Genomic DNA, 72,089 nt, shown 5'->3' with positions numbered 1-72,089 from the left:
AGTCCATGATGCTTCTCTTTGGACTGCCATGACTCAGGTTCAATGACATACAGCCCTTAAATCTTAGCCTTCCAAATGTCAAAGTCCCAGTAGGGAATCCAGTTTGCCCAGCTTTTCTCAGGTGCTCATGCCTGGGGTCATTCAGTTACGGCTGGGTTGGCAGAAGGGGAGGTCACAGACCTGCACCCCTTTCCAGAAGTTACATTATTGTGAGCCAGGAAAACATCTCTAGAGGTCTCAGTATGTTAATCTTGGAAGGTTTTGTCCTACTGCTGTTTTTCCTTCTCCATTCCCAGCGAAGTCCGTCTTGCTTTGAGACAAATCAAAATATAAAACAAGAAAACAGGAGCTAGAAGAAAGGATTACATTGGGATGGCTTATCTTTTAGGGTACCTTGATCCTGCCTGCTAACAAACTTGGCTCGGAAGTGGATCCGTAAGATAATAAAGGGGAAGAGAAGCAAGGAATAGGGTGTAAGAAGGGAGCGATGAAAAGGACAAAAAAGTCTAAATTATAGTCTGCTCTGGAAGTATGACCCATGGTGTCGAGGGAGGAGAAACCACGGTGAGCTCATTTGGAGTGACCACATTCTCATCCTGATTGTCACAAAAAATGGATATCGGACCTATCAGAACAATTGCATTGTCTTGTTTTCATCAGTCACAACACAGTAAGCTAAACCCCCATGTCAGTTTGTTAGATGGCAAAATCTGCGATCACCAAGGCAGAGCATCATTAGTGGAGAAGACAATTTCATCAAACAAAACTTTACAAATAATATATTGCTGTTCGTCATCAAGACACTTAATACAACAGGGGCTGCTCCCAAAGCTCCCATAATCAATTTCTGCTAATTTGCCCATTCTCTGGCTCTGTGAGGGTGCTGGTAATTTCATATTTTACACACCCACGGAGGTTACGGTAATGGATTCAGTTCTGGAAAGTGTTGTAATGACTTTGAATGAACTTGAAAGGTTTTACATTTGTTTTCAGAGAGAGTGATTCACACTCCACCACACGGGCACGATTTGTAAAGGTTGGACATGAAAACGACAGATTAGCTTTTCTTGGAGACAGCTACCTTCTCGTTATAACCTCCCTGCTCACGAGGCAGGCCGGGCTCGGCACTGAAACACTCGACTTCCTTTTTATCTGTATCTTGATGGTGGCAGAAATCATATCTGAACATCTGAAGGAAAAAACGGCAATTATTGAAAAATCCTCCTAGAATGACTTGGCTTTCTGAATTCCATTTTTTTTAAACAAACACCCAAAAAGTAAGTTGGCAGAGATGAGAAGTAGACATTTTCTTCTTGACTTCGGCACTTCTGAAACCATCTATATATGTTCAGCTTTCTTTGGCTTCTGAGCTGCCTGTCTCCTTTAAGTTGGTCAGGCATGACCATGGAAGGGATTGCAGGAAAAGAAGTCTTTAACCTTCTTGCAGTGGCACCAGGAACATGGCTATTGTGATATAATTATTAGAGAGGGATTCCTGTGTGCCTGACATTGAGGTGAGTGTTTTGTACAAGGAGGGCATTTAATCTGATGAATCCCTTTAAGGCGACCCAACACTTTTTACAGATTACAAAATCGAGGCTCAGCAAGGTTAAATAACATACTCAGATTTCCCCGTCTGTCTGGTTACAAGTCCTGTGAGCTTAACCCCTACCACCCTGCCATGCTACCATTGGTGTGCCGGTAACCTTTAACAACCAGCTTTCTGCAAAACCCAAACCCCAAAACCAAACCAAACCACAGTGAAACTAAACTCTAATTTATAGAGTTTGTCAATTACTGGGGTGTAAATACTCCCACCATGGCTGATCTCAGGCTACCAACGTGATGTCACGGAGTAACACAGAGTGACATGGTGGGTGATGGGTACTGCTCCCCACCTAAGCATCTCCCGAAGCTGTTCACGTGACCCACCACGGACTCTTTTCTGACGTGTCCCCAGTCCTCCAGCTCAGACTGCTTTTGTTTGGAGCCCACTTTGCTCTCAGATGAACAGTTGGATACCACCACTTTGGTTCTGTCTTCTGATTTTCGCAGTGATTCGTGATTCAGACTCACTTCCAGGGGAAACACCTTATTCATCTCTTGTCTGGCACCCCTGCCGGGATGACCTTCCTGCTGAAACTTGGATTTGCACGGAACCCATTTTTTCAGAAATATGTTAATGTGTAGGCCAGCCGCAATGCGTGAGGATGCAGGTGTTCTCTTGTGAGCGTGTGTGGGGACATTTTAGACCATTGGGTGTCTGGTTGGTTGAGAGGTGAGCTGCAAACCCACTCAAACATGTCCACGTCGGAGCCACCATGAATGGGTTGAGAAAGCACACTGGGCTCTTCAAGTGGGAGACAAACAGTTTGGAGGATCCGCCTGACTTCCAGGGTGGAGAAGCAGCCTTTCTCCAGACTCTACAGGAGCAGGGAGTCCGGGAGAAATCTACGAGTTACTTGCTACACGTCAGTGAGGAGCGAGCCAGGGATGAGACTCCGTGCCAGGCTTCCCAGAGGGCAATTAGGCCACTTTGACAGCGTTCTCATCTTTGACTTGGAGGGGCCTCTGAGACTGCTCTCGGGAGAGGGTGGCACAGTTGGATTTAATAAGGAGGAAATGAGCCAACGGGAAAGAGGGAACCCTGAATCTCAAAGGAGCCCTGTGAGCTTGGTGGGAGATGGATGGCGGCCGGGACTTGGGTGTGGGTGGTGCCTCGGGACACCCGGGGAGGATGGATAGGGCTGCGGAGAGGAGACAGAACACCAAGGAACAAACGGCTCTGGCTTTGTACTCATTGCTGGACGCAAGGCCATTGATGCAGCCGAAAGGAAAGATGCCCAAGGCTTATTGAACACCCTGCTGTAGGCTGTATACTTTACAGGTGGGGCTTTATTTTATCCTCATAAGAGCCCTTTCATGAGAGTGAAGCTGAGAGCACTTGTCATTCTGAGCTGATGTTGTCCAGGGTCAACGCCAGGACTTGCTTCATCCCCCCTCATGGCCATCTCACTGGGAAGAAGGCAACATGTTTCTCCAAGCCCTCCCCTTCTTTGTTGGGCACTTCCTCTCTGTACTGGAGCTCTTGGCTTCTGAAGCCCCTGCTTCTTGAGTTCTTACTAAGCTTTAGAAGCTGGCTAAAGACTTTTCACCCACTGTTTCATTAACTCCTCACCACACAGAGGTAAAGCCACTTGTTCAAGGTTACACTGTGAGGGAGTGACAGAGCTGGGCTCCATCCCAGCCCCGACTGAGAGCCAAGATGTGCTCTTAACAGCTATGGTATCTTGCCTCCTGCCCTTCTGATGTCTGTAGGACCAACTTGGCATCCCAAGATCTGGGGTAGGAAACAGCATTCGTGCAAGAGAACAGCATGATGCTTTTAATGACAGCCTAGAAAGCTCTTCTTTTTCTTCCGGGGTCTTCACTGCCGACCCCAGAGAATGTATCTTCCTCTGCCATCTCAACACCTTTGCCCTTCAGCGAACATGTGACAAGTATCGGGAAAATAACTGACAGTTGTTAATTCTTCCATCCCAAACCCAGTTGGGAGTGAGTTAATTCTAGAGTTAGAAATGAGGCTTCAACTTCAAGTTTACATCCAGCAATGAGGTTTCAGGACAACTAGATTTTTGTCTTTTAAGGGAGAGGTTGTGTTGATGGAAAAAGGCTGTGTTGTGATGCTATGTCCTTACTTCATCTCCATGCCCACTAGGTTAAAACCCATCAATCAGCTCTAAAATTTACTAAAAAGCATGAGATTGTCTACTTATAATGGGTTATTTTTATGGTATAGAAATTACACTTCGATTTTAAAACAAAAAAGAACTACAACGGACAGCTTGGGATCATTTAAGGAAATTTTGATATGAACTTTCTATTAGTTAATATTATCATATCAGTGGTAAATTCCTTCTATTTTTGTGGGCAGATGTTCTTATTCCTGTTCATAGTATTTACAGGCGAAATGTGATGATTGCAACTTATTTTCAAATGGTTCAGTCAAAATAAAAAGAAATATAAATAGAAAAAAAACCCCATCAATTGAGGTAAGTTTATCTTTTACCTATTACTTAGTGGCTCTTGGTATTGAGTCGGTTACTCTATCCTGCTGGGCCTTGATTTTTTTCATCTGTGAAATGGGTCTGATAGAGAAGAGAGAGAACAATTCCTCTTTACCTGGGTTATTATAAACCTTGAATGAGAAAATGGAGGTGAGCAAGTCCAGGTTCAGCGTGGGGGCCATGATGTGGGAGGTGCGGTCAGATAAGCCAGGGGTTTGCAGCCCAGCTCTCTCATTTACTAACAAGGCAAACTTGGGAGAGCATTTCAGCCTTTCTGAGCATCTGTTTGCTTATCTCTGAAACGGGGAGTGGTAATAGCTCTTGCCTCCTGGGGTAACACATGGGAAATGCCCAGTGCAGTGCCTGATGCCCTGTAAACACAGAATGACGTTAGCTATTGTTCTAACAGGGACCTTGTTAATCACCCATCAGGGGGCTTCAGTAGGAGCTGGGAGGCAATATGGAAGGTGCGGACAAGGACTTGGTAGGGGGCATGGCGCAGAGGAGAGAAACCTCACTGAGGACTCCAGGAAGAGTCTGGGGGTTCGTGTGGTTTGAGCTGGGCGTCGGGGCAAAGAAGGCATTTTAAGAGTGGCTCCATTGAAAGTAGAGGATGGAAGGAACATTGCAAGGAGAGGATGGAAGGGACAATACTTATGGGACATTCCGGAGACTTTTTCTACACTTTCACATACATCATTTCCCTTAATCCTTGAACAATAGCAGTCAGGTAGCATCCTTATCTCTGTTTTACAGATTAGAAAACGGAGGTTCAGGTGAGTGAATTGGATCCAGCAGCAGGGTGAGGGGTCCCAGGTCTTTTAGGGCTTCTGGGAACACAGTGCTCTGTCTACTACACCCCTTAAGAGCCAACAGAGAAGCAAGCTGAAGGGGAAGACGGCTCTTGGGAGAAGAAACCAGGGAGGATGACGGAGCTCCCGGCAATGCTGGTGGCTCAGTCCTCCCCCCACCTCCACCTCCAGGGGCCCCGAGGCAGCCCCAGGCCCCAGCGGAGCTTCTGATGACCAGGACACCCCCCTGCTTGGTTCATTCTGCCTCTCTGCATGCCCCAGCCCAGCAAGATACCAGTGGCCTCAGCTAATGTTCCCAAACAGCCCGTTCCCAGAGACCCAGACAACAGCCCAATTATCTTGGGCCAATCGCAGGCCTGCTCACTGCTTGGGGCCCACATCTAGAGGCGATTTCTCTCTTTCAGGAGAGTCGTCCAGGGACCGGAGAGCCGCTGTGAAGGTAATTAGGAAAGTTTGGCCACGGAAACCCGTCTCCTCCTCCTCCCCGTGGAAGGGAAGGGAGGGGCTGCGTCAGGATCAGAAGGGAGAGGGCAGAAAAGCAGGGGCCTGTGTGTACGGAGAACTCTGGACCACAGAGGTAGTTTTCATGTATTTTCGAAGCAGGCTGGAGGCGTATCTCTCTCCCCCTCCTCCAGCCATACTTCTCTCCTCACACCCGCCTCTTCCCAGCAACTGGTGATTAATAGCAATTAAGGTATTAATTACGGCTCCTTCTCCATTCACTGCACCCAGGAACCATCCTCACTTGTCCCTCCCTTTCCCCAAGTCCCGCTCGTCAGCAGGGTCTGCTGGCTCTGCCTCCAATATACACTGGGTCAGATCATTTCCCTCCCTCTCTGCTGCTGCTTTGGTCCAAGCCACCCATCTCTTGCCCAAACCACCAGGGCAGTTTCTTAACTCTGGATGATCCATTAGAAATGCAAATCCGGTTACGTGGCATCACTCTGTTTCAACCCTCTGGTGACTTTTTTTTTTAATTTATTTATTTTATTTATTCATTTTTGGCTGCGTTGAGTCTTGCATTGCTGTGCGTGGGCTTTCTCTAGTTGCGGTGAGTGGGGGCTACTCTTCGTTGCGGTGCACGGGCTTCACATTGCGGTGGCTTCTCTTGTTGCAGAGCACAGGCTCTAGGCATGCGGGCTTCAGTAGTTGTGGCTCATGGGCTCTAGAGCACAGGCTCAGTAGTTGTGGCTCACGGGCTTAGTTGCTCCGCGGCATGTGGGATCCTCCCGGACCAGGGCTCTAACCCGTGTCTGCTGCATTGGCAGGCAGATTCCCAACCACTGCGCCACCAGGGAAGCCCTGGTGACTTTTCTTTGCTTTTAAAATAAAAGCCAAAGTCCTCTCTGTGAGCTGACTCGTGCCTGCTTCTCTGAGGCAATATCTGCATCTCTCCCCTGGGCTCAACCCCTTCCAGCCACCCTGGACTTCATCACCTTCCTCGCAAATGCTCTCTGTTCCCCTGTCTGGATGCCTTTCCTCCAGGTCATTGAGTGGCTGGCTCCTTCAGGTATGAATATCATCTTTATTAAGAGGTCTTTCCTGACCACCCTTTTAAAGTATCAGCCCACCCCACTTCCCAGTGACCCACTCTCCCAGGCCCTCTTTGCTTTTCTTCATGGCATTTATCACCATCTGAAAGTATTTTGTTTATTTATTGCTTGCTGCATTGTAAGCTGCATATTGCCACTAAAATGTGAGTTCCATGGGATTAGGGACCTTTCCTGTTTGCCCACTGCAATATATGTCCCCATCACCAAGAAAAGGTGCTTGAAAAACATTTGTGGAATGCATGAATGAATGCCAGGCATGAAGTCAAGTGATTTTTTTTTAAATTGAAGTATAGTTGATTCACAATGTTCTAGGTATAAGCAAGGTGATTCAGTTTTACATATATATGTGTGTGTATATATATATATATATATATATATATTCTTTTCAGATTCTTTTCCATTATAGGTTATTACAAGATGTTGGATATAGTTCCCTGTGCTATATAGTAGGTCCCTGTTTATCTATTTTACATATAGTAGTGTGTATCTGTTAATCCCAAGCTCCTAATTTATCCCTCCCTCCCTTTCCCCTTGAGTAACCATACATTTGTTTTCTACGTCTGTGGATCTATTTCTGTTTTGTAAATAAGTTCATTTGTATCATTTTTTTAGATTCCACATATATGTGATATCATATGATATTTGTCTTTCTCTGTCTGACTTACTTCACTTAGTATAATAATCTCTAGGTCTATCCATGTTGCTGCAAATGACACTGTTTCATTCTTTTTTATGGCTGAGTAATATTCCATTGTATATATGTACCACATCTTCCATTCCTCTGTCGATGGACATTTAGGCTGCTTCCATGTCTTGGCTACTGTAAACAGTGTTACTCTTGGGGTGCATGTTAGACTTTTCATCTTTCCCGGATATATGCCCAGGAGTGGGATTGCTGGATCATATGGTAACTCTATTTTTAGTTTTTTAAGGAACCACCGTACTGTTCTCCGTAGTGGCCATACCAAATTACATTCCCACTGACAGTGCAGGAGGGTTTCCTTCAAGGGATTTTTAGATCATGTCTTACTACTATTTCCCCTACCATCTTGGAGTTAGGGTTTATTTTCTTCTCCATTTTACCAGCAAGGAAACTGGGAGATTGAATAGACAAATGGACAATGGCCAGACCACATATGGCAACAGAATGTCTTCTTATTTGGGTGGTCTTTCTTATTTCCACAAAACTGAGGCAGCTTTGAGGGACAGGTGACTTCTCATGGTCACACAGCTAAGGAACAACAGCAGTAGGATTTGGGTCTTGTGTGTTTGACTCCATAGACCCCTTTTCGTCCACTGTGTCACGCTTTATTTCAAAGAGATCTCTCCCTTTCTCTGCCCCTAAACTGAGGAACCAGTGGTATGGCCACAGAAGGGAGAGGATGGGGAAAGAGGGACAGGCAGAAGGGTGGGACCTCTGCGGGCAGCGGGGAGGAGAGTTCAGAGCAGAGGGTCCCGGGATGGTGGCAGGCAGATTGGCACAGGGAGCTCAGTTGTAGAAGTTCAGCCTCATTGCCCTCTTGCTTATCCATTTTACAAAAAGAGTGCTAAATGTCGAGAGTCCATCATTCGTCCTTAGATTGTTATTTGTCTAAAGATAAGTATGACTATGGAGAGACTGGTGGGAGAGGAGCAATTAGTATTCCCATCCATCTCAGTGAAAGATAATAATAATATTAATTAATAGTCATACCAGGGTGCAGCGGAAACTTTTAAAGTCTACAAGCAAGAGATCTTCAGGAGCATGTCTTTTCCTAAGTTCCTCTCTGACAGGTGCCCATTTGTTATGGGAACAAGCAGAGACTGTCTGCCTCTTCCATCACCAGTAGCTGGTTCCCAATTCCTCATCCTGTCATGCCAGGTGTGGGCAGGTTTCAGGGACAGGTTGTGGAGCCCCAGGAAGCTAGTGGGCAAAGACTGGGGGTGGGGATGGGGGTCCCAGATGGAGTCATGGTCCCTGGGAGCAATGGGGTTACCCAGCTGGATTTGGGAATGGAGAGAGAGCCCTGAAAAGAGCATCTGGTAGGATTAGCATTAACCTTCACCTTCTTCTGATTATAGCAAGGTATCTTCCTTTGGGGAACTCCCCCTGCCTAGCTCCCAGCCTTAATGATTGCATTAGGACTGTCCCAATATCCCCTTTCTAGCCCTAGGAATGAAATATGATCCAGGCAAGTGCAAGGTGATAGCTCATTGTGATCCTTACTTGCCTCTCCCTATTGATTAGTGATGCTGAGCGTCTTTTCATGTAACTGTTAGCCATTTGTATGTCTTCTTTGGAAAAATGTCTGTTCAGGTTCTTTACCCATTTTAAAATCAGGTTATTTGGTTTTTCTTTTGCTATTAAGTTGTATGAGTTTCTTATATATTTTGGATATTAACCCCTTATCAGATACATGGTCTGCAAGTATTTTCTCCCATTCTGTTAGGAGGCTGTCAGCAACAAGTTAAAAGGTTGACAAGGATTGGCAAGGATGTGGAGAAAAGGGAATCTTTGTCACGGCTGGTGTGAATGTAAAGTGGTGCAGCCACTATGGAGAACAATATGGAGGTCTTCAAAAAATTAAATATAGAACTACCATATGATGCAGCAATCCCACTCTGGGTATATAGCCAAAGGAAACGAAATCAGTGTCTTGAAGAGGTATCTGCACTCCCATGTTCTTTGCAGCATATTCATAGCCAAGATATGGAAACAACCTAAACGTCTGTTGATGGATGAATGGATAAAGAAAATGTGGTATTATATATACAGTGAAACATTATTCAGTCATAATAAAGAGTCCTACCATTTGCAACAACATGGATGAACCTGGAGGACATTAGGTTAGGTGAACTAAGCCAGACACAGAAAGACAAATACTGCATGATCCCACTTACATGTGGAATCTAAAAAACTAGAACTCGTAGAGAACTCAGAGAGTATAATGGTGCTTACTAGAGGCTGGGGAATGGGAGAAAAGGGGAAATATTGACCAAAGGGTACAAACTCTCAGTTATAAGACGAATACATTCTGGAAACCTAATGTACAATAATAATGTATTGTATACTTGAAATTTTTTTAAAAAGAAACATGATCAAGACCTGGCATTGTTGAATTAAGGGTTTTGGAGAGGCAGGCAATGAGCAATAAGAAAGACCATGGTTAATTAGTTGATTAGAGGCATTCTTCCTCTTTTCTGTCTCTTTGGACAGCTGCTTTGTCAACTGCTATTAGTTAGCCTCTCAGATTACCAGTTTGGCTTTTCTAATTGATAGATTATTTAGTCTTCTACTTGTCTGGATTCCCAGGACACATTTGCATGGCACAGTGCTGGGATGGCTAAAACTCGGTAGATAGTAGTTGGATGAGTGAATGGAGGCTGGATGTTGCCTCCTCTGCACTGTGCCTACAAATTAGGTACCTCTCATCACATGGAGGGTGGTACCTACTTGTGGTTTATCATGCACTGATTAAAATAGCCCAGGTGTGACTAATGGAGTGGAAAGAGACAACACCTGGGAAAGTTTCTTAATTATGCTACTTGTTGAAAGGTAAGCTACCAAATGACAGTATCTATTAGCGATTGCAGAAAACTAAGAAATTGACTGGACAAGAAATAAAGATGGAGTGAAATGTAAAGAAATATTACACCCAGGTACATATCGCAGCCTACTCCTGTGTTTCTCAAAGTGTGGCCCGTGGACCACCTGCCTTAGAGAAACTGAACCAGAATCTCTGGAGTGGGGCCAGAATCTGCATTTGATACAAACTCCCAGGTGAGCTGATGCACAAGAATGTTTGAGAACAGATGTCCTGGCTTTGCGGGGAAGACAGGGACATGTTTCTCAAGGGTCATGCACATCTGGACTCGGTGTGACTCCACGTTAAGTTGAAAAGGTGGAGAAGAAAGACTGGGGCACAGTGAACCTGAGATCAAGGAAAACAGATGGTGGGCAGGCATGAAAAGAGATGACATTTGCCTCAAAGAAATCAAGTGAGTTTGAAAGAAGAAGGGTGGGTTTAGAGTAGGATTTGCAGGATATTGAAGTCACATAGAATGAAAGAGGGGCCCTGAAAGGAAGGAAAAGTTGGGGATGGATGAATGTCCTGGGCAAAAAGAAATACAACTACCATAGTCCCTTCCACAGGCCGGGGAACTGAGTTAGGGATGGTGATAAAAAAAACGCGGAGGACATCTTGGGAAAGTAACCTGTGATAGGAGCATTGAAAATATGAAAAATAGGGGAAATAAAGCTGGAATTATGGATGGAAACAGTGAAGAACCTAAATATCATGCTGGTAATGCAAAGCCATTTACTTTTTAAAATATGAAACATAAAATTTATTTTTTAAGCCATTTGAAAGCATGCAGTTCGGTGGCATTTAAGTACATTCACATTACTGCACAACCATCACCACCATCCATTGCCAGAACTTTACATCTTCCCAAACTAAAACTCTGTACCCCCTAAACATTAACTCCCCATTCCCTCTCCCCCAGGCCCTGCAAACTACTTTCTGTCTCACTGAATTTGACTCTTCCATGTAACTCATGTAAGTGGGATCATACAATATCTGTCCTTTCATGTCTGGCTTACTTTACCCAGCATAAAATTTTTAAGGTTCATCCATGTTGTAGCATGTGTCAGAATTTCCTTCCTTTTTAAGGCTGAATAATATTCCATTGTATGTGTAAACCACATTGTGTTTATCCATATCGGTTGATGGACGTTTGGTTCGTCATTTAGTGTTTCTGAACAAAAGACTGTTATGTCTGGGTGTTGATGGAGAAACATGGTTTGGGGGTTGAGGGGATGGGCAGGAGTTTAGAAGGGGGAGGCACTCTTTGTGGCCAGACAAGGAATGTGAGGTGTGGCTAACCAGGAAAGATAAATAAATTTAATGCTACTACCAAATGGTGGTGAGTGCATGCCTGCTGTGTTGATCAGGGGGTGAAGAACTCTGTGATGGATTAGCTATGTCTTCCATGCTCATGGCAGGAGGGGGAAGTGGTGGTCATGTATTTACATTCCTGGTCTAAATTGTTTGGCTAGTTTCATAGCCCCACTGGGTAAAATGCTAGCTTCTCTAGCCCTTTAACCAGAGCTGAGGGGCTGCTGGCAGTGTCTGAAGGGTCATTTCTGCTTCAGATTATAGCTCTGGTTTAAGAGGCTTGAGCAATTCAGCCTCTGCCCTTGGCAATATCTTGAACCAAAGGATCAATAGTGTTTTATTTTGTTTTCTCTTTCCTCTGCTGAGTCACCAGTGGTGAGAACGAGACAGACCTAGAATGTCTTGATCACAGGAATTTGTGATAGTCCTTTTTCCAGAAAAGAAACATCTGCTCGTTGACTCAAACTCCTATCAAAGTGAATTGTTTGGGATGTGATTTTGAAAGGCAGGGAATCTTCCATCTGTGCCTGTTACCTTGGGGTCAACACCTATTTTGATTTACTCAACTCTCTGTAACGGGCTCCCTGGGTTTTGCCTGCCCAGCATGACTTCCCTCTTCTTCGGGTAACTTCCTTGCCTCTTCCCCAGGAGAAGAGACCCCCATCCCATTTCCTGTGGCCTCAGTGGGGCTTTCAGTCAAGGTGCCCTGTCCCACTTCCACCCCCGGCTACCAGGCAGGCCCATGATGAAGGCTGGCCAGCCAGAGCTTTCTCCATCCCTGGCTGCAGCGAGTGATGCAGGGAGAGGACCAGGACCCAAGTGTGACCCTTGGGAGTTTATACCTGCACAGGGCAAAGGTAGGAATCTTCCTTCCAGATCAGAGGGTGACAAGTGTTTTCTGTAAAGATGCAGGTGGTCAGTATTTAGATTTATACCATCCCTGTTGCAAGTACTCAATGCTGCTATTATAGTGAAAAAGTAGCCACAGACGATACAAAAATGGATGGGCATGGCTGTGTTCCAGTAAAACTTTATTTACAAAAATAGGCCGGCTACTGGATTTGGCCCATTGCCAATTTCTGTTTTAATTTAAAACCATTGGAATTCAGGAATATAAGACCCACCTTGTGAAAAAGCCATCTTAAAGCCAATTCAGAGGAAAACAGAACTACAAGTCACAGAGAACAAACTCCAACAAGAGCCATTACTGACCCCTGGATCTAGCTATGCCTGAAGGTGGCTGTCCCTTGAATAGCCAGTAATGTAATCCAGTATTACCTTTTATTGCTTAAGGCAATTTGATATGGGTTTTTGTCATCAAGAGAGTCCTGACTCATATAAGACCCTGTCCAGCAGTCTGCTCTTTGAGCCCTAAAATTGTAAAATTCCTGAGCTGGAAAGACTTTGGAATCAGGAAGAGGGAAGGGGTTCTTAAAATCTTAGTTTGGAGGCCTCCATGGAGGCTTACCCACTGCCAGAAGCAGGGAGGCTGATCCCATCCATCCACAGCCCACCCAAACCTCCACGTACTCTTTCAACCATTGATTGAACAACTTAATTTGACAGACCCTGTGCCCTGATCTAGAAGGAAGAGAAGAATGGACATTGATTGCCTTGTAAAATATATGCACAGTGTATGTACAATATATGTACCAGGGACATGTATGTAGAACATTTCATGCCATCCTTGCAACAGCCTGAGAAATAGGATCATTATCCTTATTTTGCACTTAAAGAATCATCGGTACAACTCAGCAAGGTTAAGTGATTTGCCCAAAGTAACCAAGACAGTAAGTGAAGAAGTAAGGATGTAATCCCAACTCTGGGGGGTTCCAAATTCCAATATTTCCCCCCAATATCATTGCTGTCTTCCCTAACAAGAGACCAAGAATGGGGTTTTGTCCCTGTCACAGAAGCAGCATGTTTATAATAAGCCTGCATGTTACACAGATGAGGAATGGAATAAAGGAAAACCAATGGCATCTGTCACCCTGTTCACTAGGAGTGTTATAAGCAAACCCGGGCCCATGAGCTGTAAATACCAACGCCAGCTCTTCTTTCAAGTAAATTGGTGGTGTTGTATTAGAAAATTTCTCTTTGCAAAATGCTAACAATGCAGTGGTGCTTAAATTTATGTGTGTAAGATTATGACTAGATACATAAAACAGGAGGAAAGAATCTACAGCTGACAAGAGTTGGGTACACAATGATTATTTTCTTCTTTTCTCCCAAACTCTTTCCCAAACAGTCCTCTTCCTCTTTCCCAAACAGTGGAGGAGTGTCTTTATGGAGAAAGTTAACAATAAAACTGCTGACTGTAAGCTGGTCCATGGCACTCATATGGGGAGGTAGAGAAGCTGGTGATCTCTGCTATTCTGGGGAAGAATCAAAGACCATCACTGGGAACACTGCAGCATCCTTAAAAATAGTGACGGTCCTACGGAATCCATCAGCAGTTTGGATGTGTTTCCCTGTGCTTGGGGCTGACTCGGCCCTGGAGTTCTGGCTGCAGGGTATTGTGTGGGCAGAGCTGCGATGGGAGCCCAGGGTCTGGGGCTGATGGAGAGAGAAGAAAGGGAAGCCAGAGACAGTCAGGGTGCTCTCTTTTCTCTCTTGCTCTCCTTTGGCAGAAAATGGAAGAATGAGATGAAGATCAAAGACACATGCAAGGCAGAGGGAGACAGATGTGGAGTGACAAAGATGGGAGAAGAATTAAGGGGAGGAATAAAAAAAAAAAAAGAAAGATGAGAGAATTCAGGCCAGAGCCCCAAGGACAACTGAAAGAGGCACAGAAATGCCAAAGGAGAGAAACAGACACTCACATACAGAGATGCAGGTGCGCGGGCAAACACGTACACACATACATACAGCAGATGTACAGGGAGAAATGTGTATGAGCTTTTCTTGGTGACTTTAATTGTGACATTCAACTTGAGAAAAGAAGGCAAGCCAACTCCATTTTCGAGCCTTTTAAAACTTATTATGCATCCAGAACTTAAGCTGAATGGGAAGATGTTTGAACATTCATGGAAAGCCTGCCCACAGCCTGAAGATATTCTTCAGGGAGCAGTGGGGTCTCACGGGTATCCTGTCCGCGGTCCAGAATCTTGATCCACTGTCCTGGCTGGCCAATCCTGCTCCCTTCCAACCGTGGCCTGAGAGCTCTAGATTCCTTTAAAGACAGACACCTGGTGACATAACACAAGTTTGTACCAACCCACTCATGGCCCCCTGACAGCTTGGTGTGTCCAGCAGCTCCTTCATGTCAGGACACGCTGACACCCCACAGCTGCACCCTGGCATCCTGGCACTTCATGGCAGCCTCTGATGTGACCCTCACGCTTTCTTTGAACCAACATCCTGGTGGACAAACCATGGCCTGAGTTGACACTGTGACCACACAGTAGCCTGAGAGGATTCCCACAACGGGAGTGAGGATTGTTTCTTTGAGAGAAGAGGGTGTGGTGTTTGTGTGTGCATGAAATTTGCGTCATTCTTTTCCCATAAAGGGGATGCCATCTTGGAGAGTTTTCCATATTTGTTCATAGGAATCGACATCATCGAGAGACAAGGTTTGACGGGAGGATAAGGAATTCTTCTTAAACCAAGCCCACTGCCATGCCCACTCAGGAAGAGTCTTGGATTCCTCGGTGAATGAAGCATCTTTGTGTGCAAGGTCACCTTGGTCAAATTCTCATCTTCAAGAGCATCCCTGGGTCCGTCAGGAACCCAGCGGGGGAATGAACACTCATGGTATTGGTTTTCTCTCTACTGCTGCTTTGTGGAAGCACTATTTCATCTCACCTTGCCTTTCTCTTTCCTTGTCTTGCTTCCCCTCTGTTTCCCACATCCAGACTCTCTCGCTTGCTCTCAAAATTAAAAGGGAGTAGCAAATGGCTAGGCAACCCTGACATGCTCTGGTGGCATCAAACACTCTGATCGGTCTGGGGCTCCTTCTGCCAGGGGCAATCAGCCCTGGAAGTTTGCAACAGTTGTATAACAGGAAGTTTCAGCTCTCATCCTCTGTGGGCTGGGGTGCCAGTGAGGAGAATAACATCGGGTAGCATGTATCATCTTTAGATTCAGCAGAAAAAGAAAACACAGTAAAGATATTTCCATTTGTAGAAATAAAAAGAGATCAGTGAAGGGCCATGAACTGTTGAAGCATCTGAGCAGATCTGACAGGAAGATTTTATGTTGAGTTAATTGAGGGTAGAGATTAAGCATGTTAGCTTTGGAGTCGGGTCCAAATCCTGGCTCCACAACATTGAGACTCCTACTTAAACTCTGAGACTTGTTTTCCCCATCTGTGACATGGGATTCTCAGTCCCTATCCCAAAGTTTGCATGTAAGCATTGATAGAAGAAAACCCTCCATGTTCCACATCTGTCATTTTTGAAGCTCTAGCATTGTGACCTTGGACAAGTTGCTCTAATATCTCTGTGCCTCAGTTTCCTTAAATGTAAAACGGGAGAACCATTGGTACCTACCTCATTAAGTTGTTTGAATTTAACACCATTGAAGCACTTAGATTAGTGCCCGCATATACATAGTACAGGTCCAATAAATGTTAGATATGCCATTGAGGTTGTCATCAGGACTCTTGTTTGCAAACGACAGAAACCCTTTTTTTTTTTTACTTTTTGGCCACACTGCGCGGCATGTGCGATCTTAGTTTCCTGACCAGGGATCGAAGCTGCGCCCCCTGCAGTGGAAGCGTGGAGTCTTAACCGCTGCACCACCAGGGAAGTCCTGAAACCCATCTTGACTGAACTGGAGGAGGGCAGAAGGTGGTGGTGGGTTATGGGCTTGAGTAACCAAACTATGGACAGGATGGGAATACAGCCAGGGAGAGAGGGTTTCTTTCTCCTTCCAATTCTCAGCTTTCCCCTCTATGCCTGCCAACAATTTTCTTTTTTTTTTTTTCTTTCTGAGAATGGTTTTCACCTGCCATGTTACATTGTTGTAGCTTCTCCATCAGGGAGGGCAGAACTCTACCTCCAGCCCCAGGTAGAAATATCCTGGGGGAGAAGTGTGATTGGTTTGCCTTTCATCTTGTTCCTGCCCCTTGCTTGGATCAATCACTGTGGCCAGGGTGGTAAGGTCCTGCCATTGGCTCAGCTTTAATCACATGACTGTTTGAGATCCTGTGATTGGCTCAGCTTTAATCACATGATGGTTCTTGGGGCGTGTATGTGTGGTTGGAATAAAAGGAGAAGTTATTTCCCTAAAGAAGGGAGGTGCCTCATAGAGAAGTATAGACTTCTGCTACAGTTTTTTTTTTTCTTTTTTAAGATCCCTGCATATTTTCTGGCATAGAAATAGGTCCTCAGCCATTGGCCTTAACCTCAAGGATCTTTATCTATAAGATGGGACTCTCATAATACCAGTAGTGAGGATTGAGTAATACATTTTAGAACTTAATAGTGCAGGCACATAGTAGGTGCTTCATAAATTCCTTTGCTCTTCTGATTTCCGTAGCCAGAGATGCAGGAAGACCACCACATAAATAATACAAAGCTTCCTGAGCAAAGCTACTGGAGAGGTGCCTCCCTCCAGGACCCCAGAAACTCTAAAGCAAATGTAACTCAAGAAACACCGCTCTTACCACTTAGTAATTAGGCTGTGATTGTTGTTTATCTGTGTGCTGTACCGTAACTCCCTCTGCCTGAGGCTGGTGCTAGAGCTGGGAAAATACAATTTCCTCCAAACTAATTTAGTTTTAAGAGGAAAATGAAAGTTTAAAGCAGTTTAATGTTGCGGCAAAACCATAATGGCTGGGAAAGATTGGACGATGTGAACCAATAAGGCACCCTAATTCTGATGATAACTCAAGACTTAACTCTTCCCCACATCAAAATCCACCCCCATGCTGACACTACACACAGGCCAACACAGAACCGGCGGACAGTGGAACAACCGTTCTTCTTTATTTATTTGGATTTATTTAAAAAATAGACAGCTTCACTTTTGATTTTAGTGGAGGCCTAAGGACACAGCTGTTAATATCATTTATACAGCCCTGTGGTTAGACCCTATGAGACGCCCCTAGGATTTACGCATTTCCATTCCATTCACATGTTTTCCTTAGACCTGCGATTCGATTCTTAGGGTAAGAGTCCATCCTTGGGTTGAAGGCGTAAGGTAATCGTTGAAAAGGCCTGAGTTACAACATGAACTCTAAAATGTGAATGCTCTGAGAGCCTCAGTTTCTCATTTATAAAATAGAGAGGATGAGAAAGACTTGTAGGGTTGTTGTGAGAGTTAAATAGGATACTTTATATGTACCTGGCCAATGAGAGAGAGAGACAGAGAGAGAGAGAACCAAGAAAACGAGCATCCATTCATTTGCTACATTTGCTGAGTACCTACTCTGTGGCTGCCATCATTATGAGGGTCTAAGGATTCATAAAGCTGTAAGACATGGAGGGTAGGTCTTAGCACCCAGATGACCTTTTGTATTGTTTTTTGATAAGAGAGTTTTCAGGCTTTTTTTTTTCCCCTGTGTTTGCCAAGTTTGTTTTTCATTAGTTCATTCCTCTAGTCTCTCCATCTGTCTCTCCCACACATGTGTGTGTGCTCTCTCTTACTCTTTTTTTTTTTTTTGGTTGTGGGTGTGTTTCAGTTTTTAAAACTTTTTTTGTGTGTTACTTTCTGCTGTACAGCAAAATGAATCAGGTATACGTATACATATATCCCCTCTTTTTTGGATTTCCTTCCCATTTAGGTCACCACAGAGTATTGAGTAGAGTTCCCTGTGCTATACAGTAGGTTCTCATTAGTTATCTATTTTATGCATAGTATCAATAGTGTATATATGTCAATCTCAATCTCCCAATTTATCCCATCCCCACTTTTTCCCTTGGTATCTGTACATTTGTTCTCTACATTTGTGTCTCTATTTCTGCTTTGTAAATAAGATTGTCTATACTAATTTTTTCAGATTCCACATATATGTGTTAATATATGATATTTGTTTTATTCTTTCTGATTTACTTCACTCTGTATGACAGTCTCTAGGTCCATCCATCTCTCTACAAATGACCCAATTGTGTTCCTTTTTATGGTTGAGTAATATTCCATTGAATATATGTATCACATCTTCTTTATCCATTCCTCTGTTTATGGACATTTAGGTTGCTTCCATGTCCTGGTTATTGTAAATAGTGCTGCAATGAACGTTGGGGCACATGTGTCTTTTTGAATTATGGTTTTCTCTGGGTGCATGCCCAGGAGTGGGATTGTTGGGTAATATGGTAATTCTATTTTTAGTTTTTTAAGGAATCTCCATACTGTTCTCCATAGTGGCTGTATCAATTTTTAAAAAGAATTGGATTCACCATTGCCAGATGACCTTTGTAGCTTTGCCCCCTCCCATCTGACCTGATATACTATGTGTTTCAGCCAATTAACATTTTAATTTTTAACCAAATTCCAGAAGAAACTTTTTCTCCTTTATGCATGTTATCCTGTCTGGCTTAGCTATATTTTCCCCCTTCTTTCACCTGGAAAACTCCTATTCTCTCTAAGATCAAGTTCAAGTTCCATTTATTCTACAGTCATCTACTATTGCCCAGACATAGTTCCTTGCTTCCTTCACTGTCCTGCTGTAGCACTGTGTTTATATCTCTGTGATAAACCATATTTTAGTTTTACAACCTCTCCTTACATGCAGCATGAGCCGGATATGTCTTCCTGGTGTCCAGGTGTTTGGTCCATGTCTGCTCAAGGAATGATTAGAGTATAGATGGGGAACACATGACATGCATGCCACAGCTTTCCATTCCCTGCTGATGACAGACATCACTAATCAATAGGCTCAGGTTCAGGGTTTGTCTCAATCTAGCGCTTCAGCAGACATTGTTAATCAGTTATGTTAACATGTGTAGCATTGAACTAGAAGAAGAGGGATGAATTTTGGGAAGAGGGTTATAAGAGTATTGGAGGATGGTCAACTGGGTAGATTCCATTCCTTATCTGGCTCTATAAATACCTTGCATTAGAGGAGAGATGATCAAAAGCTAGGGAACATTTCCCCTTTTTATTTGGGTGCAGCTTGTGGGATCTTAGTTCCCCAACCAGGGATTGAACCTGGGCGCATGGCAGTGAAAGTGCTGAGTCCTAACCACTGGACTGCCAGGGAATTCCTGGGAACATTTCTTTAGAGCATTTTCAGACTCTGTGCAGAGCTGCGTTTGGCCCGAGAATTGGAGAAATGTGATTTTCTGCCTCCTAATGGAACAGAGCGACACTCTGTCCCCCTCCTCCTGAGCCCAGCAGGATTGCAAGCCACAGAGGCTGCTGGAGAGGGAATTCTCAGCATGGACATTGGGGAGTGGCTGCAGTGAAGTCTTCCTATGTGGGTTTGTGGGCAGTGGGTGCAGGCCAGTGTAATCTGCAAAAGGAGAGAAGGAATAGCCATGCTCAACTTGGTAACTGCAGCTGATAGGCTGGTTTGTGTGCTGAGGTGGCACTACAAGAAATTCATAACTAGAGACCACTTTAAGTGGGGGTAGTTTCCAACAATCAGGCTGGAGGGACACATGTACCATAACTTGTTCATTAAAAGGAAATGTATTTGTCCTCAGGGAAAGGCAAATCGAAACCACAATGAGACACCATTTCACACCCACTAGGATGGCTGTAATAAGAATGACAGACAATAACAAGTGTTGGCAAGGATGTGGAGAAATTGGAAACTTCCTACGTTGCTGGTAGAAATGTGAACAGGTACAGTTGCTTTGGAAAACAGTCTGGCCGTTCCTCAAAAGGTTAAACATAGAACTGCCACAGGATCCAGACATTCCACGTCTACAAATACACCCAAGGGAAATGAAAACACATGTTCACAAAAAAACTTGTCCGTGAAAGTTCATGGCAGCATTATTCACAATAGCCCAAAGGTGGGAACAACCCAAATGTCCATTGATGAATGGATAAACAAAACGTGGTCTATAAATAGGATGGAGTATTATTCAGCCATAAAATGGAATGAAGTACTGATATATGTCACAATATGGAGGAAGCTTGAATACATTATGCTAAATGCAAGTAGTCACAAGAGGCCACATATTTTATGATTCCATTTATAATAGTCAAATTCATAGACCTAGAAAGTATGTTAGTGGTTGCCAGGGGTTGGGAGAAGGAGGGAATGGAGAATGACTACGGAAGGGTACAGGGTTTCTTTATGGGGTGATGCAAAATGTTCTGGAATTACATAACAATGATGGCAGCACAGCTTTGTGAATGTACTAAAAACCATTGAATTGTAGACTTTGAAAGGGTCAATTTTATGGTATGTGAATTATACTTTAATTTTAAAAATTACAAAAGCAATAAATGTGAGATAATTTTGTGGTCCAAGAAGCTGTGGTGGCTCAATGACATATGGAAAGTCACAATTTCTAGGAGGATTCTTTTTTTTTTTTTTTTTAACATTTTTATTGGAGTATAATTGCTTTACAATGGTGTGTTAGTTTCTGCTTTATAACAAAGTGAATCAGCTATACCTATACATATATCCCCATATCTCCTCCCTCTTGCGTCTCCCTCCCACCCTCCCTATCCCATCCCTCTAGGTGGTCACAAAGCACTAAGCTGATCTCCCTGTGCTATGTGGCTGCTTCTAGGAGGATTCTTGACCCTTCCCATGACAACCTGGTGGAAGTGTGGACATACTCCAGTAAGTGTTCCTGGATCCCAATGTTCTTTCTTGTGAGTGTCTTTCCTCCTGATTCATGGCTTCCTGCCCAAATCCTTCTATTCTATCAAGGCAGAGTGCAAACTGCTTCTACTGGGGATGTGAATATTGTTTGTATCGTCTTACTTGTTAAGAACTTTTTATATATATTATATGTTTTATATATATATATATATATAATATATATACAGTGTGTGTGTGTGTCTGTGTATTTTACTAGGGCACTTGTACAATATTTTGCGTTATTAACAAATTACTTTGTTGGACTGTGAGATCCTCAAGGGCGGGCTATCTATTAAGATTCTTTTTGTTGCAAGGGATACAAAGCCAGTTTCACTCTCATTAGAGAAAAATCAAAACAAACAAAAAACCCTCTAAAGACTGAGCAAGTTACAGATGTGGTTCCACCTAGGGCTCAGTTCTCTCTTTCCATATTTTGGCTCTCTTTTCTCAGTCCTTACTACGATTTATCCTCCATCCTTTCAGGTCAACTTCAGTGGTGAGTGAAAGTGTGGTCCTCTTTCCTGTGAGACCCAGCTCAGCTCCAAGGTTTAGTTCTGAAACCATCTTCATGGGCAAGAGGATGGGGTGCACTGAACAGCTGGGATTAGACCACACATCCATCCTTGTGCTAAGGGGGATTTAGACGGATCCCCACGGTTTAGGAACAGGAAAGTGGCTGGTTTTCAGAAGGAAACTGGGATGGTGTGGCCAAAAGAATGGGGGATCTATATAGAATGGCAAAAATTAACCAGTGTCCACCGTGGTTCATTTCTGTATCGCCAGTACTTAGAACAGGACAGGCACTGAGAAAACATCTATTGAATTAAAAAGAACCCCGAAATACTAGCTTCCAAATCACAATCTGTAGGAAATAATGGGCTGAACAGGGAAGACATGTGATATTAAACCCTCAGCGTCTTTGTGGTTTATGTCTAAAAAGCGCATGCTCTGTTTGCTATTTTGGATATTTCTTTTAAACTAGCGAAGGTGTTTCAGATACTCTGAAAGTCCAAATCAGTGGGTCCCAATCTTTTTGTTTAGTGACATAGCTATGGTTACTCTTTTAATATTCAGTGGGAGCTATAGACTCTTTTTTTAAGAAAATTTTACAGTATACAATAATTCACCTGGGATTTTGGGAGTTCTTGGACCCCTAGGAGTCCAGGAATAATTACTGACATTGGATTTTGTATATTTCATGATTCCCTATTGTTTTCAAAATCTTTCCTCTTGTAACTACCCTGACTCAGGGCTAGAGGGCACTGTGTACCTAGAAACCACATCAGACACAGTGTGAAACCTCCTTAGATTTTCACACAAAAAGGCTTGTTCACTGCTCAGTTAACAAGAAAGTCCTTCCCTGCTCCCAGGAGGGAATGAAGTCAGTCCCCTGTGAAGAAAGGGAATGGGGAGAAAGGGAGAAGCACCGCCTAAATGTTTCCCTCATTTGTATGTTGATGAAATGTCGGCAGTCTCCCCAGAGTTCAAGTGCCTGGTTTGGATTGATTTCCCAGCAAGGATCCTGGTGTGTTGGGATGTGCAGCACATTGGGAGCATATGAGGCTCCAAGTCCCAGCCTTGCCTCTGGCTTCCTGTGGGATCTCTGGAAGGCCCTTCCCTTGTCTGTCCCTCCATGCTCTTATTTGCAAAATGAGGGGATTGGATTAGCTGCTCCCAGATAAGTACAGTATGTGATGCTTCTCAGGTTCGAATGTTTCAGGGGTGGTGGAGAGATGTGAGGAGAAAACAAGTGCAGCCAAGGAAGACTGTGGCTAGACTTGGAAATGAACATATCAGGAGATCCCGTGAGGATGGGGCAAAACAACAAATCCTGCAAGTGAATTTGGAGAGTTGAAGGAGAAGACCCCGCTACCATACTAAATGGTTGGTACATGAAAGCGGTCTGCTTATCCAAAAGGACAGCACTGCAGAAGGCAGCCTCTGAGACAGCCCCAGTGTAATCCACTCACCCTAGTGATTTACTTCTAACCAACAGAATAAGGAACACGTATAGGATGCCACTTTGGAGATTAGGTCACAAGACCATGATAAATTCCCCCTTGGACACTCTCTTTCCCTCTAGCTTTCTGCTCTGATGAAGCCAGCTGCCATGTTGAGAGCTTCCCCAGAGAGAGGACCCATGGCAAGGAACTAAGGAAGGCTTCCGGCCAACCATCAGTGAGAAACTGAGGCCCCTAGTCCAGCAGCTCACATGGAACTGAGTCCTGCCAAGAATCACATGGATGAGCTTGAACTTGGAAGTAGGTCCTCCTCCATTTGACCCTGCCGATCAGACTACAGTCCTGGCTCACAGCTTGATTACAGACTCTGACAGACCTAAAGGCAGAGGCACCCAGCTGAGCCATGCCTGGATTCCTGACCTACAGAAACTGTGAGATAATAAATGTCTGTTGTCTTAAGATGCTAAGATTTGGGGGTAATTTGCTATCTAGCGATAGATAACTAATGCAAGTATTAAAGAAGTGATTTTCAAACTGTTCTCCTTCCCAGCAGTGTGACTTGGGGTAAGTCTTTTCACTTCTCTAAGCCTTGGTTTGTTCATCTGTAAATGGTACCTACATCAGAGGATTGCTATGAGGTCTAAATGAGATCACACATGAAAAGTGCTTGCACGGAGTTTGGCACATGGGCAATAAATGGTAGCTATAATCATCATCACCATCACCATCATCATCATCATCATCATCATCATCAAAGGAATCCAATAGTAGAGGGGTGGTAGTAGAAGCTAGTAGCTATTTCCTATTCTTTTTCTAGTAACAGACTACCATTATGAGCAAGTAACTGACCAATCAGAGAGCCCCATCCTCTGGCAACAATGATTGGCCCAAAGAGTAGGCGTTGAACTAAAAGGACCAATGAGGGTCATTTCCCGAGATTCACACAAAGTTTCTGGGAGAGAGAGCATGGGAGAAAGTTTCTGACATGGGGCAGAATTTCTAGAGGCTCAATCCTTCGAGAGAAATCCTCTAACCTTTCTCCAAAACAAAGGCTATCAGTAATTTCCGGGGAAGCTCTGTGATATTTATTTTATTTCCATTAGAGTTAAATTCCGGTGAGTAATGAAGCCTTAAAAAAAAGAAATCCCCAAAGAAATAAACACAACAACAGAAACGGAACCTGACAAAAGCCCTCCTCCAAAGTCTATCTGCAAATAATCTCTCAAGGTTTAATTGGCCCTTTTAGGTAAAACCTCTCACTGTTGCAACAGAAATTGGTTCTTTTTACTTCAGAGAGTGCTCAGGGCTGATTACCTCTGAGGAATGAGACCTGAGGGCAGATCATACAGTGGGTCCTTTTATCTATCCTGGTCCGGGCTTCACCAGGGACGGGTGGGTAGGAAAATACTCATCTCCCGGATAACCTGGGAGTCTCCTAGAAACACTCCCGAATGTCAGGCACTGATTTTTTTCCTCCTGGGTGGCCAGGATGGGTAATGGCAGGTTGCCAGGAAACACATTGATTTATAGAATAATCCAGCTATAAATTACCTCCTTGGAAATTAGAAAAAAAACTTATTTGTGAGCAATTTTTTTTGGAAGGGGTAAATCAGGAGTTTGATTTTTTTTTTTTACTTTTTATGTTATATTGGAGTATAGCCGATTAACAATGTTGTGACAGTTTCAGGCACGCAGCAAGGTGACTCAGCCATACATACACATGTATCCATTCTCCCCCAAACTCCACTCCCATCCAGGCTGCCACATAACATTGAGCAGAGTTCCCTGTGCTATACAGTAGGTCCTTGTTGGTTATCCATTTTAAATACAGCAGTGTGTACATGTCGATCCCAAACTCCCTAACTATCCTTTCCCCCCACCTTCCCCCCCTGGTAACCATAAGTTCGTTCTCTAAGTCTGTGAGTCTGTTTCTGTTTTGTAAATATATTTGTATCATTTTTTTTTATAGATTCTGCATATAAGGGATATCATACGATATTTCTCTTTCTTTGTCTGACTTACTTCACTCAGTATGACAGAAGTTCAAGTTTTTACTAAAAAAAAAAAAAAAAAGAAGCTCAGCTGCCATAAAGGAAAAAAGACACCAGAAACAAGGTTAAGGAGTTTGATTTTGGACATGTTGAACTTGAGATACCTAAAAGACCTCTAAGTAGTGCTGTCAAGAGGCAGCTGGCTGGTTGAGTCTGTAGGTCAAGGGAGAGTCTAACCGGGATGTACACACTTAGATGTACACACCAGAGTGTGCAGGGCCTATGGAACCATGGCCCTGGGTGAGATCATGGAGGGAAGTAAAATTCTGCTCCTCCTGTCCTTGACATAGGCACCTCTTTCCTTTGGCAGGTAAGCTGAGCAGGATCCTAGGATGCCCCATGGGGACTGATCAGTTTCTTTTTTGGGTGGGGGCTTACCTAGGAAACAGTTCCAGTCTTCCAGCCATCATTGTGCTTCTGACTCTTGGAAGGGACTATGTCTCAATGTCAGGAGCTGTAGAGGAAAGAGATGAGGAAGGACTCATGGCTAGCTGTGATGGTCAATTTTATGTGTCCTCTTGACTAGGGGACACCCAGAGAGATGGTAAAACAGTGTTCCTGGGTGTGTCTGTCTGGGGGGTGTCTCTGGAAGAGATGAGCATTTGATTCAGTAGACTGAGTAAAGAAGATATACTCTCACCAATTCAGGTAGGCATTGTCCAATCCACTGAGGGCCTGAATAGAGCAAACAGGTGGAGAAAGGCTGAATTATCTTCTCTCTTCTTGAGCTGGACACTCATCTTTTCCTGCCCTTGGACACTGGGCCTCCTGGCTGTTGGGCCTCCAGACTCCAGGACTTAGGCTAGTGGCCTCCCCCCTCCCCTAGTGTCAGGCTTCTGGCTTTGGACTGGGTGTGATACCCATTGGCTCTCCCGGTTCTCAGGCCTTGAGACTTGGACTGAATTATACCATTGACTTTTCTGGATCTTCAGCTTCCAGATGACTCCATAGCAGTGTGAGCCAATTCCCCGAACAAATTTCCTCTTCCATATCTCTCTATACATCCTTTTGGTTCTGTTTCTCTGGAGAACCCTGACTGATACAGATTCTGGTACTGAAAGTGGTCCTAGAGGAACAGGATTTTAAGGATGAGTTTTTCTGAATTGGTTCTGGGTTTTCTGGAATGGGTTCTTTAATCTGATTAGATTTAAAGATGCTAATGGCTCTTTTTTTTTCCAGTAGTAAAGAAAGCGTGGATAGTCCATGGTGTGAAGTGCTGATAGAGACACACAATATCTGCACTGGCTGTGCCTAACCAACCACTTATAAGAAGTAAGGAACTAAGTAACTCTGTATGTGACTCTTTTGAATGTTTCTGGAAAACTAAGGAATATAATGACATTGGTTGGTTTCTCCTAATGTTGCTGGACGAAGTGGTGAGAGAAAAGGATGAGCTCAGGGATTCCAATTCCCAGCTCAAGCCCACATAAATGACCGGAGAACTTCTAGGTATGTCCTGAGGGAGAGCCTTATCTCCTGAAGCGGCAGGGCTGAAATTGCTGAAAATCAAATATAGGACCTAATCCTGTAATTGGCTGAATTATAAAGCCAGTTGAATTCCCAGCCTCCCAGGGTGTCTACTGTTAAAGTGAGGGAATTGATTGGAAAAGAATGGGATCTTATAAGTTGGGATGGGGACATGTGCGAAGACCCGGATGAGGTTGGGGACATTGAGCCTTAAATTCTGATGAAGTCCTTTTTGCCAGTGAAAGAGGTCTCCTCACCCCCTGTGGCAGCAGCCTCCCCACCTATAGGGGGAAGAACCTTTCCACGAACCATTGAAGGTGTTAACACTGCATTGCCTGGGAAAATGCTACTGACCTCCCCTGAGGCAGTTGCCATGCGGGACCATGCTGATTCTCCTCAGGACCTCCCCTTCCCCCCTCCTCTCTGGGCTTCTAGACCTATAACTAGTTGCAAATCCCAACAGGTCCCTAAAGGTAAGGTTTGCATTGTGACCCATGAAGAGGTATGTTACACTCCAAAAGAACAACTTGAGTTTTCTCACTTATACAAGCAGAAATCTGGGGAGGATGTGTAGGGACGGGGATTAAGGGTGTGGGAGAATGGTGGAGGGAAGATAAAGTTGGATCAGGTCAAACTGATTGATGGCCCAGGAAGCAGAGATTCTGCATTGAGTGTTGTAGCTCAGAGAGTATGAAAAGACTCTTAACAGTTTGTTTGTTTGGTTGGAATGTGGATCAGATGATGAGTGAATTGGAAATGCCCCATCTCTTTTGGATCTAGAGGCTTAGGGAGATTGGAATGTTATAGGAGATTTGTCATTTAAGACCTACTCACCCACACTGAGAGGGCCCAGAGGACAGACTTTTTTTTTTTTTTAATTAATTCTTATTGGAGTATAGTTGCTTTACAATGTTGTGTTAATTTCTGCTGCACAGCAAAGTGAATCAGTTATACATATACATATACCCACTCTTTTTTAGATTCTATTCCTATACAGGTCATTACAGAGTATTGAGTTGAGTTCCCTGTGCTATACAGTAGGTTCTCATTAGTTATCTCTTTTATACATAGTAGTTTATATATGTCAATCCCAATCTCCCAATTCATCCCACCCCCCCTTTCCCCCTTGGTATCCATACTTTTGTTCTCTACATCTGTGTCTCTATTTCTGCTTTGCAAATAAGTTCATCTGTACCATTTTTCTAGATTCCACATATAAGCGATACTATATGATATGTGTTGAGGACAGACCTTTTACCAATATTTAAAAAAATAAATTTGTGAGGGGAGCCCCAGTATCCTTGAAGAGCTTTGTGATGGCTCCTCTCTGTGGTCCGGAGCTTAAGGAGGGAAACACAGCCACCCAGTTGGAAAACTTCAGTGCAGTGGGAGTAGTTGGATCTTGGTGTGTCAGGGGCCAAATGACAGCACTCAGCCACCAAAGACAAGGTGGGCAGGGTTAACCTCATGTGCAGCAGGGTCAAAGCAGAAATTAGGATGGTCCAACTCACATAGACTCATGGTGTTGGCCAGTTAATTGTGGTGTTCCTGGAAGTGAAATAGGCAGGAAGCCTACTAAATTCTTACTTGATCTGTATAAGCAGAAAAGTTCTAGGTCAAGTAAACACAAGTTGAACTCGAATCATAAAAACAGAGAATCACATTCCTTCCATCAATTCCTAGCCTTGAACAAGTTTACAGACCCAGAGCCCCTCAGATGAAGGGAAGGCCAAGTCCTCTTGGGGGAGGACCCAGTACACTGCTGAAAATTTATACTGTGAATCTTTCTCCCAGCCTGACCGCAAAAGACCTAAGGCCTTTTACCAGGGTTGCTGTGCACTGGGGAAAAAGAAACAAATCTTTTGGGGACCACTGGACCCTGGCTCTGAAATGACTTTGATTCCAGGAGAACCAGAATGTCACTGGGCCCTCCAGTCAGAGTAGGGGGCTATGAAGGTCACATGGTCAAGGAGTCTGTCCCACAGTGGGTCCAGTGGGTCCCCAGGCCCATCCTGTGGTTATCCCCAGTTCCAGAATGTGTAATTAGGATAGATGTATTTAGCAGCTGGCAGAACCCCACATTGTGCAGTGCGGGCTATAATGGTAGAAAGGCCCCCTGGGGTAAGTCACTTTGTCCTTGAACTTCAGTTTTCCATCTATACAATAATACGCCAGACCAAGTGATTCCCATGGACCCATTTCACTGTGCAATTTGTTCTCTATCAATTCCAGCAGGTTAAAACCTGCATGTGCTTGAGCTACAGCCAAGTCCTAAAAAATTCTGGCAGGTACCATCTGGCTCCAATCTTCCGTAACTCTACAGAGGCTTCTAGAGCAACCCCCTACCCCGATTTCTCTTTATGCCCAGGAGGCAAGGGAGGTGCTGAATTCTGTCATCTCCACTCACCAGCCTTTTATGGTGGATCACTAAGATGAATTTGTCATGAATTAGAGAGAGAAGGTGCTGTGTTCAGGCATTAATGGAATCCTGCATTAGCAATCTTGTAAATTCCACCAAAATATTTTATGTCAGGCAATAGAGTATAATTTGAGGGCTCCTGTGAGTGGGGGTTTGTTAAGAAAAGACTGATCCCTTTGGGAACAGATCTAGCTTTCTACATAGGTGTCCTGGGTCATGGAAGAAAGGCTGGCTTAGTCAACAAATATTTAATGAACGCCTACTATGTCCCACCCACTATCTTCATGACACCAAATGTCTCAGGCAAGGAAATCACTCTGGAGAAGGAGACTAAGTCCCCAGACACAATTTTGCCACTTGATAGCAGGGTGAATGTGGAGCAAAGTTCTTAAACTCAACAACCCTGTTTGCAAATCTGTAAAGTGGGCATAATGGTATCATCCCCCTCTTGGGGTTATGATGAGGTCTAGAGAAGACAGTGCTTGCCAAGAGGTTAACCCAGCTCTCAGTGCATAGAAAGCTCTTCAGAACTGGCTGTTATTATTACTTATTACCATGTGCCAGGCAGAATGTTCCATGCTTTGTTTATGCTGCTGCATCAAGTTTTTTTACGTCATCTCATGGCCATCTGATCCAGCTCCGATATCTGATATATGAGAAAACAGTCTTGCTCAAGGTCACACAATGTGTGATAGTTGGTCAAAAAATTAATGGATGCCAAACTCAGGTAGGCCCCTGGGGCTGCCTAGAAATTCTTTTTTATTTGCTTTGATATAGATGATCGCATTTACTCTGCATAGCAAAGTTAAGTGGTAGTGTTGCTATGATCTCCATGGTACCGATAAGGAAACGGAGGCATTACAAGACCACGTGGTCTTGCCTTCATCTCCATCATTCCGGGTCCTCTCAACAGCCCCATGGCAGGTGATATTTTCATTTTGCAGACTGAGAAGCGGAGGCTTGGAGAGATTAAGCCAATCTCTCAAGGAGAGTACAGGGTAGAGATGGGATTCAAAGTATAGCTCTGACTCTCAAACCCATGGTCTTCCCCCTAACAATGTAGCAAAGTGATTAAGAGCTACAGTTTTGGAATCAGATGCCCTGTGTTCTAATCTATTAAAAATGACAAACGCTAAAACTGTAGCATCCCTGCCCACCCTGCCCCCCACCCCTGCCCCACCCTGCTTCCCATTCTGGGCTTTGTTTTTCTCCTGAAGGCTTATCACCTTCTTACAGGTTGCATATGGCATTGTTTACTTTGTTTATTGCCTTCATCCCCTCTACTAGAATATAAGCTCTGTGAATACAGGAATTTTTTTTTCCTGTTTTATCCATCGCTGTATCTCCACTCCTGGAATATGCTTGGACCAAGGTAGGCATATCCAAAATAATTCAGCCCATGAATAATCTCGGCTCCTCCTCTCTAACATTTAGTAGCGGCCAACTTGCTTCGGTAAGTTACTTATACCCTCCACACTTCAGTTTCCTCAACAGTAAAATTGAGAAAATGCAATACCCACCTCACACAAAGGATGTGAGGACCAATGGGATTAATGCATATAAAGGGCTTAAGACAGGGTCAGGAACACAGTAGGTGCTCGATAATTGCTTACTATTACATAATCCGTTGCATGCCAGCACTCTAATGACACCAGGTCTCCCTTAATGACGTCTACTAGTCCATGTTTGTTTTACGTATATTATCAAATTGACTCCTTTAAATAACTACTATCCTCGCTTTACAGATGAGGAAATGGAGGGATTAAAGAGTGATGCCTTTTGCCATCATGTCCTTAATCAGCATCCAGGGAAGGCATCTTTGTAGTATCCCCCAAGGTCAACCATTCCAGGTTTCCTTCTATGGAAGCTGGCTAGCCGCACTGCCATGCTGGCATTTCAAGTTTCCATTCATTAAACTTAAAAGCTTTACAGAATCAGTGTTGGTTTGCAGAATGCCTCAGTGACATCCTCCCTTAGTTAATGCCAGTCTTAATGTAAAGCCACAGTAATAAGACCACTGTATCTTGAGGTCCTGGGTGATACAATGCCCAGGACAATCTATTTATATCCAAAGTATTTAAAATAGTTTCCCTACTCCCACCCTACCAAAAAAAAAATCAATTTATACTAAATGTTGTTGCAAAATCAGATTTATCACCCAGGGGATTAAGAAAAACGAAGGGCCAATTTAATGACAGGATTTAGTTCATTATTTATCTTCTGGCATGTAAATTATAGATTGTCATAAATTTTTCATTCTTTGGGTACCCACTACCTAATTCCAGAAAAAGAATGCAGAAGCCTGTATTACAAAGAGCAAGTGTCCCCTCTCTGGGCACAGGGGCCATCTCCTCTGCCTTCTGACAGACGATAATCTGTCAGAATGAAAAATTAATGGCCGCTCCCTTAATTCATCATTGCCTGCCTCTGTTCTATTAATGCCTCCCTGCTTCCTCCCTCCCTCCTTCCTCCCTCTGCCTCCACCCACCCCCATGGCAGGAGTCCATTCACCAGCAGTGAATTGGAAGCAGAGAACTGGACTAGCCGTGGGAACAGAAAAAAAAAAAAAAATCAAGTCCATTGACCTCTGGACCCACAGTACATCTGTTCAAGTGGGAAAGGACTGGTTCTACTCTACCCATTAAATACAGCAGGACCCTGTGATGCAAATGCTGATGCAGCATGTGGGTACCACCAAGGGCATCTTGAACACTCTACCCCTTAACAAGACCTGTTGTGGGAATTGGGTGGGGCGGTTATGCTGTGTGGAATTTCAGTATCTTCAGATTCACTGCGCAAATGATGAATCTTGGAATTTGGTAGGGAAACTGAAAAGCCATTTGCTCCAACTCTCCTGTTTTACAGATCAAAAGACAGGGCTTCGGAAAGGAGATGCGTTTTGCTAAAGGTCATGCAACTAGTGAGATTGGCACCAGTGCAAATTATGGATGTCAAACTCAGCTGGGCTCTCAAGGCAAGGTATCGATCTGTTCATTTGTTGTAAATCATCTCTCTTCTAATTCCCTTAAAGACTCTTCCAAATCTCATTCAACTTCCCTAACTCTTCATAGAGATCACACCTCATCATAATAACCAGTTATGCCCTTTACCAAATATTTCTAGCTCTTCTCTTTGTGGATAGATGCTAGGGTTGCACGGCTCTACTCACCCTTGAGGTTAGGTTTGCTCATGTGGCTTGCTTCGGCCAATGAAATGTGAGTAGCAGCTTTAAGACCAGGTGTCGAATTAGCACATTCCCTTCTCACTGCTGTGGCAATGGTTTAGGTGTGGTAGAGTTCAGACCCCATCAGTCTGCGTCCTCAAGTGACCACGATGAGAGCACCCCCACTGACCCAGTCTCCACTGACCCAGCTCTCACCCAGTATGAGTGAGAGCTAAATTTTGTTGTCTCAAGCCTTTGAGGTACTGGCTCATTTATTTTTCTTACAGCAATATTTAACTTATACTGACTTTGAAATGCATGGAAAAAATTGAGGTCACCAGGTTCTCCCTTCCCCAGCTTCCTGCAGGTGTATTTACCCGTCATCCTCTCCTTTCCTCCAGGCTGAGTAAATGAGGGATCTCTTCCATAAGATACATCATCTTCTCCTAGCTTCTCAGTTTCTCCCTGCCTTTTGTTTCTGCCTTGTCAATGTCTCCTTTCATTGGCTTCTCCTTGCCTGACCTTTTATCCACTCTCCTTTCTATTTTTCATCCAATATCTTTGAAAGTTGTCTACACTTTTTCTCTCCCATCTCACCTCTATTCCCTCTCAACCCATTGTAACTAGGCTTCTCCTCTCGGGGCTCCAGGGATACTCTTGATGATGCTCAATGACATCTTGTTAGGTCCAGTTTGTTTACCGTGCTTGACCTTGTCCATGGGTCTGCTACTGTTGATTCTGTCTCCTCCTTGAAATACCAGGACCCTTGGCTTCTGTGACATCTAAGTCTCTCAGATCTTTGCATATCTCTTGGCCAGTTCCTTATTGAAGTATAGTTGATTTACAATGTTGTTAGTTTCAGGTGTACAGCAAAGTGATTCAGTTCTATCTATCTATCTATCTATCTATCTATCTATCTATCTATCTATCTATCTATCTATCCTTTTTCAGATTCTTTTCCATTATAGGTTATTACAAGATACTGAATATAGTTCCCTGTGCTATAAGTAGGTCCTTGTTGTTTATCTATTTTGTATATAATAGTGTGTATCTGTTACTCTCAAACTCCTAATTTATCCCTCCCCCCATTCTTTGGTAACCATAAGTTTGTCTTCTATGTCTATGAGTCTGTTTCTGTTTTGTAATTAAGTTCATTTATCTCATATTTTAGATTCCACATATAAGCGATATCTTATGGTATTTGCCTTACTCTGTCTGACTTACTTCACTTAGTATGATCATCTCTAGGTTCATCCATATTGTTGCAAATGGCATTATTTCATTCTTTTTTAATGGCTGAGTTAGTATTCCATTGTATGTATATATACCACATCTTCTTTATCCATTTATCTGTCGATGGGCACTTAGGTTGCTTCCATGTCTTGGCTATTGTAAATAGCACTGCTATGAACATTGGGGTCCATGTATCTTTTCAAATTAGAGTTTTTGTCTTTTCCAGATATATGCCCAGGAGTGGGATTGCTGGATCATATGGTACTCTATTTTTAGTTTTTTAAGGAAGCTCTGTACTATTCTCTAAAGTGGCTGCACCAATTTACATTCCCACCAACAGTGTAGGAGGGTTCCATTTGGAGGAGACAGAGAACTGATGTGGAGGATGGTGGGGTTTGATATTGTGTATAGCCACAGTCACTCCCACCACTAAACTCTGGCCCTCCCTTCCCTATAATATCCTTATCTCCTTCCTGCCTTCCATCTTAGTTCAAAGAACCTCAGGCAGCCAGCTGAGAGACAGTGTACCATAACACTCAAGAACATGGGCTTTGGAGATATGTGTGGTCTGGATTTTTATTGAGTTCCCATCACGTACTAGCTGTGTGACTTTGGGAAAGTTACTTTACCTCTCTGTGTCGCAATGGCCTCATCACAGCAATAAGTTCTAGACTCCATCATCTACAACATCAGTTGTCTTCCAGAACAAGTTTTCATCTCTTCATTTAAGGTTGTTCAACCCCTCAGGCAGCCTGGGTACCAATGTCCCCCTCCCCAGTTGTATCCGTCATCTGTGACCCTCCTTTCTGAATGCTGCCCCAATAGCATTGCCCTTCTTTTATTCTTTAAAAAATAGCACAGACATATGGAAGCAGAGAAAGGGCATAGAATGTGGAATGTGAGTCTTGCCTCCGTGCCTAGCTAAATGACACTGGGCAGATCGTGGAACCCAGCTGAAACTGTACCTGAGCCTCCCTTATTTTAAATCAAAATTCCAAATTAAAAATTAAATTTAAATTAGAAATCAATAATACCTTTCTTCTCAGGTTTTTCTAAGTATTAAGTGTAATAAGATGCATGTTTTGGGCTTCATCCATTTGTAGGTACCAAGTGAAATGACATTAAAATTAAAATTTGAGTTCTTGACTATGCAGACCTACCCTCCCCCAAGAAATTCATGAATCCTTATGGTATCCACGTGGGTCCAAATATCAGACTTGTTTTTTTCTCTCTGCCAGCCCACGTCAAGCGTGACAGGATGCTGCTCCTTCAAATGGCCCATGTTCTCAGTGATAGATTTCCAGTGTCTGGGTTTCAGAAGGGCTGGCCCTCTGTCACTCCTCAAGGCTGCTGAAACCAGAAATGCCCCTTCTGAATCCCGATGCGAAGGATCCGAGTTGTAAGTCTTGAAAGAAAAGTGAGAGGGAGGATACTCCTTTGTGCCGTGCCAAGATAGGTGGCCGCACAGTTTGTTGCTTGAGCTCCAAGTGTCACAAGATTTGGTAATAAAACTTTTCCACACTCTTCCATGCCTCGCTGGACCAGGAATTCATACATTGCTTCTGGCCCAAGAGTTCACTGAGAGGCCACACAGAGGATGGGGCTCTGCTCCCATCCCATCACTGGAGCTCAGGTGCTGTAGCACTAGAGCCCAGACACATCCAATGTTGGTGGATTGAGAATACCAGCACTATGCCGGAGACTTAGATGGTATCTCAGGAAATGTGACAACTGCTCGGTTGGGGTATCACACAACCAAGTTGCTTGAGACTCAAAAGTATTACCGCATTGAGCGATGCCCACGTTTCCAGTCATTTTCTTTTTATTTATTTATTTATATTTTTTATTGGAGTATAGTTGCTTTACAGTATTGTGTTAGTTTCTACTGTACAGCAAAGTGAATCAGCTATACGTATACATATATCCCCTCTCTTCTGGATTTCCTTCCCATTTAGGTCACCACAGAACATTGAGAAGAGATCCCTGTGCTATACAGTAGGTTCTCATTAGTGATCTATATTATACATAGTATCAATAGTGTATATATGTCAGTCCCAATCTCTCAATTCATCCCACCCTCCCCTTTCCCCCTTGGTATTCATATGTTTGTTCTCTACGTCTGTGTCTCTATTTCTGCTTTGTATATAAGATCGTCTATACTAATCTTTTCAGATTCCACATGTATGCATTAATATACAATATTTATTTTTCTTCTTGAAGCCACAGGAAGTGCCCATCTTCTCCCCCTCAGTAGCTAGAATTCTCCTTCCTTTTTTAAAAAAATTAATTAATTAATTTTATTTTTGGCTGCGCTGGATCTTCATTGCTGTGCGCGGGCTTTCTCTAGTTGTGGCGAGTGGGGGCTACTCTTCATTGTGGTGCACGGGCTTCTCATTGTGGTGGCTTCTCTTATGGAGCACGGGCTCTAGGGCACGCGGGCTTCAGTAGCTGTGGCACACAGGCTCAGTAGTTGTGGCTCTTGGGCTCTAGAGCACAGGCTCAGTAGTTGTGGCGCACGGGCTTAGTTGCTCCGTGGCATGTGGGATCTTCCCAGACCAGGGCTCAAACCCGTGTCCCCTGCATTGACAGGCGGATTCTCAACCACTGCGCCAGCAGCGAAGCCCAAGAATTCTCCTTCCTTTTGATGCTCATGCCTTGCAGTTGAATCTGACTTGCAATGCTAGCCTCTGCCTTCTCTTTAGAGTGTCTTCCCAGGAACCTCTGTTCCTTCCTCTAACATGACCCCTGGTGCACCCTCACTCATCAGATATGTCTGAAATATTCCCGAATCCCTCTGTTGTCTGGGACCCTCTTCCAACTGGCTCCTTATCTCTGGAGTTGCAAATGGGTGGGACTACCTTCCTCCTCCACCCACCAGAAGCACTCTGAAGCCCAGCTTTGCCCAGCTAAGACCAATTCTACAAAATTCAGTGCACCATGCGGGCACTCAGAGGTTAATTGCCTTTCCTCCTACCCTGTTCTAGCATGACCTTGAAGACAGAACATCAGGACTTGTGAACATTACGTTCTTTCTCTTTCCCATCCATCTCACCAGTAATTTTTCCCCTCTCACTTGAATAAAACAACATCAAAAAATAGATTGGCTTGATTTCCCAGTAAATTGCCATTGCATAAGTGTCTGTTACTTTGCATGGCTGGAATATTCAGGGGGAATTAATGATATTGTTCAGTGGCTACTATGAAGATTTATGTGTGGATCCAGGGAGATTTGCATTCTTTCTTTCTATCTTACCCCCCTCCTCAAGTAATACTAAAGATTACAAAAGAGAAATAAACAGGGCAAGTTAATCTGAAATGAATCTTTAATCAGGTTTCACGTGTTTGAAGCAAACGTCTCCTTTGTTTGAGCACTGCTGCAGAGGCAGGGCCCGGAGACACCATTTTGTAGATGGATCCGCAAAGTCAAAGCCATTCTGACAGAAATCAAACAAGAAATAATTTCTCCCTGAAGGAATTCTGTTTTCACTTAATGACGGCTGGAGTGTTTCTGTCGAAATGGCATAACGGTGGTTTTTAATTACGAGTCTTCCTGTCCGGTTTAATGGCAAGACTTTTACTTATTTGGTATTTTCCCTGAGCTCAGAAGCTCATTTGTTGAGTGTGGACTTGCCAAATGCAGAGTTTACCTCAAGGTGAAGAAGTGAATTAGCTGCTAAACGCTGACCCGTGCCCAAACTTCCGCTTTATGGAGGAGGAGGAGACGGACCTGGCCAGTGGGACTCCACAGGGTCACGTTGGAGCTGGAAATTTACTTCCCAAGACCATGGGAGAGGAACTAATCAAAGCAACAAGCCTAGCCAATGGGGTAAGAGCCCCAAAACCAAGAATCCAAAAATCAATCTAAAACATCCACAAGGACCAGGGTTCAGGCCAGGCACCTAACCGTTCAAACAATTAAGGATGGGCTGGTGTCGTGCAGTGGAAAAAGCACTTGCCGTCCTATCACTGGCACTGTTTTCCAGCTCTACGGAACACTGGGGTCATTTAACCTCCCTGAACTTCAGCCTCCAACGCCTAAGATGGAGACTTAAGGGAGAAACCTATTGCAGGAAAAAGTGAGTTGAAATCCACTCCTTGCCTCTTGCCCATCTGCAGAGTTACTTAAGCTCTCTGAGTGTCCTTCGCAACACAGAGAAAACACGGATGCAGAAGATATTAGGAATCATGTAATGTTCTCATATGAAATTTGAAGGAGCTCAAACTATTCAAACCCAGCTCTGTTCCGCATTTGCTGCTGGGGAGAAAGCTGACATTATCTTCTGGTGTCTTGGCTTTGCTATTTATTTATTTATTTATGTGGTTGTACCGGGTCTTAGTAGCGGCAGGTGGGCTCCTTAGTTGTGCCATGCGAACTTTTAGTTGCGGCATGCTTGTGGGATCTAGTTCCCTGACCAGGGATCGAACCTGAGCTCCCTGCATTGGGAGCAGGCGGTCCTATCCATTGCACCGCAAGGGAAGTCCCTCTCTTGGCTTTGAATGGCTGAACATGTACAAAATGCCTTTCCTGGGCTTCCCTGGTGGCGCAGTGGTTGAGAATCTGCCTGCCAATGCAGGGGACATGGGTTCGAGCCCTGGTCTGGGAAGATCCCACATGCCACGGAGCAACTAGGCCCGTGAGCCACAACTACTGAGCCTGTGCGTCTGGAGCCTGTGCTCCGCAACAAGAGAGGCTGCGATAGTGAGAGGCCTGCACACCACGATGAAGAGTGGCCCCCGCTTGCCACAACTAGAGAAAGCCCTCCCACAGAAACGAAGACCCAACACAGCCATAAATTAATTAATTAATTAATTAAAAAAAATAATGCCTTTCCTTTGTTTCTTGGCTGCCTAATGAATTGAGTTAGAGTATCTTAGTAACTAATAGGTCACTAGACCTTGGGCCTGGCTGGTTACAGGTTTTACAGTAAGACTATAGGTGGGCAGGGTGAAGCATCTCTACGTTTTCCAATTTGGTATACAAGATGTAGAACTCAGAACGATTCTGGCTTAACACATATATGTGGAATCTAGAAAAATGGTACTGATGAACCTATTTGCAGGGGAGGAATAGAGATGCAGACGTAGAGAAAGGATGTGTGGACTCGGGGTGGTGGGGGATGGGATGAATTGGGAGATTGGGATTGACATATACACACTACCATGTGTAAAACAAATAGCTAGTGGGAACCTGCTGTATAGTGCAGGGGGCTCAGCTCAGTGCTCTGTGATGACCTAGATGGGTGGGATGGGGGGTGGGGTGGGAGGGAGGTCCAAGAGGGAGGGGATATATGTATACATAAAGCTGATTCACTTTGTTGTACAGCAGAAACTATACTCCAATTAAAAAAAAATAAAGAATGAGGTAGGGCTTCCCAGGAAAGTAGGGGGAGGGATTAGCTGCCTTTTTTTCTTCTATACTGCTAAAGTTTCCTTTCTTCTCCCCACCGTGTAATTCTATGTGGATGTGGGTAGTTCCAGGGGAGGGTGGGAAAGGTTGTTGAATTAATTACAGTAGGAAATTACTGTAATTTTGGAGGTGGCCGAATCTTTGTGAAAACCACACTCTGCATCAAACTTGGCTGAGAACATTGTCTATCTTCAGTGCATTGGTCAGCTGGACAATAACGGCACCTGAATTTCACTGCCAAGGCATCTCCGCCCTAATTTGCAGGCCCCTAGGAACACAGCAAAGGAGGGTGAGGAACTTGAAACAGTAACAAGTATTACCTTGATTTTGATCCATATAATAGATGCTCAATTAAGTATACATTGGATGAAAACAGAATCTATCAACCAGTGATGCTGTGGCTCTAGTAGGCATTCAATAAATAGTTATTGAACAACAAAGTTCTATAGCTTTGGATGACTTGATTAGCCTCTCCTGCATTTTATTTGCAATGTCTCCTCCATCTCACATTTTATGAATTTATAATCATTAACTAGAATTAATAACTTCCTATTTTATGAGTTTAGGTGCATTCACCTTAAATCTTTTCTGGAATGACGCACAGCAAAGGAAGAAAAAAAAAGAAAGGAGGAGGGACTTCCCTGGAGGTGCAGTGGTTAAGAATCCGCCTGCCAAGGCAGGGGACACGGGTTCAAGCCCTGGTCCAGGAAGATCCCACGTGCCGTGGAGCAACTAAGCCTGTGAGCCACAACTACTGAGCCTGCATGCCACAACTACTGAAGCCCGCGTGCCTAGAGCCCATGCTCCACAACAAGAGAAGCCACCATAATGAGAAGCCCATGCACTGCAACGAAGAATAGCCCCTGCTCGCTGCAATTAGAGAAAGCCTGCGTGCAGCAACAAAGATCCAACACAGCCAAAAATAAAAAATAAGTAAAATAAATAAATTTTTAAAAAAAGAAAGGAGGAAAGAGTAAGTTTAAGTATTTTGCATACCATGGAGTGGTATTTAAGAAGAGAAGATTGGACTTGACCGTATGAATCATTCATTGGCTAAGATGCCAAAGAAATAATTGTAGCAGTGGAGACCTCATGCTCCGTGGCGTTGAATAGTCATATACTTGGGATTCAGGCTTTATGATGTTCACCTTTCACCCTAGAGGCAGCGGTTCATACCTCTTTTGCAAGAGCCTCACTTTGGGAGATAGTTCAGATACCAGGAGTATCAGGAATTTATATTTATTTCTGAATCAGACGAGAGCAACTCCCCCAAAATTCTTGAAGATTAAGAATTTAGTTCTGAACTTAGTGCTAAGAGTGTAACGATAGAATAACAAGTTTTAAGAGTCTAAAGGGTCCAAGGAAACATCGAATCAAACAGTCTCAGTAAGTGGCTATCTAGTCTCCACTTAAATATCACCAGTGATGAGGAGCTCACTACCTTATGAAGAAGTCTCTTGTTATATAACTCTGAGGCTATGCTGTTGAAATTGATCTCCCTGTAACTTTCACCCTCCCTCCCCCCGTAAGAAGTCTGACTCTCTTCTCCTCCTCATTCACATGTTTGAAATCATTGATGGTGCATCACTGAGTTTCCTCTTTTCCAGGAGAAGCACTCCCAGTTCCTCTAGCCGCTTCTCACATGGTCTGGGTATCAGTCACTCACACTTTAGTGTGAAAGTCACTACTTGAAGAGGATTTGCATTGAGAACTGGCCTGTTGCAGCATGCACATCTGATCCAGGCACAGCTGATTATGGTTAGGAATATGACCAAGTGTCAACAAACTTCCTTAGGGAAGCCTTCCCTGCCTCCGACATTAGGTCAATTTTTCTTTTCATAATTTCTCTCTGTGCTGTATACTTCCCCTTGGAAGTACTTTGCAAAATCACAATCTTCTAATTAATCATTTGATTCTTTGCTTTCCTCTCCCATTACCCAAGGGCTCCATGAGGTTGACGCTGTCTCTGGTTTTGCTCTCCAATAAATCTCCTCTGCTCTGCACAGTGGCTGGCACACAGGTGCTCAAAAATACCTATTAAATGAATGAATCATCTGGACCTCAAGTGTCACTTTCTAGCAATTTTTGAGCTTGGATCTTAGATACACAGGAGGTAACTACCACCACCCCGCCCTCCACCACACTCCCCCGCAAATAACGAGGGTTAATTCTCTCCTTTAAATTAGGGGAGATGTTTCTCACCAGCCCAACTCTTACTTGTCTTGTAGGGACATTGTCCATCGTAGGGTATTTGTCAAAGCCCTTAAGATAAAAGAATTGGCTACATCTGATTTTGACTGCTTCTGTTCCCAGACGGCTGACCTTCCTGTGTGACCCTGAACAAGCGTCCTCATCTCTGGACCTCAGTTTCTCCATTTGTATTACCAAGCGACTGGAAGAGATGTTCTCGTAGGGGCCTTCCTGTGTGCGTCCGTGGGCAGTGATTCTACCCATTCCGCACACTATAATTTTTCCTGCACTAGGCTGAACTCACAAAGCACCTTGTAAGGAGGTCCTTCAAAAGTTATGTGAACTCCACTTGGCTTCCAGAAAGCAGTGATAAAGTGAAATCAACAGAGTTCTGAGCCTTGGGGGACAGCCGTGCCGGAACAAAAAGATCCATCGTCTGGCGGCTGCTGTGGCCAGGCCAAGACTAGGCGACAGCAGAGACGCAGAGTCCTGTGTGAGATGGCAGGCCCGGTCTCCATGTAATCAGTAGGAGGAAGCAGCCAGGGGGCAGGTCTTGGGGTGGCAGGTGGGGAAGGGGTTAATCGGAGACTGGAGGCCGGCGTGGAGTTTGCTTGGGCCAGGGTGGTGGACGGTGGCGGGGGTTGGGGGGGATGCCCCTCGATTAGTGCTGGGCCTCTTGTTGATATCAACTTCCTTAGGTCTCCTAAGAGCCTTGGGAGTGTCAACTGGGAAAAAAAATGCACAACCTAAAAGTTGAGAATTACATTTTATTTGGCAGACAAAACTGAGGACTTAAACCCGAAAGCCAGCCTCTCAGATAGGTCTGAGGGCCCACTCGGAAGAGATAAGGGAGGCGCAGGGATATAGAGGGGTTTTGCAACAAAGGCCAGGTGGTCGGGACATCAAAAGATCACTGTTAATTAAAGAAAACCAGACATCTCAAGTTAATGAATCTAGCGCTTTTCTATGTATGGGAAGATGCAAGAGTCTGGGCTTACTGAAATCATTCCTTTGATATAAACCTTAAGTATCTAGGGCCACTATCCTGAATCCCCACGGGGTGCATATTTGGGGGCGGCTGGCCTGATGGCCGCAACATCCTTTGTTTACTGATATGGCAGGTGACATTTTTCATCCGCAGGAGGAAGGAATTCTTCCTGGTAGATGAAGAAACTGAAATACATGGAGGTTAAAATATTTGCTGAACGGTGTTATTTAGAGTAGGTTGAGCTGGTATTACAAAGAGCGCCCCCCGACTTCAGAGGCTTAAAGAACAAGAGGGTTGAATTCTTGCTGCTGATTGAGTCCAAAGGGACTGTTCCAGGCAGATAGGTGGCTTGGATCGCATGGTTATTCGTGGTCTCAAATTCTTTGCACTTATTAGTGTCTGTGCCACCTCCTGGGGCCGTATTGTCATTCCCGGTAAGTAATAAATCATAAATACAGGAAGGTCACAATGCAAGGGTTTATGCAAGGTTGAAAGTTGCACGCACACACACACACACACACACACACACATGCACACAGAGCATGCACATTTCCACTTTCACTCTTTCGGCGAGATCTTCCACCTCTTTTCCGAAGGGCTATCAAATGTAGTGTGTGAGCCCTGGGCGGTCAAATCTCTGATACGACTCTGTTGCTATTGCACAAGATGATGGGTTTTGGTGGACACCCAGGGCCCTCCTCCTTTTACGTGACTCTTTTCCCAGTCTTTGAATGACCAGTCCCTTCCCATCCTTCAGTCGCAGGTCACATGTCACCTCACAGAGCTGGCCCCTCTCTCTAGGCATCCGGAGTTTTCTGTCTTCAATCTCAGCCATGTAGGATACATCAGTGTGAACCAGGGGACTTTCTGAGATGGTTTCCTGGTTTGATTTCCTCCCTGGCTTGGGGAGGCCATGGAAAGGAGAGAAAGTGTGCAGCCAACACTCTTGCTAATGTTGCTAAAGAAGAGAAAGCAAAGCAAGAGGCCGCTGGCGGGGAGCGGCACTGCAGCCATCGACTGGGTAATTGGAAGCCCTCCGGTGTGAGCCCTCATTAAGGCTGAGGGATATGGATCATTTTCTAATGACACCTCTTTGATCCCAGCGGCTCAGCGTGCAACCTGCCTCCACGGTTGGGCTGCACGTCAGGAGAACCGGTGGGTTCTGCAGCCAGTCTGCCTGCCATATGCTGTTTCTTATAATTAGCAGGTGCTGGGGGTGTGGGCTGGGCACCCAGAGGGCAAGGTGGCTGCGTGTGCCAGGGAAGTTCTTGTGAGCCAGACCCAGAACTCAGGAAGAGAAAGAAGGTGGCTGGGCGGGGGCTGGGGGTGGGTGATGTACAGCCCCTGAGGCAGTGCAACGTGATGGCCAGGAGGGAGATCTCTGTCTCCAGATAGTTTTATTACTGAATTTATGACTTACTGCTGCAAATGGATGAATTTTCAATCCTGGAATTGTAGTCATTCCTGTAGGTCTGTGGTGGGAGATATTTTGGGATAGTTCTTTTGATGTCTATATCACACCATGGAAAGAACCATAAAAATATTAGCTCTCCTCTGAGTAGTCAGTCTTTAATGGTATTGGTTATATTATATTTTTCCCAATTTTTTGGTTTACAGATTTTTCTTTTGGTGCAAGGTTTTCAAACAGTGAAATGCTTAAATTTGCCTAATGGCAAACCTTGATAAATGCATACACCTACATGTAACTCAAACCCTTATCACAATATAGAGTATTATCATCACCCCAGAGGGTTCCCTCAAGCCTCTTCCTGGTAGTTTCCCCCCTGGAGGCAAATACTGTTCTGATTTTTCTGTCCTCAATAGTTCTTTCTGTTCTAAGATTTCACAGGAATGGAATCATACACTGTATACTGTTTTGTCTATGATTACTTCACTCAGTGTAATGCTTTTAAGAGCCATCTGTGTTGCTGCATATATAAGCAGGTTATTCCTTTTTCTTGCTGAGTAGTATTCCATTTGCATAGATCTACCACAGTTTGCTGATTAACATTCTCCTATTGAGAGACATCTGGTATGTTTCTAGTTATCAGCTATTACAAATAAAGCTGCTATGAAAAAGTTTTTGCACAAGTCCTTTTGTGAATGTATGTTTTCTTGATCCTGCGTAAATATTTGGGGATGGAGTTGTTGGATCGTGGGGTCAATATATGTTTAGTTTTCTAAGAAACCGCTAGACTTTTTTTCTCCCCACAGGAGTTGTAGAAGCAATGTATTTTTAAAGCCACATATAAGAGTTCCAGTTGCTCCACAATTCCATTAAGATGTGGTGTTGTGAGTTTTTTGTTTGTTTTAAATTTAGCCATTCTGTGGGTGTGAAGTGGTATTTCATTTAGTTTAAATGTGTCTTCCCTGATGACTTTTGATGTTGAGCACTTTTCCCATGCTTATTGGCCATTTGAATATATAGAGTGTTTTGAGAATTCCCTGGCGGTCCAGTGGTTAGGACTCCATGCTTTCACTGCCGAGGGCATGGGTTCAATCCCTGGTCGAGGAACTAAGATCCTGAAAGTCACACAGAGCGGCCAAAAAAAAAAAAGAAAAAGAAAGAATATATGGAGTGTTTTAAAAATTCATTGGCTCATTAAAAAAATGTTTTGTTTTTTTTTAAATTTTATTTTATTCTGGATAAGAGCATGGACTTGATTCAGTGAGATCAGGAGTCAATTCTGGCTCCTCCACTTATCTGTGTGGGCTTGGGAAAGTCACTTTAACTCTCTAGGGTATAATTTTCTCATCTGTAAATGGGGATAAGTAACTGAACACAGTTAATAGGGCTGTTTGAGGAGAAGGGGACAATGCATTGAAAGCACAAGGCATAGTGCCTGGAGCATTTCAGGAGATCAACACATGGGAGCTTGACTATTGCTCTTGTTTGTGGTCAAGGTGGCAAAGCCAGAGCTTGGAACTTTGCAGGGGTCTACTATATGTCTGTTGAACCAGAGCAAAGTTGAAACTACCTCCAGGACTCCTTCTAAAAGTCTTTGTGCTGATGCAATATCACAAGTATGAAAAAAGATGTTGGAGGAGGTCATTGAGAAGATGTGGCCATGGGTTGACCCACAAACTGGACCCGGGCAATCAGAGGGTCCTCACCCCCTCCCCTGTCCTTGGAATTTACACTCCGCCCACTGTTCCCACAGTGGGAGCTCTTCCAATGATGCATCCTTGAGAGAGTGAGGTGTTGAGACCACCTGGACAGGATAGTGACTGAATCCCATTGAGGTCCCTCTATAAGCTGTTAAAATTCTGGTGGTCAGATGCTGAGATCTACTCGCTCTGCAGCCACCCAAGATAAGCCTCGGATGCAAGTTCCCTTGCTTATTGCCATCTACCAATCTGGAGTGGTCTGCCTCTCTTTGGTCTTTCCTTGCCCTCTTTTTACGGGGGCCAGCTTGCATTGCAAATGAACAGACTTTAGAGGTTTCAAATATTTCCAGAGACCTGTTTCCATTTCATTTTCACCACCACCCTTTCAGGTAGGTGTTGTCACTCCCATTTTATAGCTTAGGAACCTGAGGCTCAGAGAAGTGAAATGTTTGACGAAGATCACACAGTGCCTCATCGCTATAGCCAAGGTCTGTCCCCACGTGCTCAGATGTCTAATCCAGGCTCCTTCTACCATCTTGTCTTGTGTGGCTCTGGGCCAAGCCTCTGTCGCCCCATCTGCAATGTGAAGGAGCTCATGAAGGTAAATTCTGAGGTTCTGTCTGCCCTCTGGGTTGGTATATCTGGAAGACAATGGGTTTTATGATGTAGGGTATTCCTTAGGGCAGGCAAATCTTCATCCAAGGCAGGGGAGAAAGAGAAGTTCCCCAAATTCCTAAGGACCACATCTAGGCTAGGGCACAGTTTATAAAAAGACTTGTTTGGTTGAAAGTGGTGGGATTTGCCATTTACCCAGTGATTAATGTCTCGTAATCCATCCATCCATCCATCTATCCAACCATCTCTCCAGTATATTTTTTGCACACTACTAAGTACCAGGTCTGGTGCTGGGCACTGGGGGTTAAGACAATAAAAAAGAGAAATAAAGGGCCTGATGTCACAAAGCCTCCCTCCTAGTGAGGGAGGGAGTGGGTAGAACAGTGAGAGAAAGCTCCTTCCATAGGACTCTGGGGTTGCTGGCACCTCCCCCAAAGAAAGGTCAATTGACGAGAAAGTAGAAGTTAGAGCTGCCTCTAACTTGTGCGCTCAGGTGAGTTACATCATTTTGCACCTTTTTATTTATGTTTTTGACTCCTCTCAGTGGGCTCTATCACTTTACCTTCTGTCAGTGGGCCAGGCATTGGGGATTTAACAATGAAGAGAACATACGAGGTCCTGCCTTCCTGGAGCTTGTGGTCTTTGGGAAGGAAGAGCCATCCCTTGCTCAATCCATCTATTTGTAAATTACAACTGTGACAAGAGCTCTAAGAACGCGTGGCAGGCGCTGCCTCAGGAGGGTCTGGGAAGTCTTCCTGGAAGAGGCAGGCACATGTGAACTGAGCTTAGAGGGAATGATGCCTTCCCATGGGTTAACAGGGTGAGGAGAGGGAAGACCACTTGGGTGGAGGGAGCAGAATGAGCTTCCTTGGCCGGAGGGCTCATGGCATCTTCCAAGATCTTGGCATATTCAGAGGTCATATTTGAGATCCCAGGTTACTCTCATGTCCAGAGTGGATGGCACACCTGGTTCTTAGTAGGCACCTAATGATTGCTTGCTGAACTGAACTGAACCCAGCCCTTCTCTTTCCTCCTGATGGGAAACATGAGAGCACTAGGCAGTATTATGAAGGAAGAGGTGGCCAAGTCCATGGAATCTTCTCTTATTCCATTTATACTACTTAAAAATACTGATCAGTGTCATTTATTGGCACCAACTCTGTGACAAAGATCACGTCAAATATTTGCCATACATTTCCAACCCTACAGCAATGCTCCAAAGAGGACGGTGCTACCCCATTTTGCAAATTAGGAAGCTGAGATTCAAAGAGGTGAAATGATACATTCAGTGCAATAGGATGGGGTAGGGGCTATACCAGGATTCACGTGTACGTGTCTTCAAAGCCCACGTTCTCCCCACCTGTCCCTTGCTGCCTGCACCTTGGCTGGAGGTGGGGGGTGGTCCCAGTTAATCTGCTCAAGTTAAATTTGGTTCAAATTGCTTCCTAATGAAAGCCATCCAACTAGGATCTCAGCAAGATCCATTACGGAGTAACTGACTGCCAGAGATTGCCAATACAAGGTAATTAATATGGAGTAATGATGAGTGATAAGAGATGAAGATCTAAAGTGAACTATTAAACGACAATATCATTTTCTTGTCTTCTTCCTTTATGCATACTGACAGGAAGAGAGTTGACACGGTAATTTTATAAAACTCTCTGACACTTCCTGTTAACTCCCCTCCATTAGCTTAATATAATTGGCAAGAACAGACACACTGGAATAGGAAACACACACTTGAAAGATGGAGAGGTGCCTCACAATGGGACGTAGTACCCTTGTGTCTCTTAGGGCTCTGGATTCCAAAGCAGAGCCTGAATGGTGCACTCAAAATGATGAGTATTTCCTTGGGCACATCTAGGAGTAGAGAATGTGCATGCTAGAACTGCAGAAGCAGAGGGAAAAGTGGACTTTCTACTCCAATCCTTTGTTTATATTCTGGTTCCATTTGGTACACATTTCTGCCTCTGCTCTGCTTGCCTAAATTTTACCCGTCCTTCAAAGCCCAGCTGACTCTTCCATAGCCAGAATCCTCCATCACATTCTCCTGACTTTGAACATACACTTGGGGGCAGGATCCCAGACTTTAGAGTTTGTCCATGACTATGGGTAATGTGTGTGCAGTGGTCTGGAGTCTCCACTTCCCAGAGAACTCCTATAATCCAAACCCCTCACTTTTATCTACTTATTTATTTTTTTAAATTTTATTTTATTGAAGTATAGTTGATTTACAATGTTGTGTTAATTTCTGCTGTACAGAAAAGTGATTCAGTTATATATATATATAATATATATACACACATTCTTTTTCACATTCTTTTCCATTATAGTTGATCACAGGATTCTTTTTTTTAAATAAAAAACTTTTTTTTTTGGCCCTGCCGCCTGACACGTGGCTTGTGGGATCTCAGTTCCCCGATGAGGGATTGAACCCAGGCCACAGCAGTGAAAGCCCAGAATCCTAATGACTGGACCACCAGAGAATTCCCCACAGGATATTGAATATAGTTCCCTGTGCTATACAGTAGGACCTTGTTGTTTATTCATTCAAAAATAGTGGTTTGACTCCCATTTACCACTGCAATAAAAAGAATAAAATACCTAGGAATAAACCTACCTAAGGAGACAAAAGACCTGTATGCAGAAAACTATAAGACACTGATGAAAGAAATTAAAGATGATACAAACAGATGGAGAGATATACCATGTTCTTGGATTGGAAGAATCAACATTGTGAAAATGACTCTACTACTCAAAGCAATCTACAGATTCAATGCAATCCCTATCAAACTACCAATGGCATTTTTCACAGAAATAGAACAAAAAATTTCACAATTTGTATGGAAACACAAAAGACCTCGAATAGCCAAAGCAATCTTGAGAAAGAAAAGCGGAGCTGGAGGAATCAGGCTTCTGGGCTTCAGACTATACTACAAAGCTACAGTAATCAAGACAGTATGGTACTGGCACAAAAACAGAAATATACATCAATGGAATAGGATAGAAAGCCCAGAGATAAACCCACGCACATATGGTCACCTTATTTTTGATAAAAGAGGCAAGAATATACAATGGCGAAAAGACAGCCTCTTCAATAAGTGGTGCTGGGAAAACTGGACAGCTACATGTAAAAGAATGAAATTAGAACACTCCCTAACACCATACACAAAAATAAACTCAAAATGGATTAAAGTCTTAAATGTAAGGCCAGACACTATAAAACTCTCAGAGGAAAACATAGACAGAACACTCTATGACATAAATCACAGCAAGATCCTTTTTGACCCATCTCCTAGAGAAATGGAAATAAAAACAAAAATAAACAAGTGGGACCTAATGAAGCTTAAAAGCTTTTGCATAGCAAAGGAAACCATAAACAAGACGAAAAGACAACCCTCAGAATGGGAGAAAATATTTGCAAATGAAGCAACTGACAAAGGATTAATCTCCAAAATTTACAAACAGCTCATGCAGCGCAATATCAAAAAAACAAACAACCCAATCCAAAAATGGGCAGAAGACCTAAACAGACATTTATCCAAAGAATATATACAGATTGCCCACAAACACATGAAAGGATGTTCAACATCACTAATCATTAGAGAAATGCAAATCAAAACTACAATGAGGTATCACCTTACACCGGTCAGAATGGCCATCATCAAAAATCTACAAACAATAAATGCTAGAGAGGGTGTAGAGAAAAGGGAACACTCTTGCACTGTTGGTGGGAATGTAAATTGATACAGTCACTATGGAGAACAGTATGGAGGTTCCTTAAAAAACTAAAAATAGAACTACCATACGACCCAGCAATCCCACTACTGGACATATACCCTGAGAAAACCATAATTTAAAAAGAGTCATGTACCACAATGTACATTGCAGCTCTATTTACAATAGCCAGGACATGGAAGCAATCTAAGTGTCTATCGACAGATGAATGGATAAAGAAGATGTGGCACATATATACAATGGAATATTACTCAGCCATAAAAAGAAACGAAATTGAGTTATTTGTAGTGAGGTGAATGGACCTAGAGTCTGTCATACAGAGTGAAGTAAGTCAGAAAGAGAAAAACAAATACCGTATGCTAACACATACATACGGAATCTAAAAAAAAAGAAAAGAAAAAAAAGGGTTCTGAAGAACCTAGGGGCAGGACAGAAATAAAGACACAAACGTAGAGAATGGACTTGAGGACACGGGGAGGGGGAAGGGTAAGCTGGGACGAAGTGAGAGAGTGGCATGGACTTATATACACTACCAAATGTAAAATAGATAGCTAGTGGGAAGCAGCCGCATAGCACAGGGAGATCAGCTAGGTGCTTCGTGACGACCTAGAGGGGTGGGGTAGGGAGGGTAGGAGGCAGATGCAAGAGGGAGGAGATCTGAGAATATATGTATATGTATGGCTGATTCACTTTGTTATAAAGCAGAAACTAACACCATTGTAGAGCAATTATACTCCAATAAAGATATTAAAAAAAAATAACGGTTTGCATCTGCTAATCCCAAACTCCCAATCCATCCCCAAATTCCTTACTTTTCTATAGGGGAATCTGAGCCCAGAGAGGCCCCAGGGATTCCAACGAATGAAGCTGAAGTTTGTTGAGTCATTGGAATTTTTTCTTAGAACTTGATTTTAAAATCTTTGCCTGAGGTCCCCATATTGCCAATAGAAACAACTGCAGTATATGGGATGAATTGAATACTGTTGCCCCCCCACATTCATATGTTGAAGTCCTAACACCCCCAGTAACTCAGATGTGACTGTATTTGGAGATGGTGGTCTTTACAGATGGTGATTAAATTAAAATGAGGGCATTCAGATGGGCCCTCATCTAATCTGACTGGTGTCCTTACTTATAAGGAAATAAGAGGAAATTTGGACACAGACACAAACAGAGGGAAGACACAGGGAGAAGACAGCCACCTACAAGCCAAGGAGAGAGGCCCGGAACAAATCCTTCCTTCATGGCCTTCAGAAAGAACCAACCCTGCCGACACCTTGATCTCGGACTTCCAGCATCCAACTGTGAGAAAATAGATTTTTGTGGTTTAAGCCATGTAGTCTGTGGTACTTTGTTATAGCAGCCCTAGCAAACAAATACAATTAGCCAAATAAATAGTAATACTATTTCAATAAATATAAAGACTTCTGCTATTATTAATAGCATTATCTTTTGACAGCCGGCTCTATTATCACATGGGCTGCTGTATTACACATCTTAGCCCATTTATTCATAGTCTTTTCCTTTGATGGCAGCACAAGTTTCTCTGGTCCTAAATGTAGAATACTACTGTGACCAGCCAAAGTGGATGAATGACAAGAGGCAGATTAGATAAGTCACAGGGCGAGGCTGAGCCCCGGCATCTGTGTGGGGCAGAAGGAGAAGATAGGACAGAAGGACTATTTTTAATCAGGTGACTTGACATTTGATGAGATTGGATCCTAGCTTGGAGCACTGTGATTGTATTTCTGCCAAGCCCTGGAATGTATGGGTGAGTGAGACAGTCTTTCTGTGTTTTTCCAGACGCCAGAACATCTCCAGGAAGCCCTGGAGGCTACTATGTGCGTGACTGGATAGTTCCTTCCTTCACTCACTCATTCATTCATTCACCCATTTATTCATTGAAATAAACATTTAGAACAGCATTGTAGCGTCACTGAAGGAGCATGTCTTTGGATTAAAATCTTGGCTCTGCCATATGCTAGCCATGTGACCTTGGTGAAACCACTTAACCTCTCTGAGCCCTGACTGGGGTGAATTAAGGCAGCCTGCTCCCATCACTGCCAGTGACTCTGACCTGGGATTTTAGGGTAGGGCTGAGAAGACCGAAACCCACAGGGCTTGCCAACTTCGAATCCCTGAATGATTTACTTGGTGGAAATAGATGTACTGTCAAAGTAGTAAATGTCCACAAAATCTTATATAAATTAAACTCCCATCCATGTTGCAATATCTTTTTCTCCCTTCCTTCCTTCGTTCCTTCCTTTTTTCCTTCCTTCCTCCCTCCCTTCCTTCCTTCCTCCCTCCCCATCCCTCCCTTCCTCTCTTGACTTATCTCTTTTTCTGCAACCAGGCTTTTTGCTTCACCATAACAATCTACTTCCTGTTGTGTGCTGAATTATGTCTTCTCCAAAAGCTATGTTGACGTCTAATCCCTCGTACCTGTGAACATGACCTCCTTTAGAAATGGGGTCTTTTTGGATGTAATTAAGATATAAATTAGGATGAAGTCAAGTTGGAGTAGGGTGGACCCTTAATCTGACATGACTGGTGTCCTTATAAGGAGAGGAGAAGAGACACCGAGACAGACACAGACAGGGAGGAGGATGCCATGTGACAACGGCGGCAGAGATGGGAGTTTTGCAGCTTCAAGCCAAGGAAGGCCAAGGACTGCCGGCAACCACTCGAAGCTAGAAAGAGAGCATGACCCTGCTGACACCTGGAGAGCAGACTTCTGTCTTCCAGAACTGTGAAAGGATACATTTCTGTTGTTTAAAGTCACATAGTTTGTGTTACTTTGTAACGGTAGCCTTAGGAATCCAACACATTCCCCTCAGGCAGCTTTTTACCCACACAATACTGATCCTGGAGTCTGGGCTTGCGTGCCATCTTGGTACTGGGGTTGGTCCCTTACCTGCTTCACCACCAAAACCTAGAGAAGAAACTTCCAGTGGGCCACTGTGTTCCTGCCTTGCTCCGGGGCTGGATGATATTAACAAATTGTAACAGGGAAGCGCCAAATCTGACTACATGCTGGATCTGTTTCATTTCCTTTAACCTTTGCTTTCTGCGGCTTTTGTTCACTAAAAGGATACTGTCTATACATAATGGCCTGCCTCGGGGAACCCCGCCCCTCTGCCCGAATGTTAAACCAAAGTGCCTTTGATCAGGGAAGCATCCTGACGTTGTCCACCTGTGGATGGCTGCAAGAAAGAAGAAATTAACACATTCCTTCCCTGAGGCTGGCCATTCCAGGGGATATTTGCAGAACTTAAGGCCTTTTTACTTGACTTCCTCATCTCCTCCCCATCTCTGTGCTATAAAAGAAACTGGCATCCGAACCCTGATAAGATGGTTATTTTGAGACTTTAGTCTGCAGGCCTATTGCTTGCCTAAACACCTAGTCTCTGATTCATTGTCCTGTCCTGGGTAGCCTAGAGCGAGCTTGGACTCAGTAACAAAACAAGGGAAAAGATGTTCAGAGCGACACTTTACAATGAAGTGCTTGGGATTCATGAGTGACCTTCTTCAACCAAAGAGCTACCATAAGCAAAAGCCAGCCCAATGTTTCCTTATTTTTGTGTGGAACTGCTTGACCTAGGAGTGGAGGAAATTTACTCCTAAGCCTTCTGCCTCAAAAGCTCACAAAAATCCTCTTTCAGCGCCTCTCCTGGCTGTGGTTCCTCCTATCCAGAGCGCAGGCCTGATTCCAAACCGTTTGTGGGACGAGGCAAGGTTGTACCTTGTCTCGAGTCTTATTTATTAGCACATTACGACCACTAATCACAATTAGAAATAACGATGCCATCAAGATTATTCAAATCAGGGACAACCAATTTCAACTACCATTACTTGTAGATGGAATTATGGGTCTTGCTCTGTCTTCAGCACTTTTAAAGGACTCCTTTCGTTCCATTATTCCTCCATTCCCCCATCAGACTCTTGAATTATACCGGGAATTAACCTAATATGTAAAGTCACTTCTAAATGAACCCAGTTCTGCTCCTTTGGCTTTGCCTGTCCCTGTATCTCCCTTGGTAGCCTTCAAATGTCAAGGCAGGGCATTCTGGGTCCAACATCTGGTATTGTTCGTGTAAACAACATTTTTTTCCCCAGGTAGATGTTTCTCGGGGTGAGTCAGTGCTTTGCTCATCTGGGTCATTTACATGGAAATCGCATTCTGCACTTGGTACTTCTAATATGTAGGATGTTTGGTCTTAAAGCATCCAGGGTTTTCCCATAGTATCAGATACAGAACGGTCCCCCGCCTCCCCCTTCTCTTTCTCTCTCTCCAGGTCTCTGGGGGTGTGTGTAGGGGTACCTCAAGGGAAACTTCTCTACAGAGGTGAAATTTTAGCTGAGACGGGCATCATGGAAAGAAAGCAGTTTGTAAGGAATTTGAAAACTGCATTGAAGGCAGAAGGAGAAGCAGGGGTAAAATCCATGAGGTGAGAATGCACTTGCAATGTTTAGGAGCAGAAAGGAGGCTGGTGAGGCTCGGGCATGGCGAGAACGGGGAGGTGGGATGGGGGTGGTAGAAGACCCAGTCAGAGAGGCAGGCAGGGCAGATGGTGCAGGACTTTGCAGGCACAAGAAAAACTCTTGATATTGGTTCCTGGAATACAGAGCGCTGGAGGATTCCTTGTCTGAGACGGACACGCATGCGCGGGTCACCCTTCCTGCTGACGAGCACAGGTGAGGAGAAGTGTCCCCTGGGGAAGTGGAGGCGTATTCGGAGAAGGTCACTTTGACTTAACCATCAGTCACTTACCACGTCCGTTGGTGGACATCAGCAGTGACTTCATCTACCGTTCCCTTCTCGCCATACTCACCTCCACTGCCCTAGATCCGGTCCCTCGAACTGGGGCTGTCACACTGGCCTCTTACTGTCCCCCCATCTCCTTCAGCCTGTAACTAGAATCTATTCTTCATGCTTCCTGGAGAAATAGAAGTTCAGGCAGTAAGTGCCTCCCTACAGCTCTTCCGCCATTGACAACACAATGGAATCCACTCCGAGTTGGTATTTCAGATCCCCTGGGATCAGAACCTATCCACCTTCATAAATTCCTCCCTCCCTCTATACACATGCACTCTCCCCTCCCTTAGAAGGCATCGTGTGTAGCAGGAGCCCAACAAACATTTGTTGAATGAATGAATGAATGATGTCATCCGCAGGAGTAATGGATGTGGCTACGGGACAATCCCTCTGAGAATGTCCTTGTGGCTATTTTTAAGATGGAATCTCAGTAAGGAGAGGCCACCTCCCTCTGACTTTGCCCTCATTGATTCATTCTTCCATTTTAAAAAAATCAAATGGATTTTGAACACCTGCTATGTAGCAAGAGCTATGCTGGGCTGCAGGGACACAGCAAACAAGACAGATTTGGTGCCTGGCTTCACGCAACTTCAAACCCAGGGGCTTATTTTTGGGGATGGTTTCTATTCACAGTTGTATCACCAGTGTCTATCACAGTTTTTGGCATTCAGTAAACATGCTAAATAAAATAAAAAAGGAAACGGTTTCAGGACACACACACATCCAAGTGTGCTTATACAGAAAATGCAAATGGTCTTTCACCTAGAGAAGGAGTTAGGGTTTTCAAAGGAGAACAAGGCAGGTCCAGGGACACAGGTGTGGAGGCAGCAGGGCCACTGTGTTTAGACAACTGGCTCTGTCCCCATTCAAGTCCCATTTCTAGCATGATGTCATCTTTGACAGTCACTTTAATTTCTTTACACCTCCTTTTCTGCATCAGGAAAATGGGGATGGTAACAGAATTAGCCTCATTGGATTTGTGTGAGAATTCAAAGAGTTAATCAATCTAAAGCTTCCAGCATAGAGGGAGTCATTTGTTAAATGTTAGCTTAGGAGTAGAGGCTTAGAATGATATGTTGTGCTTGGGAATGGCAGAGAGTGGAGTGTGTGTGTGTGTATGTGTGTGTGTGTGTGTTTATAATGATAGTATTAGAGGGTGAGACTGGACAGTTGGCAGGGGTCAAGCTATCATGTTTTCCATGCCAGGGGGCTTGGTTGACCTTAATGGGGAACCACTGAGGATTACATATGGTGGAGTGACGTGGTTATGTGTGTCCACATGAGAGAGGAGGACTGTCTTACCCTACGCAGTGGCAATAGGGATTCTTTGAGAAGAAGGAAAGGGAGAAGAGAAGGAAGGAGGAAAAAAAGTCAGAAAGAAAAGACAAAGGAAACCAGTGGATGGGGAAGAGGAAGAGTAGAGGAAAGGCAAGAAAAATGGTGGAAGCATCAGTTCGGTGCCAGGATCTAGGGCTTGCATCTAGATTATCCAGGCATCTCAGGGTGGGTACCAGGGCTAGAAGAGGGGGAAGGGGAGTTGTCATGGTGATTTACAGGTCTCCATCTCATTGCCTGGTTGAATGGGAAGAGTGAAGCCTCAGAGGTGCCCTCCCCCAGACCGCGCAGTCAGGATCTGTGGATGGGCTCCTGTCTTAAGGCGCACCTGAGGCTGCAGGCTGCCTGTGTTAACTACGAGGGGCCAAAGCTCAAGAGCAGCTCACCCTGGGGTGTGCTTTGTAGCCTCTGGACATCCAGCTGATCTTGCAGGAGGATGTCCCTGCATTGTCACGGCCAGGCTGATCAGCACAGCCCCCATCACGTTTTCCTTCCGGCAGTAGATCCAAGGATATTTTTCTAGCTTTAATTTATTTTAAAGTAGCTTTATGAGCCTGTTAATAAAAAGAAAACTTGCTCCTTGCCTGACTGTCACTCAGCCTCGGCTTGTCTCCCCCTACCTGGGAAACTCATTAGAAACAATGCTGGCTTCTTTCTCCCCGCACATAAAAAGGTTTATAGATCTCCAGTTCCCTACAACTCAGCCCAAAGTAGCTCTCGCTTGACAGTCTTCAGAAATCAACGTTGTTCCCCCTTCAACCAAGCTGCCGGCCCTTGCAAGGTCAGCCTTCTCTCCAGGAAGGAGCCAAGTGTTTGAATCTCACTGACTGGGGCTGCCTGACCCCCAACCCCGCCAAGCTGGGATGTTTCTCCTTCAGACGACACCTCCAATTTGGAGAGGCTTTGAAACCATTCACAGCACTGACAAGAAGCTTACACTTGTCAAACAGACTGTTCCCCGCTGAGCTACAGCTAGGGGCTTGGATGTGAGAAAGGGGTCTGGGCTGTTGGTCTCCCCCCACCAACTCCCCATTTTCTTTCAGTGAAGGATTATGGGGAGGACGACTATTTTGTGTCCATGCTGCCTGTCTGGTGATGACCCCAGTGGCCATGACAAGTAGCCACGGGATAGGTCCCTCATCTGCGCAGTACAAATTGGCCTAAAGCTGGGGTTTTGCAGCCTTCATACTATTTGCATTTGGGACCAGAGCATTCTTTGCTGTGGGCGCCTGTCCTGTGCATTGTAGAATGTCTAGCTGCATCTCCGGCCTCCACCCACTAGATGGCAGTGGCACCCTCACCTCCAGTCATGACAACCAAAAGTGTCTCCAGAATTGCCGAAAGGCCTCAGTTGAGAACCACTGGTTTAAATTACACATTCTTGACGGGGGTGATATGGTGCACATCAGGGGACGAACTGGTCTTCGTGTGGTGAAATATCTTGTTCTTTTTATGCATAAAGTGCAGATATGCCTACGGTACATGCACAGATATACAGTATATCTGTGGTGTTAAAATTTCAGGGAGGGTGTTGGTTAGGGAAAAAAAAAAGTCTAAATAAGACTTTATAGGGAGGTGATAATGAAAGAAAAAGATTGAGAGACACCAGTCTAAAGAAGATAAAAATTGAGGCAAGTGTAGGTTTATTTTCCCACCTCTCTAGGGAACTGAATTCTCCCTGTTGAGTATCTGCAATGTGCCAGGCTCTGTGCAGGGAATTTTGCATCTGTCCCCATATTAATGCTCTGAGGAAGGAGTTATCACCATCCCCACCCTAAGAGAGGCTAAGGAAGGTCTGCATCTAGCAAGTGGTGGAGGTAAGATTTGGATTTGGAGATGAGATCAACTGCAGAGGACATAGTCCTTGACTCTGAGTAGATGCTCCATAAACACTAATGCATTCATCTTCTTGGGTTTTCTCTTTTTCAGTATACCAACTGAATTGGCTATAATTTAAAAAAGAAGAGCAAGCAAAGTTATGATATGTTGGTTTAAATCTGTCTCTTTCTTCCATTCCCCCAGTATTTATTGAGCACCTACTATATTTTATGCTCCCTGCTGGGTGAATAAGACAAGAGGGTCCCTGCCTGTGTGATGCTTATAGTCTAGATCTGCTCTGTCCAATATGGTAGCCACTAGCCACATGTGGCTCTTGAGCATTTAAAATGTGGCTAATGTGACTGAGGCATGGAAGTTTTAACTTTACTTAATTTAAATTTTAATTTAAAAACCGATACACAATTCAGTTATTAAAAAACTTTCAAGGACTTCCCTGGTGGTGCAGTGGTTAATAATCCGCCTGTCAATGCAGGGTACACGGGTTCGAGCCCTGGTCTGGGAAGATTCCACATGCCATGGAGCAACTAAGCCCATGCACCACAACTACTGAGCCTGTGCTCTAGAGCCCATGAGCCACAACTACTGAGCCTGTGCTCTAGAGCCCATGAGCCACAACTACTGAAGCCCGCAAGCCACAACTACTGAAGTCCGTGCGCCTAGAGCCTGTGTTCTGCAACAAGAGAAGCCACTGCAATGAGAAGCCCGCGCACCACAACAAAGAGTAGCCCCTGCTCGCCGCAACTAGAGAAAGCCCGTGTGCAGCAACGAAGACCCAATGCAGCCAAATATAAAAAAAATAAAAAGCAAAACAAAACAAAACAAAAGTTGTAAGTGTGCTTGCAACATCTTGTGAATCTATCATTTCAATGGTAAAATTTATTAAATCTAAGTACAGACTGGTCATTTCCAGTGAAAATTTTGTGTGTACATTGAGAGGTTCTGTTAGTGTAAAATACACACTACATTTCCAAGACTTAGTAAAAAAGGTTGTACACTATTTCATTATTAATTTTTAAAATACTGACTACATGTTGAAATGATAATATTTTGCATATAGTGGGTAAAATAAAATATATTGATTTGAATTTCACCTATTTCTTTTCCACTTTTAAAATGTGGCTACGAGAAAGTTTGAAATTATACCTTTGACTCACGTTCTATTTCTATGTCATGACACTAGTCTAGGAAGTTATGGGTTCATTTCCCTCTTTACCACAATCTTCTTGCATTGACTTGGGCAAGCTACTTCTTCTCTACGCGCTCATTTCCACATCTGTGAAATATAGGCAATAATAAGAGCACAGGAACATTCTGTAAATTAAATAATGCATGTGAATGTCTCAGCATACTGATTGGCACAAAGCTGGAACTCAGCAAATGCTTGTTAAATGACCAAATTAGGCCACTGGTCTGATTGAAGGGGGCTGAATATTTTATTTCTTTTCAACGGAATAAACAGTTCATGTTATCATAAAATATTTGAATAATACATAAGAGTACATGAACAAAGTAAAAATTACCTGGAGTCCCACTATCCCCTTTTATACAGACATCGTGCTTGTGAGCCCAGACTCTGGGGGCAAATTTCAGCTCTACCACTCAGTTGGCTTGCCCTAGTGATTACTTAGTTCTTTGTTCCTCAGTTTTCCCATCTGTAGAGTGGGGATAATAACAGAACACATATCAGGTAGTTGTCAGGGATTCGATGAGTTAATATATATAAAACACTTAAAATCATGCCTGGCACATAATAAGCATTATGTAAATAAGTATCAAATCTTAAAAAAATACATGTGTGCTCTCCCTGCCACCGCATGCCCACCCCAATGTTAGCTAATATTAGGATCGGTTGTGGATCCTTCATACTTTTTTTTCCTGGCCCATAAATCATGTATGGTTGTTGGTAATTGCTTATTTTATAAAAATGTGTTCATGTTATCTACTCCTTTCTAGAACATGACTTTTTTTACTTACAATACTTAGATTGTAGAATCTGCTCTGCCCAGTAACTGGGTGTCAACAAATGACTTCATAATAATTCCATGGCAGAGATGTAAATGCTTTTATATAACCCTTCCCCTATTCATGGCCATTTTCTTTGTTTTCTGGAAATTTCCTAGCATTAAAATGGTATGTCGGAAAAGCAGGGGAGAGGCCAACCTGATTAATTATACTTCCAAACGTGAGTAAGCTTTGGGGCTGAGCTATGGATCCGATGCACAGGGCAAGGCGTTCATTTTGAGTTCAGTAGCAATCTGAAATCACCCAACAGTTAGATAATTGACCCAATTTAATTTTCCTATAGAAGGACCACTGCTGGTCTGTCTCTTGATCTATAGGGATGTCACCATGCGTATTACAAACCAGTCAGCTAAGTATGAAGCTATTATTACTAATTAAAATCACTTCCCAGCAGAGCCCTCACCTCCTCTGCCTCGCTAGCCCACCTGCCCACATTACCCAGGATTCACCCCTTCAGGAACAGTTAATGTGAGCCAAAATCAATAGCTCAATTAACAATCAGGATTGGGGCTTCCAGGCAACAGAGATGAGGATCAATAACTTATGTTCAGTGAAATTAAAGGAAGTTGTTAAGTCAAGTGTTTAAAAGCTGCAGACATGGACGATGGGGATATCCATCAAAACCCGTTGGGTTCTTTCTCTGGAGAGATTGGGAAGTACATCTTTCTTCGGCCCATCTTCCACATGGATGAGCGCCTAATGAAGCAGGTACGTCCTCACAGATTCTTTTCTGAAATAAATTCCCAGGCCCTGGGGTGGCCATGAGCATCTGAGCTGACTCGAGGGAGACTCTTATCAAAGACAATACAGCAAAAGCAGAGATTCAGAAGCATCATTCAAGATCGTCTTCAGCATATTTTGGGAGCATGGAGGGAATGAAGTTCGCCTTCATCTTTGATTTTGTTCGACCTGCTCAGCATCATAAGCATTTAGTCATTCAACCAACATTTAATGAGCACTTACTCTGTTCCCCTAGGCTTGACTTTTTAACCTTTCATGAGTTGAGCCCTATGTACAGTTCACATATTACTACTTGGATGAGTTAGGGTAGGCTAGACTGAAGTAACAAATAGCCCCAGACATGTGATGGAACCACACAACGGAAGTCTGGGCCTGTTCTGTAATAGTCCTTGGTGGGTATTCAAGCTGAAGGGCAGCTCTTCTAGAAGTGGAGGCTGGAGCTGCTTCTACCTTGTAGCTCCTCTGTCCTTTAGGACCTAATGATCATCTTCATCCAGCTGATGGAAGGGGCAAGACAGCAGGGAGAAGTTACACATCACTTCTTAAAAGCCTGGGCTCAGAAGGGCATTCATTATTCCTGCTTCCATTACATGGCCTAGCCATCAATCACCATCCTATCTGCAAGAGAGGTAGGAAAATATGGTCTAGCTATTTCACCCAGGAAATGAAAAAGGGGAGAACAGATTTAGGGGATCAGCTAGCTGCGCCTGCCTCATTGTCTTTACCTCCCATTGTGGGTATCTGTAATTTTACCTGCCTGTCATGTCTTCCCCTTTTTTTGGCACTAGAACGTTTCTGTCTTTGAGAGAACTCATTCCATCAGATGGAGTAGTCTACACCCGCTGGCGTAAGGAGGTGAAAATGACCCAAATCAGGCCAATCACAGCCCCTCTTGGGAGATTTCTGTTGGATCTATCAGCAAATGGCTACCTCTTTCCAGCGAAGTTACTATGAGTCTTGGGCTGTCTGATACATCATACCTGCAATTTGAGACTTGATTATATCATTGAGTCCGCCCCTCCTACCCGTCTCATTGTGGTTCCTCTTTTATGTCTTTAGTTGTAGGAGATCTTTTCTGGTAGGTTCCAGTCTTTTTCATCAATGATTGTTCTGCAGATTGTGATTTTGTTGTGCTCGTGAGAGGAGGTGAGCTTGGGGTCTTTCTATTCTGCCATCTTGGCCTCACTCTCTATACCTGCAAGTTTTTAAAAACTATTTATTTATTTGGTTGCACCGGGTCTTGGTTGCAGCAGGTGGGCTCTTTAGTTGTGGCTCGTGGGGTCCTTAGTTGCAGCACGTGGGCTCCTTAGTTGCAGCAGGTGGGCTTCTTAGTTGCAGCTCCAGGGGTCCTTAGTTGTGGCATGAGAACTCTTGTTGTGGCATGCATGTGGGATCTAGCTCCCTGACCAGGGATTGAACCCGGGCCCCCTGCACTGGGAGCACAGAGTCTTATCCACTGTGCCACCAGGGAATTCCCCCATACCTGCAATTTGAATAACACCTGCCTAAGTCATAGAGAGACAGCATCCCATCATATCTTCTGGAAAGGGAGATGGATCCCTGTGAAAACTGCTTGAGTCCTTGGATCCAATAGTTCCTGAAGCCAGTTATTTCTAGACTTTTCCAGAGAAAAATAATACAAATGTTCACAAAGTCCTTGGCCCGTATGGGCAGCCCACCTAACTGGAGACAGACTTGTTGGAGATGAGTTAAATAACAAATGGTAGGGCTGGAATCTGAACCCAGGCAATCTGTCTACAAGGCTCTTGCTCTTAACCATTGTGGATGAGTGCCCCTAAGAAAGCTGACCGGGGCACGTATACAGCAGAGTGATGAGGGTGGTGGGGAAGGAGGTGATGCTGGCTGTGATGTCTCCTACTTTATCATGAGCTCCTTGGATTTTATTATCTCAGCTTCCTTCACATTCTTCCCCAGTGCACCTAGTACATAATAGTCCCCTTTACCTAGGGTTATTGAGCAGATGTGCCAAAACCTCTGATAGAAAAAAGGGATGCACAGTGGTAGATGGAAAGATTAGAAAATGTGGGTGGTCTTCCTTGACTGCTGTTAGGTCAACTGCCTTGAAATCTTCAGATTCAAGAGGAATGGGAATGGTGGTCATTAAAATATGGTATATCTTGCTTCTGAAGGTAGCAATGATTATGATGGACATGCATGCCAAGGTTTCTACTGCAGCAGTCAGGATCCAGCCAAATGACACATCTTCTTCACACATCAGCCATTTGGGAAATGATGCATTTGATCTGTAGCCATGTGACTAAACACAATAGCAGCCTGCATTTATTAATGGATAAGCACTTCACATGTATTCTATTATTTAATCATAAAAAACCTTTCATGATAGGCCTTTCATGTATTATCCTTTTATAACTTTGTGATCAGTGCCTGGAGAAGTAGCTAGCATGTAATGGTACCTGCATTGACACAAAAATCCTGCACAAAAAAACTCCCCAAACTCAGCTTATACCAAAAAAAGGATTTAGCTCTCAGACATCTGGGGGTCAACTAGGAGTTGGCTAGGTGGCTCTGCTGATTTTTGCTGGGGATCAGCGCTGGGCATAGGCTGATCTAGGCTGGCTTTATTAATGTGACTCTGCTCCACGTGTCTCTCTTCCTCCAATAGGCTACCCTGGGTGTGTTCTCATGGTGATGCCAGAGGCACACGCCCATTTCAAGCCTCTGCATTGCATCTTGTTTGCTGACATCCAATTGACCAAAGCAAGTTGCATGGCTGAGCCCAGGGTCAAGGGCAAAGTGGGAAGACATTGCAAAATTACATAAAATGTCATTTTACCTCCGAGTGGGCCTATAGGAAGGGGCCATCGTTGCAACTGACCACAGTACCCAATAAATTTGTATTGTATAAATGAGCCAGTGGGTGACCAAGTCTCTGAAAAGTTAAGGGAAGAGCTGAGGGTTACACAGAGCTATGCTTTGAATACAGGTGAGATGAATTCTCTGAGGGCATAATTTTGGTAGAGGTCTCCTAATCTATTACCTAAAGCTTTTCCCCTACCTATTAGCCAAGGCCTGGAGTTTCTTATCCAGGGACCAAAGCCATTTAGGTCCCAAACTAAAATCAGAGTGTCAAAACGAGAAGACACAGTAATGCCAACTAAGGTAACAGTAATTGGTTTGAAAGACTCAAATGAGTCCAGCTTTTTTTTCTTCCATTAAAAAAAAGTTAAAAAAAACATAAGCTACATATGTTCATTATATATAAGATGACAAGAGGGAAATGCACAGCAAGTAAAATGAAAATCATTTATAACCAATAGATAACAACTGGTAATACTTAAGTGTATTTGTCTTATTAGTAGTAGTAGTAGTAGTAGTAGTAGTAGTAGTAGTAGTAGTAGTAGTAGTAGTAACAAAATTGGGAGATGTCTTTGATGCAAAATTTTGGCTTAAACACATGCCATAAACATTTCTGTCCACCATTAAAATCCCATTGCAAACATTATTTCCAGTGGCTGCATAATACTCTCTTACACAGGTAACATCTGTGCAGGTAATTTATTTGACCAGTCTTCAACTGAATATTTATGTTGTTTTCAGCTTTTCACTGTTATAAATAATGCTGGTATTAACCAGGTTTTACTCTCATATATCTTTTCCTTACAAAAGTGACAAATTGCTGTAAATAAAGTTTGAAAAAGGAACAAAAAATACCAACCACCCACCACCATCATAACAACTGCTAATATTTTTCTATATTTTCTTCTAGTTTTTTCTTCCACACATAATTTTAGGCTCACCTTTTCCTGACTATAAAAATAACATATGATGACTTTCTAAGAATTCGAAAGCATAGAAACAAAAAGGCAGGAACAGAAGGCATTCATAAGTCACTAGCTAGAAGCAATCACTACTAACTCCTTGCCTATTTTCTCACATTATTTTTACTGTTATAATTAGTGTTAATTATTATTTTACATGACTGAGACTGTGCTAGACCTGCCAATTCTTTTTTTTTTTCTTATTTTGCTTAATACCATATCACGAGCATTTCTCCGTGTGATTAAAAGCTTTAAAAGATACTTTAAAAAGCATTAAATATTACAACATAATCTTTCAGTGATGGCGCACTATCCTTTCAAATACATGTGTCACAATTAATTCAACATCCCCATGGTGGCAGACAACTTTAGCTATCACGTTTTGCTGCAAGAAGCATCTTTACATATACATTTTAAAATATATATACATTTTTTATATTCTTTTTAAAAAAATTAATTAATAAATTAATTTTTGGCTGCATTGGGTCTTTGTTGCTGGGCACGGGCTTTCTCTAGTTGCGGCAAGCTGGAGCTACTCTTTGTTGCGGCACGTGGGCTTCTCATTGCAGCAGCTTCTCTTGTTGCAGAGCATGCATGGGCTATAGGTGCACGGGCTTCAGTAGTTGTGGCTCATGGGCTTAGTTGCTCCGTGGCATGTGGGGATCTTCCCGGACCAGGGCTCAAACCCGTGTCCCCTGCATTGGCAGGCGTATTCTTAACAACTGCGCTACCAGGGAAGTCGTATATTCTTTTCCATTATGGTTTATCACAGGGTATTGAATATAGTTCCCTGTGCTATACAGTAGGACCTTCTTGTTGATCCATCCTCTATATAATAGTTTGCATCTGCTAATCTCAAACTCCCAATCCTTCCCTTCCCCACCCACCTCCCCCTTGGCAAACAGAAGTCTGTCCTCTATGTCCGTGAGTCTATTTCTGTTTCGCAGATAGGTTCACCTGTGTCATATTTTAAATTCCACATATAAATGATATTATATGATATTTGCCTTTCTCTGTCTGACTTACTTCACTTAGTATGATCATCTCTAGTTGCATCCATGTTGCTGCAGATAGCATTATTTTCTTCTTTTTTTTAATGACTGAGTAGTGTTCCTTTGTGTACATATACCACATCTTCTTTACCCATTCATCTGTCGATAGACATTTAGGTTGTTTCCATGTCTTGGTTACTGTAAATAGTGCTGCTTTTACACATGCGTTTTGATCACATTTCTGGTGATTTCTTCAGGAAATCATGTGCTAGAAGTGGAGTTACTGCCCATGGACGGAAGTATATGAACACTTTATAGACTTCTCTTGCACATGTTTTTACACAGCAGACACAGCTAACACACAGGGCATGCCATGCCGTATTCTGATTTTGTCTTATCCTGTTAGCATAAGATTTCCTCTAAATGTTGATTTCCTTGAAGGAAGGGACAAGCTTACATCCCAGTTTATATCCCCAGTCCAGTGACTTGCGCAAAAAGAGGCACACCTCTAAGTTTAGAGGTGGTGTAGATTAATAGTGAGAGCACCAATTGTGAATCCAGGCAACCTGGGTTTGCATCCTGGATGCATCTCTTATGGGCAAGTTAATTAACCTCTCTGCCCTTTAGTTTCCTTGTCTGTTAAAGGGGAACCAAGTTAGTACCAACCTCACAGAGTTGTTGGAAGGATTCAATACATCACTCCTAGCATGTGCTAAGCACACTGTGAATCTAAGTCTCATTCACTCTTTTGAATTGGAGGGTGCTGTGCGTTGGTTAAGAATACGAGCCTTCAGAATTATGCAGCCCTAAAGTTTGTGCTGCTCTCTGCTATGAGATCTTCAAATGTCATTTTACCTCCGAGCCTTACTTTCTTCATTGGTAAAATATCTACCTTATGGTATGATTGGTATGTGAAGATGAACTAAGGTGATGTGAGTTAAGCATTCAGCATGCTGCCTGGCAGCTAGGAATACTTTAATAATTGGGAGCTGTAATAATTACTATAGAGGGAATACAGGCTTACAGTAACATGTTCTGACTCCGTTCTCAGTGATAGCCAGCATTAGGAATTTGATGTGTCCTTGTAGACATTTTTGTTTCATTTACAGTCATAAACACCTGTGTGTGTGGGTACAGTCACCACTGCTACTTTGATCTTTATTTTTCTTTTCTTTTCTTTCTTTTTTTTATTTTTTTAACCCACTGATAGCTTAGAGCTTCTCCCTTTAATTTCTGTTCTGGAAGCAGGTCCTGGTAGTAAGATGAGAGGAGATGTCTTCATAGGCTCTTTTAACCTGCACTTTGGCAACACTGCCCCAGGCAAGACAGGGTGTTTAGAAGCAGAAGGGTGGAGAGATCACCCCGAGAGCACATGGCCTCTTTCGCCATCTGGTTAATATGCGTGTGTTCTGCACTTCTGGCCAGAGAATTTGGGGGAGATTTGTTCTAACAGTTATTGAAAAGGAGGTATTTAAGTCTCTGAATGTAATTGTGGATTTGTCTATTTATCCTTGAAGTACTATCATGTTTTTTTCAAAAATTTTTATTTTATATTGGTGCATAGTTGGTTAAAAATGTTGTGTTAGTTTCAGGTGTGCAGCAAAGTGATTCAGTTATACATATATTCATTCTTTTTCAAATTCTTTTCCCATTTAGGTTATTACACAATATTGAGCAGAGTTCCCTGGGCTATACAGTAGGTCCTTGTTGGTTACCTATTTTAAATATAGTACTGTGTACATGTCAATCTCAAACTGCCAATCTATCATGTTTTGCTTAACGTATTTTGAAACTCTGCTGTTAGGTGCATACACATTTAGGACTGTTGTGTCTTCTAGATGATTCGATGCCTTTATCATTACGAAATGACTTTCTTTTTCTCTGGTCATGTTTTTTGTTCTACTATCTACTTTGTCTGATATTAATATAGCCACTCCAGCTTTCTCTGGACTAGTATTATCATGGTATATCTTCTTTTCCATCCATTTACTTTAAACCTATTGTGTTCTTTATACTAAAGTGCCTTTTTTTTTCTTTTTTTGTCAGCAGAATATAACTGGGTCTTGCTTTTTATCCAATCTGATAAACTCTGCCTTTTAATTGGTGATGTTCAGCCCATCTGAGTTTATGTGACTTTGGATACAATTAAGTTTGAGTATTTCACTTTGCTACTGTTTTCTATTTGTTGTATATGTTCTTCATTCCCCTTTTCTCTTTTTCTTACTTCTTTTAGATAATTGAATTTTTATGATTTAATTTTTTATCTCCCTTGCTGATTGATTTGCTATGACTGTTTTGTTATTTTAGTGGCTATTTTAGGGTTTGTAGTGTATATGTTTAATTTATCACAGTCGCTCATCAAGGGATATTATACTACCTCACATAGAGTATAGGGTTCTCTGGCATTTATGCTATATTTATCATATAATTTACTTATACATATATTCTAAACTTCAAAATACATGTTTGAGTTTGTTAAAAGTCAATTATCTTTCAAAAATATTTAAATAACAAGAGGAAATCTTATAGATTTACTTCTAGTAGTCTACATTTCCTTGAGTAGATCCATGTCTCTATCTGATGCCATTTTCCTTCTTTCTGAAGGACTTCCTTTAACATTTCTTGGAATGCAGCAATGCTGGAGATAAATTCTTTCAACTTAAAAAAAAAAAGTCTGAAAACATTTGCCTTCATTTTGAAAAGTATTTTTGCTGGGTACAGAATTCTAACTTGAATTTTTTTTTTTTTTCTTGCACTACCTTAAAAATGTTGCTCTACTGTCTTTTTGCTTGCACTGTGTCTGAAGATAAATCTTGCTGTCATTCTTATCTTTGTTTCTCTTTATGTAACATGTCATTTTGCTCTGGCTCCTTTGAAGATTTTTCTCTTTATCACTGGTTTTGAGCAATTTGGTTATGATGTATCTTGTGGTAGTTTATGTTCTTTTTCTTTCACTGTTTTGTACTTCAGTTTTGTTGAACTTTTCATTAATTCTTTTTACCTTGTGTACATTTCATTTTAGACGTTGTAGTTCTCATCTTTCAAAGTTCTGTTTGGGTCTTTTTTTTTAAGATTTTTGGTGTGGACCATTTTTAAAGTCTTTATTGAATTTGTTACAATATTGCTTCTGTTTTATGTTTTTGTTTTTTGGCCCTGAGGCATGTGGGATCTTAGCTCCCCAACCAGGGATTGAACCCACACCCCCTGCATTGGAAGGCAAAGTCTTAACCACTGGACAGCCAGGGAAGTCCCTGTTTGGGTATTTTACTGTATGTTTTTACTTAACCTTTTGAACGTATAAAATACATTTATATTAACTATTTTAATGTATTTTGACTTCTAATTCTAACATCTGTGCCTGTTTTGGGTCAGTTTTGATTAATTTTTCTTCTCATGGGCTGTATTATTTTTCTTCTTTACATGCCTGGTAACCTTTGATAGGATGTCACACATTGTTGGCTGTTGGATATATTTGTAGTCCTATAAATAATCCCTGAGCTTTTATCTGGAATATAGTTGTTATTTGGAAACAATTAGATTCTTTTGGGTCTTGCTGTTAAGATTTGTTAGGTGAGACGAGAGAAGTGCTTAGTCTAGGGCTAATTGTTCCCCACCTTTGAGGCAAGATCCTTCTGAGTACTCTGAATTATAAGGCTTTCAGTCTGGCTTATAGGAAGGGGCATTATTCCTAGCCTTTGCGAACACCTACTACTGTTCCTTTTAATCCATCAAATAGCTCTTTCTTTGTCCTAGGTAAGTTTCCTCATACATATGTACCAACCAGTACCCTGCTGAATACTCCAGGAGGACCTTTTGCAGATCTTTAGGGCTCTCTCTCTGTGCAGGTCTTTACTCTCCAGTACTCTGTCGTGCAAATCCTAGCCGCTTTGGTCTCCCTGGAACTTAGCTCCTCAACTCAGGAAGTCCACTGGGCTACTCCTGGATTCCCCTTTCCTGCGCTGTGGCCTGGAGCATCCCTTAGGCTTCCTGGGAAGTCCTATGGCTCACTCATTTGTTTCCAGTCTTCCAGGGATCACTGTCCTTTGTTGCCTGATGTCCAGTGTCCTGAAAATCGTTTTATGTATTTGTTGTTGTCGTTGTGTTGTTGTTTGGGGGGAAATGTAAATCAGGTCCCTTTTACTTCGTCTCGGCTGGAAGCAGATGTCCTCTACAGGCTAAATAATTTCCCAAGGCCACGCAGTTAATTTGTTTAACCACTTGGAATCAAATCTCTGTATACTATGTCATATTTCAGTTCTCATCCCACTGTTTTTGAAAATTTCTGCCAATGTGAGTTCTCTATGGTCTTTTTTGGCTCATATTTTTAGAGAACATGATCTATTTTTCCTACAAGAATTTTATTTTGAGATGAGGATATATTCCATCCTGTTTTATAAGTATGCGACCATGCAAATAGCAAGGACAAAGTAAGATATCAATGTGGTAATTTTACCAGTCCCCATGATTTGAGAGGTCTCTAAAACACTTCAGAAAATTATGCTGCATTTTTAGCTGCCATATCATGTTACATGTTGCAGCATTCTTTTCATAATTGCATCTTTAAAATATATGCTTGATGAATAAACAGCTCCACCTCCCACTTTCAATTATATTTACTGTATAGCATTTCCCAAGGGAACTATTAAAAACACACACACTCATTAACTCCAAGTATTTTCACAGAATAAAATTGGTATCTCCTTTCCCTGAGATTTTTTTACTTAGGGACAAGAGTCCTGCCAACAGCATGACAGAGGCAATAAAAGATTTTGCTGAACTATCTCACAGAGATAAAAATTTTCCTCTTTTAATTAATTTTCTCCTTAAACAGAGACTGACTTTGCCGAGTTTGAATTTAAATTTTTAAACATTTTCTGCTGAAGGGTTAATTGCCCACTTTCAAAGGCATCATCTTGGGATATTTCTGCAGGAAAATTTATAGCTTTAATGATCACTTAAATTGTTCTTTTCTTAATAAGAGCCTTAGACTGCTAACTTGTAAAGTGATCTTCATCTCTTGCAGTGGTTCTCAACTCTGTTTTCACATTAGGATCACCTGGGAGCATTTAAAAGCTGTCAGTGCCAAGAGCCCCTACTCAGACCAATTAAATCAGTATCTCTGGGCATAGAGCCTGGGCATCTGTATATTTTAAAACTCCCCTGGTGGTTTTAGTTTGCAGCCAGGATTGAAAACCACTGATGGAGGGCTTCCCTGGTGGCGCAGTGGTTGAGCGTCTGCCTGCCAATGCAGGGGACACGGGTTCGAGCCCTGGTCTGGGAAGATCCCACATGCCACGGAGCGACTAAGCCCGTGAGCCACAATTGCTGAGCCTGCGCGTCTGGAGCCTGTGCTCTGCAGCAAGAGAGGCCGCGACAGTGAGAGGCACGCGCACCGCGATGAAGAGTGGCCCCCACTTGCCGCAACTAGAGAAAGCCCTCGCACAGAAACGAAGACCCAACACAGCCATAAATAAATAAACATTAAAAAAAAAAAAAAAAACCCACTGATGGAGTGAAAAAGCCTCACTTTAGAGATGAGAAAATGGAAGCTTAGAAGGGCTAGCTGGTTGACTAATGTTATACTGAGAAATTACACACTCAGTGCCCTGCATGCAAGGTACTGTAATAGTACTTCAAAGACATTTTCTTATTTAGTCCTTACAATGACCTAATGATTTCCCCCCACCCCCATTTTATAGTCAAGGGAATCAAGGTTCACAAGTTTATCCAAGATCATATTTTTGGAAACTTGGACACACATCTGTTTCCTGATCCTCAGTATAACGCTTTTCTCATTAAACCTCTCTGTGTATACTGTCACTCGAAGTTCTCTGTAATCCTGTTCAGAGAGCGGCATCTTGGGATTTCCTGCATTGGTTTCAGTTACTGACACATCAATGGCTGGCGCTCTCACAGTGCCTGTTTATATCAGTTGTTTGATATGTTTGTTAAATAAACAAATAAATACATAAGCGCTGTTTATGCTCATCAGCCTTGTTGGTTTTAAATAAAAGAGAACTTAGATTCAACGGCCTTAAGCTAAAAAAGGGTATATTGGCTAACATCATTTTTAAGTCTAAGTATCCTGAATCTAGGCGCTCAAATCCTACAGTAAGGAGTCTTATTTATCCCCATTTCTTGTTTCGGTTTTCTTGTGTTTCTAGTTATGGGCTCAGGACTGATATTCATGGGCTCAGATTGGCTTGGTTTGAGTCACGTGCCTGCCCTTGAATCAGTCATTGTGTGGAAGGGAATGCAGTTGTCTCATTGGCTGGGTTTGAATCACCTGACTGAGTTGGCACCCAAGAGATGGCGGTGTTAAGAGCTACCGAACCACGCAGACGCCAGATGAGGAGGAGAGGCTCCTTTCCAAGAAAGCAGGGGTTGGGATGCTGTCAACAAATTGATTCCGGAGAGGCCGGACAATAGTGCCTGAGACATTGGACTAGGAGGGGCTGATTAAGCTTTGAAAACTATCTCTTGAGAGGATTGGATGTCAGGGAAGGGACCAGCCATTAGTAAGCTGCCATCTTTTCCCGAATTGCCTGCCCAAGGCTTTGGAAATCCACCTCCCCAGGGGCTCACAGAAGCACTCCATCAGGTCTAGGATGCCATCACATCAGTCCAGGCACCGCACCTTTCTGTGCCAAGACAGAGCTAAGGAGCCACAGGTAGGCATTCTTTTTTTAATAAAAAAAAATTTATTTTTGGCTGTGTTGGGTCTTCGCTGCTGCGCGCGGGCTTTCCCTAGTTGCGGCGAGCGGGGGCTACTGTTGGTTGCAGTGCTCGGGCTTCTCATTGCAGCGGCTTCTCTTCTTGGGGAGCACGGGCTCTAAGCGCGCGGGCTTCAGTAGCTGTGGCACGCGGGCTCGGTAGTTGTGGCTCTTGGGCTCTACAGCGCAGGCTCAGTAGTTGTGGTGCACGGGCATAGTTGCTCCGTGGCATGTGAGATCTTCCCAGCAGGGCTCGAATCGTGTCCCCTGCATTGGCAGGCGGATTCCTAACCACTGCGCCACCAGGGAAGTCCTGGGAGACATTTTCTGATGGGGTTTCAAACATTATTAGAGCAAGGTTTACTTACTCTGTGTGTGTGTGTGTGTGTGTGTGTGTGTGTGTGTGTAGGTCCCCATAAAACTAGAATTAGTTAAGGCGTTAAGGCCCCATCAGGTAAATGGAAATCAGTGAATCT

Source organism: Balaenoptera musculus, chromosome 15 (assembly GCF_009873245.2).
Source record: "Balaenoptera musculus isolate JJ_BM4_2016_0621 chromosome 15, mBalMus1.pri.v3, whole genome shotgun sequence".
Taxonomy (NCBI): Eukaryota; Metazoa; Chordata; class Mammalia; order Artiodactyla; family Balaenopteridae; genus Balaenoptera; species Balaenoptera musculus.
The sequence above is the reverse complement of the archived record's forward strand: the minus strand, read 5'-3'. Positions refer to the sequence as shown.